Source organism: Lithobates pipiens, unplaced genomic scaffold (assembly GCF_037356315.1).
Source record: "Lithobates pipiens isolate NorthernLeopardFrog02 unplaced genomic scaffold, aLitPip1_a1.2 Scaffold_13, whole genome shotgun sequence".
Taxonomy (NCBI): Eukaryota; Metazoa; Chordata; class Amphibia; order Anura; family Ranidae; genus Lithobates; species Lithobates pipiens.
The window spans coordinates 28732917-28805005 of record NW_027507718.1 but is presented as its reverse complement, the minus strand read 5'-3'; the positions used below and the strand labels follow the sequence as shown (position 1 = coordinate 28805005).

Genomic DNA, 72089 nt, shown 5'->3' with positions numbered 1-72089 from the left:
TGGACTTCAACTGACGAAGTGATTTAGTGGGCTACACGGTTTCAGCCTTGGGTACTGTGCGGCCACCCAGCGTCACAGGCAAATTGCCTTTGTTGACGCAATGGGCCACTTTCGGTGAGTGGCGCTGTTTCACTGCGCCCATCCGTCTGGTCCCCTCCAGCGCCGTAGCAACCGTCTTCCCCCATTGCGTACAGCGCATTTTTAGTTCTATTGCGCAGACGCAGGGTGCAGTGGCGGGCGCATGCGCAGTTGGAGCTTCCGGCCGGTCCAAATGACGTCACATCGGCTATACACCGATTGGGGGTCATCGGGCAGGACACACGTATTTAAGGAGCGCCTTCATGGCGCTCCTCATGCGTGACATCACCTGCTTTGTTCCATGAGCGGCAGATGAACTGGCTAATGGAAAAGCACTATATGATGAAGGTAATCTCTGCTTAGATGTTACTTTTGTTTGCCCTGCTAGGCTTACTATTTTTTTATCATCATAAAACATCGCTTATCTGATTTCAGGGACTGCAATCGTTCTACTGCCTTTAAAAAACGTTTCCTTACCCTGTCTGCCTCATTGATTTACTGGCATTAATACTCTTCTATTAACTACCTATTGGACATGTTTGGAGTATAAGAATTAATCCTCTTATATAGACCCTCTAGTGGTGAGTTTAATATTGGCACCTTGTTATACTATATGTATATTTATTGTAAAGTGTTTTCTTTGTGCACTATAAGTCTGAAAAACTCCTGCTTTAAGTCCACTATTACTGTCCATTCATATAATTTTTCTTTACTTAGGAAATATTATACTTTTAAAGTATCTGTTTCCAACCTGACATAAATATATATACGTAAATCCTTTCAGCTCGGGTGGAATAATTAAAACAAATTTGTGAGTTTTGGCACGTGGATATGTTTCCCTACCTCGGAAAAAGGGTAATTAGATCACTATTATAAAAAAAATTTTATGATATTTCGTATGCCCCCACAGTGCCCTATATAGGTTGTAGTATACCTCTGTGTCATGTCTAATTCAGTCTGTCCAGACTTATATATGAAAAAATTTCTATTGTATTTTACAAATAAATAATCTTTTGTTCTTTTTTTCTTGCTTTTAAGAATTGGTCATAATTGATGTCAGGGCTGGCTTAGCCCTTCCTCCTCTGGGCTGGACGCTCAGCTGTCGGCTAATTGCCAGCTCTCTTCTCTTTCCACAGTTACCAGATGATGCTCATCTGACCTGCCCGTTTAAAGCCTTCCTGCTCACTTTTTCATTTGCCTACACGTTGGTCACATCACAGGGGACCATCTCCTGCTGTTTCAAGACTGGCTTGCTGACATCCCACCTGGCTTATTATCCTGCTTGCGGTTGCTCTCCTTGGATCCCTGACTTCCGGCCTGGCTGATTACCCGATCTGGTTAATGAACTTTGGACTGGCTGACTACCCGATCTGGCTACTGGACTCTGGCTATGCTTGACTACGCTTTTTCTATTTACTTTTTATTTTTATTAATAAACAAGTGTGATTTGATTGTTCTTCTGTCTCAGTCTGTTTCATAGTTTCTGACAGTACGCAAAGGCCATGAATTCAGAAGATACAGTCAATCCACTTGTTGGTAATATTTTTTCCAGATTGGATGAGCAAGATCACCGCATGGATCAGTTTGCCTTGGCGTTACAAACGCTCCTGAATCGCACGGCTCACCTGGAATCCCCCGCGGTGGCTGCTCCGGTACAACCTGAGTTGCAGGCCGTCCCTGCTGCTGCGCCAGTATCTGTGCAGGCACCTGCCTCGAGTATTACCTCTATAAGAGGTATGTATGGTTCTGTTCTGCTTCCCCAACGATTTGGGGGCGATCCAGTTCAATGCAGAGGGTTTCTCAATCAGGTTGAGATATACTTCGAAATGCTTCCCCAGGCGTTTTCCACGGACAGAAGCAAAGCAGGTTTCGTGATATCTTTGCTTTCTGAGAGAGCCTTGGCCTGGGCTAACCCTCTATGGGAGACGCAAAAACCTGTTGTCTTGAGTTACCGTTTGTGGCCTCCTTTAAAAGGGTTTTTGACGTTCCCGCACGCTCCGCTTCTGCTGCCAAGTGCCTCATGTCCCTCAAACAGAGTACGAGAACTGTTGCCGACTATGCCATTGAATTCCGTACTCTGGCAGCAGAGGTTGCTTGGAACAATGAGGCCCTTGTGGCTGCTTTTTCTCATGGTCTCTCGGATTCCATCAAGGATGAGATAGCAGCCCGAGATATACCCACTGAGCTGGAGAGCTTGATCTCGTTTGCCATCCTCATTGACTCCAGACTCAAAGAAAGACTTTCTCTTAAGGAGTGCTTGCGGAAGCCTCCTGTGTGTTTGCCTCCGAGCTTTGTAGTCCCACCCATGCCTCCCTCACCTCCCATGCCTCCTGGTACCGAGTTGGTCAATGAAAATGAACCCATGCACCTGGGCTTCACGCGTCTTTCTGCGGATGGGAGAGCCTTTAGGAGGAGGGAGAGATTGTGCCTTTATTGTGGCCAGGCAGGTCACTTTTTGAAGTCTTGTCCTACCCGTCCAGGGAACGCCCGAACCTTGAGGTCCTGTCATGGACAGACCTTAGGTGGCGTTGTTTCATGCCCAGTTAGCCAGAAGGATAAGCCCCTGATTTTTGTCACCCTTTCTTGGGCTGAGTCGTCCATCGAGATACAGGCTCTGATCGACTCTGGGGCTGCAGGCCTGTTCATTTATGCTGCATTTGTTTCACAGCACTCGATTCCGCTGCAGCTGCGTGACACTCCACTTGCCATTGAGGCTCTTGACGGGAGACCTTTACAGCCTGCCCATGTGACTGATGAGACGGTTCTGTTGTCCATGGCCGTAGGGGCTCTTCACCATGAGATAATTCCAAGTTATTTCCTCACCCAGATTTCCGCTGGTTATTGGTTATCCTTGGTTACAGAGGCACAACCCCTCTTTCGATTGGCTCCGTGCTGAGGTTCTCTCCTGGTCACCACAATGCAGTGAGACATGCTTCCTGAAGGTATCCAAGGTCCTGTGCACCGCTTCACTCCCCTCCTTGCCGGAGGAGTACCGTGATTTTGGCGATGTCTTTGATAAAGGTCAAGTTGGTAGTTTGCCTCCACACCGGCCTTATGATTGCGCAATTGACCTTCAACCTGGTGCCATACCTCCTCGTGGACGGGTTTACCCTTTGTCAGTCTTGGAGGATAAGGCCATAGAGGAGTAAGTTGCTGACGCACTTTCTCGAGGTTTCATCCGCAAGTCCTCGTCTCCTGCTGGTGCTGGTTTCTTCTTTGTGAAAAAGAAGAGCGGTGAACTGAGACCTTGTATAGATTATAGGGGTCTCAATCGTGTCACGATTAAGAATGCCTACCCGATTCCATTGATTACTGAGTTATTTGACCGCCTCAAGGGAGCAACATTTTTCACAAAGCTTGACCTGAGAGGGGCATACAATCTCGTGCGCATTAAGGAGGGCGACGAGTGGAAAACTGTGTTTAATACCAGAACAGGACATTATGAATACCTGGTAATGCCTTTTGGCCTTTGTAACGCCCTGGCAGTTTTCCAGCAATTTATTAACAATGTCCTCTGAGATTTGTTGCAATTGTGTGTGGTGGTTTATCTCAATGATATCCTCATATTTTACAAGTCCCTGGAGAGCCACCACACAGATGTCTGTCGTGTACTTCAGAAACTAAGAGAGAACAATCTCTATTGTAAACTGGAGAAGTGCGAGTTCCATCGTGAACAGGTTACATTCCTGGGTTATGTAATTTCCCCTGCTGGTTTTTCGATGGACCCAGAGAAACTGTTGGCAGTCCTACAGTGGCCTCGACCCGTGGGTTTACGTCCTCTGCAGCGCTTCCTGCGCTTTTCCAACTACTATCGGAAGTTTATTCGTAACTTCTCGTCTCTGGTCAAGCCTCTGACTGATATGACCAGAAAGGATGGTAACCCACAGAGTTGGTCTCCGGAGTCCATTAAGGCCTTTGAGACTCTCAAGGCTGCCTTTGTTTCTGCTCCTGTGTTGGCACATTCTGATCCTACGTTGCCTTTTATCCTAGAAGTTGATGCTTCTGAGATGGGAATTGGCGCCCTTCTGTCTCAACGTCCTAACTCTGAGAGCGCTATGCATCCGTGTGGCTACTTTTCCAAGAAATTGTCACCTGCTGAGTACAATTATGAGATTGGTGACAGAGAGCTGTTGGCGATCATTTTAGCCCTGAAAGAATGGAGACATCTCCTTGAAGGTACCACTGTGCCCATTCTTATTCTTACTGACCATAAGAATCTTACATTCTTGTCTGAGCCTAAGCGACTCTCTCCCAGAAGGGCGCGATGGGCTCTTTTCTTGTCAAGCTTTAATTACATTGTCTCATTCTTACCCGGTACAAAGAATGTAAGGGCTGATGCCTTGTCACGATAATTTTCCTCCACTTCCAAGTCGGAGTCGGTTCCAGTTCCTACGATTCCTCCTGATCGTATCTTGGCTACGGTTCGCACCAGTCTTACTTCTCCTTTGGGTGACAAAATTCTTGCTGCTCAGGTCCATGCTCCTCCTGATAAACCTTGTGACCGCTGCTTTGTCCCAGAGAGTCTCCATACTGCAGTGCTCCAGACTTACCATTCTCCCAAGGCAGCTGGCCATCCTGGGAAGAATCAACTAATTTGGGCCATCTCCCAACAATTCTGGTGTCCTAGTCTACGGGCTGATGTTACTGCCTTCATAGCTGCCTGTCCCGTGTGTGCTCAGATTAAGACTCCACGACACCGTCCAGTGGGCCTCCTACAACCCATACCCAATGGAGAGAGGCCCTGGACTTACCTGTCTATGGATTTCATTGTGGAATTGCCCAACTCCCAAGGCAACACTGTTATCCTTATGGTGGTTGACCGGTTCTCAAAGATGTGTCATTGTATTCCACTTAAGAAGTTGCCCACCTCTAAGGAACTGGCTTCCATTTTTGCTCGGGAGATCTTTCGCCTACATGGGCTACCCAAGGTGATTGTCTCGGATAGGGGCAGTTAGTTTGTCTCCCGGTTCTGGCGAGCCTTTTGTGCGCAGTTGGGAATCCAGCTTGCGTTCTCTTCTGCGTATCACCCGCAGTTTAATGGGGCCGCAGAACGAGCTCCAAGGACTCCAAGGACAATCAGTCCTTGGAGCAATTCCTACGTTGCTATATTTCCGACCATCATAACAACTGGTCTGACCTATTACCTTGCGAAGAGTTTGCTCACAAGAGTGCCTTGAATTCTGCCTCCTGGTTGTCTCCATTTATGGCGAATTATGGTTTCCAACCTTCTATGTTGCCTGACTTGTTTGTTCCGCAGAGTATTCCTGCGTTCGAGGCGCATCTCCGTGGTCTTCGTTCCACTTGGGTACAAGTCCAGGAGGCTCTGCATCATGCTAACGATAGGTACAGACTCCATGCTGACCGTAGACGCCTGCCTGTGCCTTCCTAGTAGGTTGGGGATAGGGTCTGGCTGTCATCTCGCAACCTCTGGCTTCGTGTTCCCTCACTGAGGTTTGCACCTTGGTTTATTGGGCCTTTCCGTATCCTTTGCAGGATTAACCCAGTAGCTTACGTGTTGGACCTTCCTCTTAGTATGCGCATCTCTAATGTGTTTCATGTCTCCTTATTGAAACCGTTGGTCTGTAACCGATTTACCATCTCGGTGCCACGTCCTCACCCTATTCTGGTTGAGAACCATGAGGAGTATGAGGTACAATCCATTGTTGACTTCAGTAGGCGCATACAGTACCTGGTGCATTGGAAGGGGTACGGTCCAGAGGAACGCTCCTGGGTTTCATCCTCTGACGTACATGCCCCTGTTCTCCTCCACGAGTTCCATAGACAGTTTCCCCTCAATCCCAGTGGCCCTCCGAGGGAGAGGGATATTGTCAGGGCTGGCTTAGCCCTTCCTCCTCTGGGCTGGCCGCTCAGCTGTCGGCTAATTGCCAGCTCTCTTCTCTTTCCACAGTTACCAGATGTTCCCGATGATGATGCTCATCTGACCTGCCTATTTAAAGCCTTCCTGCTCACTTTATTTGCCTTCACGTTGGTCACATCACAGGGAACCATCGCCTGCTGTTAGCTTCAAGACTGGCTTGCCGACATCCCACCTGGCTTCTTATCCTGCTTGCGGTTGCTCTCCTTGGATCCCTGACTTCCGGCCTGGCTGATTACCCAATCTGGTTAATGAACTTTGGACTGGCCGACTACCTGATATGGCTACTGGACTCTGGCTATGCTTAACTACGCTTTTTTTTTCTATTTACTTTTTATTTATAAACAAGTGTGATTTGATTGTACTTCTGTCTCAGTCCGTTTCATAGTTTCTGACAATTGAGCCCCAGTGGAAGCTTTTGTGAAGTCAGTATCAGCATCTTACCAGCTTGTCATCTACAATATAAAACTGAGGTTATCTATTAACTGAAGATATTATGACTGAAGCGTGACAGAATAATAACGAATGACCATAGAAATGATGGTAACATCTTCTGCTGATAAATGTTGAAATATATATGACTTGTTCCGTTCCTTTTGAGGCTGGCACCTTTTAAAAAAAAAAAGTTGCCCTGGTTCCCTCCCCCATGCTTGCCGCGCGTCCGGAAGTGTTTCGCCGGAAGTCCCCGCCCTCCTCCTGCATTCCACAGACCGGAACTCACTGCCTGTGCCCGTCCCAAAACCAAACGGCTGGCGGAGAACACCAGCCCTCACCAGGCTATCAAGGAGGACACCGGTTCACAGCTGCTCTCAAACTGACCGGGGGGCCCCAGATGTCCGCCATCCTGACCCCAGGTACGCAGCCCTCCTTCCCCTACTGACATGGGCTCTCCCAGTTTCAGGGGAAGGAGAGCTTCAATCCAGCCTCCTCCTCCGGTGGAGGGAACACAAACTGAGGGAGAAGGCACTGGTGCCACCCTTTAAAAAAAAAAAAAAAAAAAAAAAAAGTCTGATTATGCATTTCCTGCCTTCGGAGGTGGAGCCTTATCTCTCTAGTGCTGTCCTGGACAGACGACTAGAGAAACATAGCCTAAGGCTAGAGTGTGACTTTGATCCAGAGAGGTTAAAGTTTGATCAAAGCTGCACTCAGTTGCATCAGTCACATTGAAAAGGTACCTGCACTACTTTAAAGTCATAGATGGGAAGGGATGCCATTGAAATCAATGGGCTGTGACTTGTCATGGGACTCGACAGCCCCATGACAAGTCATGTTTCCACTATTGCGACCCCAAAATTGCATGATTTAGAGTGCACCTTTAAGTGCAGTTTTGATTCAACTTTACACTCTGGATCAAAGTAGTGCAGGCACCTTTTCAAAGTCGCATAGATGGGAACAGGTGCCATTGAAATCAATGGGCTGTGACTTGTTATGTAACTGTGTGCAAAGTCACATGACAAGTCATTAGTGGAAACAGAGCCTTACTGTGGTTACATGTACTATGGTCATTGTAGACTGAGCCGATATACCAGAGCAGGTCGAGCTCCCTTCACCTCTGCTTATCTTTAAAGCCCAGGACAGCTATACTGTATATGTGCAGTGCACCTTCCAGTCCCCCTTGTGTCCTGTGTGGAGGGGGATTTTTATTTCTTCATGCATTAGGATGTAGAATGCATCCCAACTGATGAGAGAACACTGGGTGGGAACCTATAATCAGAACCTCCCAACCTGTATATGCCCACTGGCTACACAGGAACAGTGTCCCTCCGTGGAAGTAAGGGCACTAGCTTTCAGTAACCACACCCACTGGCTGCTTTTACACTCAAAAAGGAAGTAGAACTGAAGTCATGTGACAGCACTGGATACTGCAAAATAAAAAAGTTAGAAAAACTGGGATTTTGTAACTTAAGGCTGAACTTGGCTCAGATTAATGATTGCAGGGGAGAAGTGTTAGGGTGGACTTCCACTGTAAGTTTATTTGCAGTCACTCACTTTTGGTTCTTTTTTGATTTTGTTATATGAAGGATTTTTTAGTCAGACAAAAATTAATTTGTTTACCTTTGTAACTTTGCATGTTTTCATTTGCCCAAGAGCCATACAATTAGCTTTAGGCCTCATGCACACGAGACGCAGATGAAACCTCTGTTAAAAAAAAGCTGAAACGCGCGTTTTGCCGCGTTTGCATGTCGCGTTTAGACGCGTTTATAAAGATAACATCATGTAGACCCTCCCCAAGCTCTCAAAGCATTTTTTTTAACTATTTCTGCTATTTTGATCAGAGTGAGCAGCAGCAGCATAGAGAGCAGTTGTACACTTGCATTTGCCGTGTCACTTGCCACGGCACCTGCCACAAGTTGTGGATTGTCCACTTGCCACGTCACTTGCCACAAGTTGGGGATTGTCCACTTGCCACGTCACCTGCCACAAATTGTGAATTGTCCACTTGCCACGTCACTTGCCACATCACCTGCCACGAGATGTGGATTGTCCACTTTCCACGTCATCTGCCATGCCACCTGCCACAAGCTGTGGATTGTCCACTTGCCACGTCACCAGCCACATCACCTGCCACAAGTTGTGGCTTGTCTACTTGCCGCATCACTTGCCACATCACCTGCCACGTCACTTGCCACGTCACCTGCCACAAGTTGTGGATTGTTCACTTGCCACGTCACCTGCCACAAGTTGTGGATTGTCCACTTGCCACATCACTTGCCACGTCACCTGCCACATCACCTGCCACAAGTTTTGGATTGTCCACTTGCCACGTCACTTGCCACGTCAGCTGCCACGTCACTTGCCACGAGATGTGGATTGTCCACTTTCCACGTCATCTGCCATGCCACCTGCCACAAGCTGTGGATTGTCCACTTGACACGTCACCAGCCACATCACCTGCCACAAGTTGTGGCTTGTCCACTTACCACGTGACTTGCCACATCACCTGCCACAAGTTGTGGATTGTCTACTTGCCGCGTCACTTGCCACTTCACCTGCCACGTCACCTGCCATAAGTTGTGGATTGTCCACTTGCCACGTCACTTGCCACAAGCTGTGGATTGTCCACTTGCCACAAGCTGTGGATTGTCCACTTGCCACATCACTTGCCACGTCACCTGCCACGTCACCTGCCACAAGTTTTGGATTGTCCACTTGCCATGTCAGCTGCCACAAGTTGTGGATTGTCCACTTGCCACGTCACTTGCCACATCACCTGCCACATCACCTGCCACATCACTTGCCACGAGATGTGGATTGTCCACTTGCCATGTCACTTGCCACGTCACCTGCCACAAGATGTGGCTTGTCCACTTGTCACATCACCTGCCACATCACTTGCCACAAGTTGTGGATTGTCCACTTGCCACGTCACTTGCCACATCACCTGCCACGTCACTTGCCACAAGATGTGGATTGTCCACTTTCCACGTCACCAGCCACATCACCTGCCACAAGTTGTGGATTGTCCACTTGCCACGTCACCAGCCACGTCCCCTGCCACGTCACCTGCCACAAGTGGATTGTCCACTTGCCACATCACCTGCCACAAGTTGTGGATTGTCCACTTGCCACGTCACCTGACACAAGTTGTGGCTTGTCCACTTGCCACGTGACTTGCCACATCACCTGCCACAAGTTGTGGATTGTCTACTTGCCGCGTCACTTGCCACTTCACCTGCCACGTCACCTGCCATAAGTTGTGGATTGTCCACTTGCCACGTCACTTGCCACAAGCTGTGGATTGTCCACTTGCCACATCACTTGCCACGTCACCTGCCACGTCACCTGCCACGTCACCTGCCACAAGTTTTGGATTGTCCACTTGCCACGTCAGCTGCCACATCACTTGCCACAAGTTGTGGATTGTCCACTTGCCACGTCACTTGCCACAAGATGTGGATTGTCCACTTTCCACGTCACCTGCCATGCCATCTGCCACAAGTTGTGGATTGTCCACTTACCACGTCACCAGCCACATCACCTGCCACAAGTTGTGGATTGTCCACTTGCCACACCACTTTCCACGTCACCTGCCACAAGATGTGGATTGTCCACTTGCCACGTCACCAGCCACAAGTTGTGGATTGTCCACTTGCCACGTCACCAGCCACGTCCCCTGCCACGTCACCTGCCACAAGTGGATTGTCCACTTGCCACAAGTTGTGGATTGTCCACTTGCCACGTCACCTGACACATCCCCTGCCACAAGTGGATTGTCCACTTGCCACATCACTTGCCCCATCACCTGCCACAAGTTGTGGATTGTCCACTTGCCACGTCACCAGCCACGTCCCCTGCCACGTCCCCTGCCACGTCACCTGCCACAAGTGGATTGTCCACTTGCCACATCACTTGCCCCATCACCTGCCACAAGTTGTGGATTGTCCACTTGCCACGTCCCCTGCCACGTCACCTGCCACAAGTGGATTGTCCACTTGCCACATCACTTGCCACATCACCTGCCACAAGTTGTGGATTGTCCACTTGCCACGTCACCTGACACAAGTTGTGGATTGTCCACTCGCCACGTCACTTGCCACATCACCTTCCACAAGTGGATTGTCCACTTGCCACATCCCCTGCCACAAGTGGATTGTCCACTTGCCACGTCACCTGCCACAAGTTATGGATTGTCCACTTGCCACGTCACATGCCAGTCACCTGCCACAAGTTGTTGATTTTCCACTTGCCACGTCACCTGCCAAGTCACCTGCCAGGTCACTTGCCACGTCACCTGCCACAAGTTGTCTATTGTCCACTTGCCACGTCACATGCCAGTCACCTGCCACAAGTTGTTGATTTTCCACTTGCCACGTCACCTGCCAAGTCACTTGCCGCGTCACCTGCCAGGTCACTTGCCACGTCACCTGCCACAAGTTGTCTATTGTCCACTTTCCACGTCACTTGCCACTTCACCTGCCACGTCACTTGCCACAAGTTGTGGATTGTCCACTTGCCACATCACTTGCCACCTGCCATGTCACTTGCCACAAGTTGTGGATTGTCCACTTGCCACGTCACTTGCCACAAGTTGTGGATTGTCCACTTGCAATTGCAATTGTTTAAAATATTTTTCTAATGGTTTTTCATCATTTGCAATCATTTTTGAGATTTTTAATGTAAAAAAAAAGGTCACCTTTAAAAACGCATATAAACGCAAACGCGGCTAAACGCGGTAGCGGCGTTTTGCCGCGTTTTAACGCGTTTTGCGTCTGAAACGCAGAAATTTTTGTTTCTGAACGCATTTTTTTGCTTCTGGAAAAACGAGATTAAACGCAACTGCATATAAACGGAAAAAAACGAGACTGTGTGCATGGACACATAGGATAACATTGAATGAGTTCAGGTGCAGTTGAAAAAACTGTCCAACTGCATCTGAACGCGCGTTTAACTGCGTCTCGTGTGCATGAGGCTTTAGGCTTGGATGTGTGCTCCAGAATAGCATTCCAACTTCCAAGACTACAGTGCTTGTAAACCTTAGGCATGAAACAAAAACATCCCTCTATAGTGTGCATGTGTGTCAATCCAAAGCACCAATTTGTTCACCACCTCCTTTAGCTATAAGCACGAGTCACTTCTGACGAGTTTTCCGACACCGAGAAATGGGAATGAGCTCCAGCTGATTGACAGCCTCAGCTCTGTTCCTCTATGAAGAGGGTTGTGTCCCTTCCCTCCAATTAGCTCTTCTCACCGACCTAACTTCAGCTCCCTGTTTTTCCAGAGCTGAGAGATCCTGTATAAATAAATAAATAATGCACTTTGAAGGGATGTAGGGGAAAGGTGGCTGTAGACAAACAGGCAGATTTTATCAAGGATTGGTTTCATCTCTATCACCTGAGGCCGGTCACTTCACTGGGTTTATGTAAAAGGTTTACAACATTTAAGTCTAAAGCCCCATACACACCAAGATTTTCTGCTGATTTTTTCCTTCAGATTTACCAAAACCATGTAGTGCAAGGGCCTGCCTGATTGCATACAAATTGAAACTCGTAAGGTTTGACCTCATATTATATGGTTTTGGTAAATCTGAAGGAACAAAATCATCAGAAAATCTGATAGTGTGTATGGGGCTTTACAGGTCTTTAGGTGCGTCTCATGACACAGCAATCTCATGCAGCCAATACTACTAAACACATTTACATGGCAAAGGCTTACAACAAAGCTCCTGGTGCTTTATCAGAATTTACTGTTGTGCATACAGATGTCCTCAACACTCGTTTGCATATGGGTCAGTGACAATACAAAAACTTTGCTTAAAAAGATGAATTCCTTTTACATAGACTGGTTCAAATCTGGCTGATACTCATGGAAGCTGGAAAGCAGTGTCTACTTCTGTGATCTCCCTTGATTCCTAACCACATGCTGAGCAGCAGGGCCTGATGGATTGTGAATACAGGAGAAAACCATTTGCATTTTCTGAATACATGTAAACTGTTCCGACTGGATGAGGCGAGAGTGGTGCTGTCAAGCACTCCCACCTTGCCCAGAACACACTTTACACCAATTTAGAAAATGGAAAGCATCCTCTGAATGGCACCTGTGTAGAGTTGCCAATTTCTCATGTTAACAATATCAGGTTGCCGCTCGACACAGGACCCAGAAGCAAGTGGAGCTCACTGGAGTAGCTATTCCCAGCTTCCAGAGGCATCTAGGTATGAATAATATACATACAAGCTAAAAAAAAATAAAAAATAAAAACCATACCTGGAATTTTAACATTTAACTTGCAAAACAATTCAGATACCAAACCACAATTCCCTCTGTACATTATCTTTATTATTTACATAATACAATATAGCATAAATGCTGAATAGCAAGATTATGTGCAATACATAAATATGAACTATCTGTACACATTTGCATATCTAGTAACTCAGAAGTAAAGGTTTAAAGAGAAAAAAAATAAAAAAGAAAAGGGAATATATATATATATATATATATATATATATATATATATATATATATATATATATATATATATACATACATACTCCAAGGGACAGAACACACAAAGTAAAATCTTAAAGTGAAGCTGAGTGAACACATAACTATTTACAAATGAGACCAAGCAATTCCACAACACTATTCTAAAAACTGTACTTTTAGCCAAAAATAAAAAACCCCTGCACACACACGCCATACAAACCTTCCATTATAACACAGAAGTGATATTACCATATAACCCAAGCATTCATGAACGTTACTGCCTTTTCTAGAGTTTCTGTACAAAGCTGAAGAAAACGCAGCCCATGCAATATAACCAAGGAAGTTTCAGTCCTGCACCCAGGTACAGCTGAAATGCAGGAGACGAGCAGCCCTCATTGGGGTTCCTGGTAGCACTCAAAATGGAGAGAAAATAAAATAAAAATCCTAACAGACAGCACAGATGCAAGCACACAATCAAAAAAAAAAAAAAAAAATAAAAAAAAAAAGGGGGTGGGGGAGGAACAAGAAAAAGAAAAAACCTACAGCAGCCAAGTAAGGTATGGTTTCCATGCAAAACTGTGCAGTTGAATCACATAGTTAAACCTCCATTTATGGATAAAAGCCATTTTATAGACTACCTTACTGAATTTAAAAAAAAACCACAAACAAAAAATATGTATGGCCCAAACGCTGCAGATGAAGCCCTTGTCCCTTGATGGATTTGGTTCCATCACTGAAGTGTTAGTATAATTGCTTCTAAAGCTGACAGGTAAACCTCTATGCTCTCAGTTTTCAGATGGCCTCCATTACTGAACTATAAATATAAAATGCAGACACAAAAAGGCACAAGAGAGGTTTCAAAGTTAACAAGGCTTGAAAATCTGCAGTGATGTCCTATAAGGAAGAAAACAAAAAAAAAAAAAAAAACACACACAAGGCAAACATTAACATATAGGGGAAGACCCCTCTCTGTTCAGAGTATTGTAAAATGTATGCATTTCAATCAAACTTCCAAAGGGGTGATCCCAGAAGAGAACCAAGCAGTGGATCTAATAAAATACACTTTCACAGAAATAATAAACTGAATCACTGCTTAAAACTGGGACCACTAAACACAAAAAACACACCTGCAGCTATAACAGTCCAAAACAGATACCAGGGTTGTGCTCATATTTGATAATTGCAGAGAAAGGAAACGGAAACAAGAAATTTTTTTAAATGAGCCTTGAATTAACATAAGACTAAACACATCCCTAAAAAGTAGACCTAAAGTGCTGCCTACTCATGAGTTTACCTGTCCGGAAAAGGTCTGTGCACCCAGAGGAGCCTCTGTACACAATCCACATGCTAAGCTTTGAGTGAGCTTGGGCATGCCACCCAGGAACCCAGAAAGAAATGCAGGCAAACTCAGCTGCCAATGTGAAAGAGGGAGCATGTCAAATCTCAAAAGCCCTTTCACACAGGACGGATTGTGACCCGCTTGCTCAGCAGGGAATCTCTCCACTGATCTTCACTTGGCAGCCGGATGACAGGTACGCATCCGCTCATGCAGAGCGGACAAAGACTGCTCCCTATGGATGGCCGGATGTAAACAGACCACCTGTTCATTTATACCCGATGCACTAGACAGAAGGAGAATTGAACCCCAGCAGTCTTTTTAATGGATCGAATTGGATGTAGGTGGGTGTAAATGGACACATGTCCGCTTACACCCACTACTCCATAGGGAACAATGGAGGTTCTGATCAGGTCCAATTGTCAGTTTCAGGCAGACCCAATCGGAACATCTGTGTGAAAGGAGCCTTAGTCAAAGGCTGAGGATTGTGCTCCAATGTGGCAAAACTCCCTGGGCCCACAGAGGTTTGGTGTTCTTAAGACAAAATTATGTTAGGTTTGTATGTTATGTTAATACCAGAATTTCCTGGATAAGTTCGATAGTCAGCCAAGACTTTAGAATATACATTATCTCACACAGTATGTGGACATATTTCAACCCATGCAGTTTAATCATGGTATACTCCAATACAAAATTGTCCACCAAGAACACTGGCATTGACATTACACTTTGATTATTGGGGGGGGGGGGCACACTAGTTATCTGTGTTGCAATGTTTGTACTACAAGCACAATATTAGTTGCAGGCATGCAGATTTTGAAGCCTACATTTTGGCACATTCACTAGTTTACATTTCCCCAATCAGTTATGCATTCAATGAAATGTGTAGGCTAATGCTGACCAGTCCACATTCTGTGAGCTTGGAGAAGAAAAAAGGGGGAAAAATAAAAAAAATAGGAGGGGTGTATCATCTAGTCATTCAATTTTGCCTGTAACACACACAAACATAAAAATCATAGTGGGGAAAAAAAAAAAACCATCACAAAAAAGGTATTACATCAGAAAGAAATAAACATGCTTCTGCTCTTTAATGTTTCCCTAGGATATAGTAAAATCAGAAGAAAAAATAAAAATAAAAAGTCAGTCTTCACAAGTTGTAAGCCATTTATATTCTCTGAATTTTTTCTGCAACGACAACAGGATTCTCTTTTCTTATTTTTGCTGCAGCTTCCGCTTTATAATCATAAGGGCAATTGTGCTTGTCAGAGTAACGATGAAGTCCACAAAATAAATTCCCACAACGGCAATCAAAACCTGCAAAAAATAAATAAATAAATAATAAAGATTGGACAAATGCTGCATTTAGAATAACCAATGAGCACCAAGATAGCATTGGGACTTGCATTCATTAAAAAAATAAAAAAATAAATAAAACACACCACACTGAATGTGCACCAATAGTAGCAAGCTCCAAAGTGGTCTACATACACAAACAATGGCATTAAAACAAGAATTGTATTTGTTATTTAGCCATTTTTCACCTCTTCAAAAGGCCAGTACAATGCTAAAAATCTGACTAAACGAACAGCAAAGGACCATTTAAAAGTAGTGGACACAGCTTGGACACTTGCACCTACAGGCAAGCTTGGAGATATCCACCGTTTTTTGGCAGCTGGTGACATCATGACACATGAGCTCTGAAGGGACGCCATCACAGCTTGGCCAAACACCCCCAGAGCCCACAAGTCTTTCATAAATGTGCTAGTATGCAATGTGTACGATATTACTTTGCAGGAGGAAAATTACATTTTCTTTTCTCCTTTTGTTGAACCTTTAGTACAGTTTTAAGACTTGCCATATTTTTCACACCACAAGCCACACTTTTGCCTGTGCATCTTAAGGGGCGAATATAGACCAGCCACGCCATCCCTGTCAGGAGATAAGCAGGCACTGAGTGCTACAGGGAGCATGTTTCCCCCCCTCTTTCTCTGGGCAGCAGCACAAGCAGAGCAGCAGGACTGAGCAGCTTGCAGAAGGGGGGACACCGAGTTACAGGCAATTAGGGTGCAGTAACCTCTAGCAAAATGAATGGCGAGTGGCAATGTATAGTAACCTCTAGAAACAGTAAACCTCTAGCAACTGAATGGTAACGTGTACCAACATCAGAATTCTTCTCGTCTGCCTCTAAAACCTAGGTATATCTTGTGGGCAGGTGCATATTCTTATGGAGCAAATACAGTACTAGCCGAAGAGGAGGAAGGGGGGAGAAAAAAAAAAAAAAAAAGGCTGCGCGCGAAATAGAAATTTTTTTTAAATTGAGCAAGTGCACAATTCTAAATTATCTGCAGCTGCTGAACAGCACTTATATTGATAAGTGTAAATAGTGCAGCGCCATTTTAAAATCTACCCTCCTGCATCTCTCGCGTCGCCCCCCCCATTCTCTACGTTTACACTATTTACACAATACACACTAACTGCAACAAGCAAGTCCTATCACCATTTCTAGAAGTGAAAAAAAGTTTTTTGTACAATTACCTGTGAGACCAATCTTCTTTCTACACATGAAACATCTGTTTTTCTTTGGTTTTGGAAGCTCTGGTGCCTTATCGTCATTTTGTGATGTGCTGGGCGGAGACACTGACGGACTTGGTTGCGTCACCACTAGGAAGGAAGCAAAAATTCACAATATTAAACTCTACAAAAAAATAAAAAATCCCTTTATTACTTTACATAGCACATGGATAGAACATTATGTAACCAGCCAACAGTGCCCAAATAGAGTTCTATGTCAACCCTACCACAAAACTAGTGGCTGATTAGCCTGCCAGCAAGGTCTTACATCCAGGGTATATAATGTTTCTTGAAAGTATAAACCTAAATAAATTGAAAATATAGATCTCTCTTACAATGATCAGGCAACGTAACCAGACAAGTCTTGTTTGAAGCCTTATGCACATGGGCATATGACTAGGCTCCAAATAGGCAGTTTTTGCTGCCAGAAAAAATGCCCGTCGTGTACGTCTGCACATATGGCATTAAGTGTAAACGCATCCTATTGGGCAGAACTGTTAATTTACCTTGGCTACTGAAAAACATTTATGCTTCTTTGCACATGTATAAGTTATGCTTGTAAACTGAGCTCAGCTTTAGTGCTGCTCTTAAAACACAGATTTAAACACCTGATGTACATGGCCACATAAAACTGTTTTAAAAGGCAGATAAATAAAACAGCTGTTTTTGGCCAAGAGGCCCAATAACAAATCATGACCCTTTTATAGCCAAAGCAGACCAGGCATTTTTTTTTTTTTTTTTTTACATTCTTTCAGTTCAGAATGAACTATTCCCACAACTACTCCACATAGTTTGCCTACTGGAGCAATGTCCAATATGGTAGACTTGCAGGTATGGAGAAGACTGTCATTCAGTTGTACAGAAAGCGGTGCCAGATGAGTGGGAGATGAAGTGGTAATTAGGCAGAGTTCTGCAGGTAGGACTGACAATGTCGGTTGGGATTAGGGATGAGCTTAGAGTTCGAGTCGACCAATGCCTGTTCACTGAACAATTTGGGGCGTTCGCAGCAAATTCAAAAAGCCGCGGAACACCCTGTACAAGTCTATGGGAGAAATCTAAAGTGCTAATTTTAAAGGCTAATATGCAAGTTGTCATAAAAAGTATTTGGGGACCTGTATCAATGCAAAAAAAAAAAAAAAAAAAAAAAAAAAAAAAAAAAAAAGGGTAGAGTTCCCCCCCCCCTCTTTCTCTAGGGGTGTCTGGGGAACGAGAGAGCGACCACCCCCCACCCCCTCCTGAACTTTACTAGGCCACATGCATAACGGAAATGCAGGTTTGTTACATCAGAGGGGGGCGGGGTCAGGCGACGGTGGCCCCGCCCTCCTCATAAGCATCAGGCTGCCGAGATCCCTGCAGTGTCTTTTCTGGTGGAGACAGGGCATGGATGCGCTGCTTCGGAGGGAGAGGTCAGATATTGCTGGACCCCAGAGAGATGATCATCCATCACGAGATAGCAAAAGTGGATCATCACTGCTGGAATCTTATTTTTAATAAAGGACTTTTGCAACGGTGTGTGCGTCTTTTTAACTTTTTATTTATTTTTTATGTTTTTTTAGACTTTGTGAAATGGTAGGAGTACTTTTGTACCCCCAAAGCATCCTCCCAATGTTAAAGGCATGTGGCCTGGTACAGTTCAGGGAGGAACTCCTTGCCATTTTTTTTTTTTAAATTTGGCGTGAAGTTCCCCTTAAAATACATACCAGACCTGAAAGGTCTGGTACAGATATTTGGGAGAACCCCACATCTTTAATTTAACGCAGAGTTCCCCTTAATATCCATACCAGACCTGAAGGGCCTGGTAACTGAATCTGGGGGAGCCCCACGCTTTTTTTTTTTTTTTTAATCAATAACCGTTCTCTGTATTACGGGGAGCAGACAATTTATTATAGCCGCAAGTTATTTTAAGTTACTTTTTTCCTGCTGAAATGGCACTTTGTGCAAGGACAGTTTTAAGCACGGGAAACATGCGCCCCTTTAAAAAGGCATACTCTACACCCCCCCTGTACAAAAATTAAGAGGAATATTACACTTGTTTCACTTTAAGCATCATTAAAATCACTGCTCTCGAAAAAAATGTCAGTTTTTACAACTTTTAGCATTGATACATGTCCCCTGGGGCAGGACCCAGGTCCCCAAACACTTTTTATAACAATAACTTACATATTAGCCCTTTTGATTTTGAGTTAGAGTCCCACAGACTTTAATAGGGTTCTAAAGTTCACACAAAGTTTAGGTCTGTTCGCAGGTTCTGGTGCGAACCGAACCGGGGGTGTTAGACTCATCCTTGGTTGGGATTACAGATCACAAACTACAATGCCAAAATACTATATTCATGTTTCACAATGTAGAACAAGGGTCAAAGAAAGGTATTGCTTTACATTACAATGGTCTGCTGTCAATATAGATGAAAGACAAACCCAGCAGGAGGCACAACAAAGATGAGCCTTTAAAGTCCGCATATTAACAGACCCGGCATACCTGGTTCTGTAGACTCTGAACTTGGAGGAGATGTCACATTGTCTTCTCTTGATATGCTCATTTCTGTCATTTGCTGAGTTACAGGCAAAGCAGCCAAATTTCTAAGAAACAAAACGGAAAACAAACCATCTACTACACTCTTGAGGCAATGAATCATATATACACACACACACACACACACACACACACACACACGATAACATTAAGTAAATGGAACGCTGAACTTTATTGTGAAGTATCAGAAGAAATAAGCAGCATGGTGAATACATTTTGGGCAGTTTCTGTAAACTGGCAAATGTATAAAAACCTCAAAACTTTGTAACAAGAAAACAAGATTGTTTCTAGAAAAGTTACCATGACTCTCAGTAAGTTTTTAATACTATTACATCAATATGGTAGCAACTGACAGTCTCCCATGACGACTGCCCGCCGGGGCTATACGCCGGTACTTTGACGTAGAATACTGGGGTTATAGCAGCAAATAGCCGTCATAACCCCGGTATATTCTTAAAAAAAACGGCAGACGGTCCTCTGATAAAAGTGGTCTCCGCAGTGGATTTGCTGCGAGATCACTTATCAGGGGAGGGAGAGTTCCGTCGTCTCCAGCGCTTAATGGAGCAGTCTGTAACGGCGGAGCAGATCGGGTCCTCTCCTCTCAGATAGAGGGAAAGATGGTCCCTGCTTGGCTCCACAACAGCAAAATGTCACTTCTACCCAATAGTAAAAAAGAAAAAAAGGGGGGGGGGGCTAAATTTACGGTCTTAATTTTTTAATTAACCACTTTCTGACCAGCTGCCATTATACTGCATCGTAGATATACAAGTCAGCTCCTTTAAGCGGGATAGAAGGCACGCACCCACTGCATTGCAGGGGTGCCAATGCTCGTGGCAGCCTCACGACTGCCAGCCATGAGCGATCACATGCACGAGAGGCAGAACAGTGACGTGTGTTCTGCGAGGAGTCAATTTTGTTTGGGTGCAGCATCACATGACCACGCAAGCGTCAGTTAAAGTGATGCAGTGCCAAAACGCAAAAAATAGCTTGGTCAATCAGCAGTCAAATCTTCCGGGGCTGAAGTGGTTAAAGCGTATTTTTTCTCCCCAAATAATTGAACTTGTAAGACTGCTGCGCTAATGCGGTGTAAGTATTGAAACAGCCGCCATTTTATTCTCTAGGGTAATACACATACATACATTTAAGATTGGGGGTTCCAAGTATTTTCTAGAAAATGTTTAGCTTATAAACACCAAGTTTGAAAAAAATAAAAATAAATAAAATAGGCTAGGTAAGTGTATACACACACACACACACACACACACACAGAAAATCTCCCAAAGTGAGGAAAATCCCCACTTTTTTTTTTTTTTTTTTTAAAGTTTTGACTAGATACACACCTAAGGTATTTGACAAATGAATTTGCCTGCAGTTTTTAATTTACCTTGATTTTTCTGACTGGCTGGCAACATCACTTTCACAGTTTAGTGCAGTTTCTACTCTCTGTATAGATGCTGAGTCAGCAGTAGGACTAGTTGAACCTCCGGCTGCTCCTAGATGAAACAAAAATGAACTTCAGTACAGATTATAGACCCAATTAACAGTTATCCAACATATAGGCTGTACTTGCAGAGACAGACGACACCAATGCATCAAATTGTAGTGCACTTGTGTGCTGCTCTGTTCTATGCATTACTACACATGATTTCTGCTTTTAATGTCTCTTCACTATTCAAATGAATATCACCCAATCCAGAACACTAGTCCCATTTATAGTACACACAAAGCATGTGTCTTTCCACAAACAAAAGACAATGTCATTAGCTTATGTATGCACAATTAACCTCCATATCCAAACAATAGTGTCAACCTGGTGACATCATTAACAATTTAGACAACAGCACACCAGGACTAGGGTTGAAATACATAAAGCATATTAGCATACATGGGCATAGGTTTTAAAGTAAAGCACATAGTTCAGATATACAACAGGGAGAATGGACTATCATTTAAAATGTGCTCCTTCACTGCATTTGAAACTTAAAGTAGTTGTAAACCTCAGACATGAAATCTGAACAATGCACATCCTTCTAGCACAGCTATTCTCAACCAGGGTTCCTCCAGAGGTTGCTAGGGGTTCCTTCAGCATTGGGCAATTTCTGCCTCTTAGATAAGTTCCCACGGACACCATTGATCTTTTTAGCCATCTGTAAGGAGGTAATTCTTCCCAATGACCACAAGTGTAAGGACCATTCTTCCCACTGACCATCACACTAATGTATCACGAGTTGTAGATTTCTAATTTTTAGCACGGGTTCGAGACCGGAGAACTATTTCAAGGGTTCCTGTGTTTATAAGAGGTTGAGAAAGGCTGCTCTAGCGTGTACTTGTCTCAAGAGCACCAAGTGTCACTTTTGTCTGCCACTTTGTTCCTCTGCCATCGCCATGAGTTACTGCTGACAAAAAGTGACAGGGGAGGGTGCTCCATCTGAACAGCCTTGGCTCTGTTCCTGTACAAAAGGGAGGGTGGGGAGGGAAACACCACCCCTTCCAACTAGGGTGTATAAAAATGATTAAAAAATAAAAATAAAGTTTAATCCATTTTAATAAAATACGGTCTAGGTTTTCTATTTACTATAGATTTAGATTAATTTAGTTTATTCAGGACGAAATGGAGCTTAGTCATGTAGTATGAGGCTGTATATTCTGCAACATTACATTTTTTGGTAAACTCAATGAAGCTGAGATAACATGCACTGCATTAATGCATTCACACAATTTCACAGTAACCATGAGATAAAAAAAAAAAAAAAAAGTTTAAAAAGGAATTTATCCCATTGTTTAGCAAATCCATGTACACTATAAACTGTATGATTTAATTGGTTCTGATATCACTGTTTTACCAACCCCCACCCATCAAATCATCTGCAGCCATTACCTTTTGTACCATCCCCCTCCCTTTAGAATGTAAGCTCTACAAGCTGGGCCCTTCTGTACCTTTTGTATTGAACTGTACTGTAATTGTGTTATCCCCCCCCTATACATTGTAAAGCGCTGCGTAAACTGTTGGCGCTCTATAAATATTATTAATAATAACTCGACAGCTTATTCTAAATGGTAAACCTTCCTTTTGTTTGCGAATATTAAAGATACTAACTACCAGCAAGAATAAGTCCTTACATTCAAAGAGCACCTGTCATTTCAGATCCATCATAGCAGCACCCGTTAGCGGGCATCCACTCACTCGCTGCCGCCACATCCCTCACCAGCCGTCCCATTAGGCCTTATGTACACGGGGCGTTAAAAAAAAAAAAAAAGCCCACACAAACATGCTTCATATTTTGCATTGGCGTTAATTCACTGCACTTGCTTTTGGGGGGGGGGGGGGGGGTACCCCCAACGCTAGTTTTTCTTCTTCATTTTGGTGAGGGAGTTCCCCTTCAAGATCCTCAGCACACAAGCCATATCATCAAGACTGACTTCTGTTGTGACTTCTATTCAAACCACCGATTTTGAATAGAGGCATGAGAAACACCTGACTAGGCTTAAAACACTGCTGTAGCCAGTGTTGGGCCACATTTAGCAGCTTTTACCAGCATCAGGCAATTTTACAGCTCTAACGCCACACCTCAGAACACTTTTTTTTTGTTTTTTTTGCAGCTTGAAAAATAGGATTTTTTGTATTCCCTGTAAAATCCTTTTCTCTGTAGTTCACTGACAGACACAGCTCCTTTCTTACACTATTGGGCTGTTATGTCACCTTCGGGAGAGGACTAGGCAGAACATGTTAAAATGTTATAATAAAACTCAAACTTTCTAGTTCCACCCAAGAGGCAATACCTTAGGCAACAACCCCTCAGCCTGCTACTGCAGCCTCAGTACACCAGCAGTATAACGTAGATAAAAATAGGAAGGGAGGGTGCTGTGTCAGTCGGTAAACTACAGCGAAGAAAAAAAAAAATTAAAAAAAAACCCACACACCACACTATTTTCTTACGTTCAACTGACACAGCTGCTTTCTTAGGCCATTGGGATGTCCCCAAGCAGTGCCAAACGAGGGGAAGGAAAACAGCATCTGGGAGTCACTAACTCCAAATTGCCTCAGAACTGCGATAAATGCAACGGCGCATTTACTTGGACCACGAGACCGCCATGCCTTTTTTCGAAACAGCCAACACAAGGATGAGTCGGACTTCCGAAAGGGAGCCGTGGCAGACAAATACACCCTCAGAGCCCGAACCACATCCGGGGGAAGGGAGGGCCACCTCCTTAGGATGTGTCAGTTTAGGACACAGATGGTAACACAATGTCTTCATTGATGTGGAACGCCGAAACCACCTACGGCAGAAAAGAAGGTTGTGGATGCAACACCACCTTATCGATAATCAAGTAGGGCGACTTGCAAGACAAGGCTGCCAGTTCCGAAACCCTCCTGGCTAAAGTAATGGCCACTAGAAAGACCACTTTCTGAGAAAGGGTCAGAGGGATCTCTGATAATTTTCAAATGGCGTTTTTTGAAGCGCCAATAACACCAGGTTCAGATTCCATGGTGTGGGGGGGAGACAGCCAAAAGCTGATATTTGTCCTTTCAATTTCTGGTCTACTCCTCACTGTAGAAACAGCAGGATCCTGATATATGATGGAATAGGAGCGGATGCCATCCTTTCTCCTCACACGGAGATGTAGGCCTTCCAGGTACGATGATATTTCTTCTGAGAAGATTTCCATGCTCTCAGCATAGTTGGGATCACTGAGTCCGAAACACCCCGGTTCCTCAACACCTGGCTCTCAATGGCCATGCCGTTAAAACCAACGATGGTAAAGCAGGATGGAGAATCAGACAGACAGACAGGTCTTCTCATAACGGCAGTCGCCATGGTGCGTCCGCCACCAGGCGCACTAGGCTGGCATACCAGGGACGCTGGGGCCAACCACTATTACTGGAATCCCCTCAACCTCCACTCTGCAGAGCAGACGTGGTAACGGTTTCAGCGGAGGAAACGATCAGCTGGTACTGATCCCATGGAGCCACCAGCGCGTCTGCCCACGGATCTCTTGTCCTGGACACAAATCTCGGCACCTTCCGATTGAGACAGGAGGCCAGAAGATTCACGTCTGTCTGGTGTGCCCCACCTCAGGCACAGTAGCCTGAACACCTCCGGATGCAACTCCCATTCTCCTGGGTCCAGCATCTGGCGACTTAGGTAGTCTGCCTGCCAGTTCTCCACTCCCAGGATGTAAATGGCCAACAGGGCCGGTACATGTAGCTCTGCCCACTGAAGGATCTGAACTACCTCCCGTGTGGCGGCCGAGCTTGTTCCTCCTTGGTGATTGATGTATGCCACCACCATGGCGCTGTCTGACTGGCTACTGACCGGACATCCCTCGAAGTCTTATTGCCAAGTGGAGAGGCATAGCCTGATCGCCCTCAGCTTGAGCAGATTGAGTGGCAACTTGTATTCCTCCACCGACCAAAGGCCCTGGGTCGACTGAACTCCCATTACTCCACCCAAGCCGATTAGACTGGCGCCTGTCGTGATCACTGGCCATTTCAGAGGTAGGGGATATCAGCCACCAGATCAGGCAGTCCCTGACTAACTGAATCTGCTGATCCAGGGACAACTTTGTCCCACTTTGTCAAAATCTCCTTCTGCAAGTCTCTGGTGTGGAACTGGGCATACGATACTGCCTCGAAGGAGGCCACCACGAGTCCCAGGACTCGCATGCAGAAGTGTAGAGACAACCACATGGGGTTCATCAGCAGTTTTACTGCGGCTCTGAGAGTCTGCAGCTTGTCTGAAGTGAGAAACTCACTTCCATGGAGTCCAGCAGTAAGCCTAGGTACTCCAAACACTCATGATGCCAAACCAAAAAGAGAGCCACAAACTGGTAGTGGGCTTCCCCAACGGCAAATCACAGAAATCTCTGATGTCGAAGGCATATGGGTATGTGCAGGTACGCATCCTGGGTGTCCAAAGACGCCAGAGAGTCCCCTTGATGGAGTGCCGCGACTACTGAGCGAACGGATTCCATTCAGAACCTCTGTACTGTTGTTACAAAGTAATTGAGGGCTTTTTAGGTCCAAAATTGGATGTACCCTTTTGGGGACTACAGATTTGAGTAGAACCCCTGGAAACATTCTGACTCCGGAACAGGTCACCCCGTGACTCAGCAGGTCCCTTACTGCCCCCATTAGGGCCTCCCGGCAAGCCGGGACTACGGGTATGCTGGAGGGGAAGAATCTGTTTAGGGCCCTAGAGAGGAACTCCATCTTGTAGCCAGATGAAATCAGATTGCAGACCCATTGGTTGGACAGCCGAGAGGCCAACCGGGCTGCAAACTCCCGAAGGCAACCCCCGCACGCAACACGGATGGGGCAAACCTTCATGCGGTAGCACTTTTGCTCGCAGGCTTGCGGTTCCAGGGATGCTTTTGCCCTTCAGAAGTCGTCCTGTCAGGCTGGCCGAACCCCCGGGTGGCCGAAAAATGAGGGCCCTTGCCTACAGTGTTGCTCCTTGGCCTTCCTGGCCTGGAGGGAGTAGCGTACTCTTACCACCTGTGGCATTTCTAATAATGTCATCTAATGAGGCTCCAAAGAGTCATTCGCCAAGGAAAGCAAGATCCATCAGGGCTTTCTTACATGTCTGGTCAGCTGACCAGCATTTTAGCCAAGTCAGGCACCTCAGCACCACTGCTGACACTGAAGCCCTGGATAACAGAGGAAAGGTATGCAGGGCTGCATCACAAATGTACTTAAGGCCTTGCACTAACTAGTCTGCTAGTTCCAGGCAGGAGAAGCCTGTTGCTCCCCCAATTCACGGTGCAAACGTTTTGCCCACTCAGTAAGTGTCTGAGACACAAGTGCGGATGCCAGTAGCGGTCGCATTGTTGACCCCACAAATGTAAACAAGGAACGAGCCACCGCCTGGGGGGGGGTCCACGACCGTATCTGACTTATTTTGACAAGTTCATTTACAAGGAATGGGGGTCGACTGCAATGGACCTTTTCGGTTCACGTACATGGTGGTGTTACCCCTTTTGAGGAGAGACTCAAAAGGGGTAACGCACCGCCATATACTTGAACCGAAAAGGTCCATTGCAGTCGACCCCATTCCTTGTAAATAAACTTGTCAAAATAAGTCAGATACAGGAACACGTTCAGGTGTAAGGGCTGGCTTATGGGACCCAAAAGGGTCCGCTACATCAGCAGAGGGATCTGCTGGCTCCTGACTTTTCAGAGCATCACGCATAGCTTTGATTAGTGCTCCAACAAGCGCTTTGTTGCACACGGACCCGGGCGGGACTAATCCTCACTGGGTTGGTGACAGTTGTTCATACTTAGTATGAGCAGATCAGTCTCCTGGCGGCACGAGGTCTGTTTACATTGACAGATCTTCTGTGTGGAGCGATTGTGGGTGCTCATGTGCCCCCCAGTGGTCTGAAAGCGAGCCGACGTATAGCTACGTCGGCACGCCCAGAGGAGTCAACCTGCCGCAGTATACTCCCCCCTCCACGAGAACTAGTTAGGTATACTTGCCTCCTATGTGGCAGTGGTTTTACAGAGCAGCCCAGATGCTCTTCTCGGGCTGGAGCTCCTGGCCCCTCCCTCCTGGTAAGTGCCCTCACAGCAAGCAGCTTGCTATGGGGTGTCCAAGCTGCAGCTCTGTGTCCATGCAGACAGGCAGCTGTACCCCCCCCCCCCCCCCAATTGGTTGACTTAGAGGCCATGGCAGCAGTGCTATTGGCTATAGTGTCTCACCCAATCAGGAAGAGGGTTCTGGACAGCCGAGGGACTCACGTACATATTAGGAGGGCTGCTGCACACAGAAGTGTATAAACATGTGTCAAAACCTCATGAGCAGCTATGCAAAACAAGCTGTCAGCACTCCCCACACTTGCTAAATATGAGATAATACAGGAAACAAATGAGTGCAGTGCTAGGAGTACCAATATGTGCAATATGAATAGAGGGATCCAGTAACAATTTGGAACGAACATTCTATGATAAAATTGGCTGCCTTGGTCACACACGAAAGGAAGGAAGAACGATAAAAGTACCCTAGAGGATAGGCTATCACAAGTGCTTTTATTAGGCCTTCCGGTAAGGGTACAGCCGGTGAAGGGCTGCACAAGGATTGATTAGTCATACGCACAGAGGTGGATCAGTGAAGATTCGTGGTTCACAGAATCTGTCCTTATTCATCGCATATAGGACTAGTTTATTGGTCATAACGACCATTGATTGTTTTAGTAACTTTAAAAATAGTCATTTCATTCATCGTGTCAATGTGCTACGATTGGGAATTCATGTGAAGTTTAGAGCACTTGCACTTTGAGGATTGGGAGGCTACATTGAGCACTTCATATATTTATTTACGAAAGAGTCCTATATTGGCACTTTATGTTCACCCAGAGCTGCACTCATTTACTGCACACAGAAGGCTTCATCTTAATGCATAGAAATTAGATCAAGTTGATTTAAATCAAATCCACCGTGCTTTCCACCAATCAGCTCTACTTACCGAGTTCTGTGAAGAGCAACTTTAGCTCTCCGTCCCCCTTTTTTTCCTGAGAGCTCAGACAAGCTTTATAAATAAAAATAAATAAATACAAAAACCTTCTACATGACTATTTGTTTCATCTCCATCTGAGGCCAGGTCACATCCCTGGCTATATATGCAAGGGTTTACAAACCACATTCAAAGCAGAACTTCACCTAAAAAAGGGAAGTTCATGTATCTATCAATCCCTCTCCTACTTTTGGAACTTTTTGTTTTTATTCTTTATAGCATATGACCAGAGGAACAAGTCTTCAAGCGGAACTATGGATTTGTTCCGATTACTTGACCGTTTTTGTCTGTGCTGCCTCCCACATTAGGGAGATTCATCCTCTGTCATGTTTACAATTAACCGCTTAAGGACCGCCTCATGCCGATATTCAATCGGCAGAATGGCACAACCACGTACAGGTACGTTACCTTTTAAGTGCCCAGCCGTGGGTCGCTGGTGCACTCGCAACCCGGTCCTGAGCTCCATGACCGTGGCTACGGGACCCGATCGGCGGCGGTGTCCCGCAATTGGATCACAGAGCTGAAGAACGAGGACAGGCAAGTTTAAACAAACCTCTCCTCGTGAGGCTGTCACTGATAGTCTTTCCCTATAACAGAGAACAGACTATCAGTGACGTTAGACGCCAAGCCAAGCCCCCCTACAGTAAAAATAAAAATGCCATAAAACTATCCCCCATTTTGTAGACGCTATAAAACTTTTGCGCAAACCAATCAATAAACGCTCATTACATATTTTTGGTAAAAAAAATATAAAAAATTCGCAACACAATACGCATCTGCCTAAATCGAAGAAAAAAACGTTTTTTTAAATATATTTTTGGGGGATATAGCAAAAAGTAAATATTGCATTTTTTCTAAATGGTCGCTCCATTTTGTTTATAGCGCAAAAAAAAAAAAAAAAAAAAAAAAAAAAAAAAAAAAAAAAAAAAACGCAAAGGGTGATCAAATACCACCAAAAAGAAAGGTAGGTAGGGTGTGTGTGTGTGTGTGTGTGAATGATGGCAAGCACCGAATAAGTTTTCTTCACTTGGGCTTTGACAGTATCTGTCAGATGGGCGCGCATGGAGTCACAGATCAATAGGGATGGAGATTTGTGGAAAAAGCCACCCGGTCTCTTACCGTAAACCGACGTACCGTAAACCTCTCTCAGGTTGTTCTACTGCGTGACTGATAGCGATGAGTTTGAAATCCGCTTCGTAAGCATGTCTCTTAACAGGAGCCATTTTTGGGGCAGCGGGTATACTGTAGAAAATGAACGAATGAATGCGCACACCTCCTGACTAAGATGGCCGTAATGCCCAATCCAAGCAGTGCAGCTTTGTGGGATTACCAAAGCTAGGAAGCTGCACTGCTTGGATTGGGCATTACGGCCATCTTAGTCTGGAGGTGTGCGCATTCGTTCATTTTCTACGGTATACCCGCTGCCCCAAAAATGGCTCCTGTTAAGAGACATGCTTATGATGCGGATTTCAAACTGAAGGCTATCAGTCATGCAGTAGAGCATGGAAATAGAGTAGCTGCGAGAGAATTCAACATTAATGAATCAATGGTACGGAAGTGGAGGAAGCAAGAAGATGCCCTGCGCCAGGTAAAGAAGACCAAACTGAGTTTCCGAGGAAACAAAGCAAGATGGCCACAGTTGGAGGACAAAATTGAACAGTGGGTTATTGAACAGAGAACCACAGTTAGAAGTGTCTCTACTGTCTCTATTCAACTCAAAGCAACAGCGATCGCACGCGACATGGAGATCAACGGCTTTCGAGGAGGTCCCTCTTGGTGCTTCTGTTTCATGAAAAGGCGGAATCTCTCTATCCGCACAAGAACCACTATGTCACAGCAACTGCCAAAGGATTACGAAGAAAAGCTGGCCATTTTCCATACCTACTGCAAGAACAAGATCAATGAACAGAAGATCCGGCCAGAGCACATCACCAACATGGACGAGGTCCCCCTTACCTTTGATATCCCTGTAAACCGTACTGTCGAGAGAACAGGGACCAGTACGGTATCTATACGCACTACAGGAAACGAGAAGTCATCCTTCACTGTAGTTCGGTTGCCAGGCTAATGGCCAGAAACTACCACCCATGGTCATTTTCAAGAGGAAGACACTGCCAAAAGAAAAGTTCCCGGTTGGCATCATCATCAAGGCTAACCCGAAGGGCTGGATGGACGAGGAGAAGATGAGTGAGTGGCTGAGAGAGGTTTACGTCAAGAGACCGGGTGGCTTTTTCCACAAATCTCCATCCCTATTGGTCTGTGACTCCATGCGCCCCCACCTGACAGATACTGTCAAAGCCCAAGTGAAGAAAACTAATTCGGTGCTTGCCATCATTCCGGGTGGATTAACCAAAGAACTGCAGCCACTAGATATAGGTGTCAACAGGTCATTTAAAAGTTAAATTGCGAGCTGCGTGGGAGCATTGGATGACAGAAGGCGAACACACATTCACCAACACAGGGAGGCAACGCCGGGCGAGTTACGCCACTATCTGCCAGTGGATCGTGGATGCCTGGGCGAAGGTATCAGTCACCAGTGTAATCCGAGCTTTCAAGAAGTCCGGAATTATCACTGAACAGCTAAGTACCGGTACCGATGACAGCAACGAGCCTGACTCGGATACTGATGAGAGGGATACGGGCGTGCTTGATGCCGAAATCGCCCAATTGTTAAACTCGGACACTGAAGATGAAGAATTTGCGGGAGAAGAATAAAGTGAAAAAGTGAGTGTCTGGTTTTGTATTTAACTGAACAGTGTTAAGAGTTATTGTTATAGACCATTTTATGGTTATTGCTAAAGAGTTGAATAAAATTTGACTTACGGTACCGCATCAGAGTTTTGTTTCATTAAATGCGCCTTATAATCCGGTGCGCCTTATATATGGAAATATCCCATTAGCAGCCGATCATTGCTAGTGCGCCTTATAGTCCGGAAAATACGGTATATACACACACACACACACACATACATTAATATATATATATATATATATATATATATATATATATCAAACAATTAGTACACAAACAGCTCAGCGGGAGTGATCGCTGGACTAACCTTGTACAGGTAAGTACAGTGTGGCCAGAGCTGTCAGGTTTTTTTTTTCCCCCCTTACAACACAGCGAACAATGTGTACCCAGCTTAAAGTGGTTATAAACCCTTACAAGACACTTTGACCTACAGGTAAGCCTAGATTAAGGCTTACCTGTAGGTTCAAGAAATATCTCCTAAACCTACACGGTTTAGGAGATTTGCCGAAAGACAGGCACTGCTGTCTACGGCACATGCACCGTAGACAGCGGCACGCAGGCGCACTGAGCACGCCGCCAACGGCGATAGGCGGCTCCCGTGCGCATGCGTGGGAGTGACGTCATCGTGGCTTTGCCAAATGACAGTGGCAGAGCAGCGAGACCCACCAAGAAGATGGATACACCGGACTACAGGGGACAGCGGTGACTTCGCTGGCTCCTGTGTCAGGTAAGTGAAACATAATGGACTACTATGCGATGCACAGTAGTCCATTATGCTTTACCTTTGCAGGGAATGAAAGAGGAAGTAAACTCATCAGGGTTTACTTCCTTTTTAATGGAGTGAGTGACATACAGGGAAGGGGTACAAAGGGCAAGTCCCTGAAAAGGCAAGGCTCTCCTGGACATCACTGGATTGAGGTGGAGGGGGAGGGGGGAGAGAGAGATGTAGGGGCTGCTGCGCACAGAAGTTTTTCGTTACCTTCATACAAAAACACACCCCCACACCTTGTGCCTTTACAACCATTTTAAGTGGAGAACTGCATTATCACATTAACAAAAATGAGCTGAACAGGGACATTGAGAATAAGTTCCTATGCATGGGGTTTTGAAAGTCTTTGTAAGTGTACTCCCTATTGTAATGTTATCTGAAGTTAACAGAGCAAGACGACTAAATAAGTAAAAATTGACACATTTGACGCAGATCGAGGAGAGCAAAAATATTTACACACATTTAGGTGTGCTCGCTGCCTACACAGGCTCAGTTTTCCTACACTGCAATTTTTCCCAGTCATGGTCTTACTGCGCCTTCTCACAGTGCTAGCCTTCTAGTCAGCCATTGCACTAGAAACACTGTACTTGCAAGGAAAAGTTCAGGAAGAAGTATATTGGCTTTCAAAACTACCAACACACAAGCGCAAACACGCACACACATGCGAGTAGTGTAAGATTTCACAGAACCCAGAGTGCTGGAGCAGACATCTGAAGGCTTTAGAGAAGAAATGATTCAATTCCTACCTACATAACCAAGAATGGATTGGATCTAATTGACTCCTTTTATGTTCTATAGTGAAAACACATTTAACAGATCAATAAATTCAGACAACTATGAGAAGCATAAATTGGGAAGGGTCAAAACATGCATACTTTTGGTGACGCGATTAAAATGGATAACATTACCTTGCCATTTATAATGCAAAACACAGTACAAACAACTCACCCATTGGGCTGATTCGGCCACTGTTCTGCCTTTGAAGATGTTCTTTATAACACACTGAGCACATTCCATTTGTCCTAGGGTTCCCATAAAAGCCACATCCTGTGTTGCACAGCATAGGTCCTGGAGTCTGATTGGTCTCCTGAGCCATCTTCTATGCTGTAAATAGAAGCACAAGATAGATATTCAGCATTTGTAGATGGAATGTGTCCAAAAACCTATTTCAGAATCAAATAGTTAGTAGATTGTGATTTATCATTTATGTAGTAATGCTTGTGTTTCTTTCCAACAAATATATTCACTGAATAATTTAAAATATATAAAATAACTCCACTGAACTCGCAATTAACATTTGTAATCCAGTGAAAGTAGGCCTTAAAAAAAATAAAAATAAAAAAAAAGGCAGAGATTTTATCCATTTTAGTACACAGGAACCCACAGTAATGCATGTGACAATATCCATAGGTGGCCACATTCAGTAACATTACTAAGATAACTGCCAAATGCAGGGATTCTCAGCTGTTGGACAATCCGACTGCACAAAAGATAACATACTGTCTTGGTTAGGAAATGGATGGCCATTTCCCATTCTATGTAATATTTCAGATCACAGGAAGTAAATACTTGGCGTTTTATAGACAACATACAAGGCAAGTTGGACAATTGCTAAGGCCCCATTTACACCTGAGCATTTTGTAGCTGCCAGCTCCAAATAACTCGGGGGGGGGGGGGGGGGGTTGGGAATTCTCAAAGTCGTGGTTCACATAAACACTCAAACACCTAAAGGCAAACTCTTGAGGCTCAAAAAAAGAAGTTACGTAGCTCAAGTCAAGCAGATTGGTGCTTTAGGCAGATGAAAATCAAAAAGCACAGCAACAAATGTAACAGATAAATAGTTTGATTGGCCAATAAAAAAGTAGCAAGAGAAATAATTGTCAGTAAAAGCACTCAGTAACCATCCCAGAGGTGTGTTTAAATCAAATTCTCAGTTTAACATTTCTAATCCGTTAGGAAAAAAAATAAAAATAAATAAACCATCAGGGTGTATTGTTTGCCACTATAACAGCCAAAAACAACACTCTTCCAGATGGAACTGAAGTTTCACATTTCATTTAGGCTGGGTTCACACTGCTGCGGGGGGAGATCCGGATGTGATTCGCACAGCAAATCACATCCGATCTCCGTAGCACTGCGAGTTCAGCCATACAGATAGTATGGCTGAACTCGCAGCTGTCCCGCAGCAAACTCGCACAGGACCCTTTTTTGGGTCCGCAACGGAATCGGATCGCATGGGGGTTCACACCATGCGATCCGATTCCTGTGCGAGTCGGCAGATTGCACTGCGATATGCCGACGGATCTGGGGGTGTCATTAACATAACATTGACACCCCCAGCCGTCCGCATAGGGCAGTGTGAACTGCCGGCGGGAGGTATGCGATGCGGGAAAACGCCGCGGATTCGCGGCGTTCCCGCATCGCAGCAATGTGAACCTAGCCTTACTGCCGAATAGTGCAGGATTGCAGCCTCTGCTGTTTAGATTCCCAAACTAGCACGCATCAGTTCCAGCAGAAGAGAAAAAAAAAAAAAGTTTGGGAGCTTACACTGTCCACTTTAAAAAAAATAAAAAATAAAGTATGCTCAACGGCTATCAACATTCCATGTTTGCAGCCCAATTGAAAGAACCCTTCTCTTTATAGGTACTTCAACTGGCCCAAACATGCATCACCCATCGAAAAGGTGTCAAGAGACTGATGCCTCTGCTCCAACCCAAAGAGGGGAAACTGGTTCAACCTGGCATATCCCCCCCCCCCCCCCCAAAGAAAAAAAAACAAAAACACACAACTCGGGATGCTAGTGGCTATGATTCATTCATACCAAATCAGCAGCATACATCAAGTGCTCAGCTGGCCACTTGGGGCTCCACCCTACATCTCTTGGAGGGAAAACAGGAGAAGACTAAGCCCCAGCAAATGTGTGTAAGGGAGGGATCCACTAGGGCAGGGATATGCAATTAGTGGACCTCCAGCTGTTACAAAACTACAAGTCCCATCATGCCTCTGGGTGTCAGTCTTGCTATGCCTCATGGGACTTGTAATTCTGCAACAATTGGAGGTCTGCTAATTGCATATCCTTCCACGAGATCCTCTCCACCCACATGGCCAATTGCTTTTCTACTGGTTGAGAAGGTGATGGGGAAGAGGGTCCCACAACTAGGATGCTAAACAAAAGTATCCTGCAACTCCCCTGTTACTGGAGTCTTATGGTAGCATATACTAGGAGGCCCAGCAACTAGCATGATGGGCTGGGGAAAAATAGCAAACCATTTTGATGTTCCTGCAAGAGAGAAAAAACATTAACACTAGGACACTAGTCGACTTTTCCCTCTCTCCCCCCCCAACCCCCATTGTGGAAGATGCGATTCCTGTTTTAGGTTGCCTTTTAAGTGTTTACTTGCTTAAAAATCCTTCCATGCTCTTGCTGCTGTGGCTGTGGAGTAATGTTGAACTTAAATAAGCCTATCTGTACTGTTTGTAGTTCATCTGTAAACTAGATTTACTGTCCTAACAAATGGTTAAATATTTAGAAACTATCCACCTGCACTCTATGTTCTAGCAGACCTTCAGTCTCACTCTGTACCAGCAACACCCTCCTCCGCCATTATTGTTCATGTGCAGATGCATCTAAGAGCTCTGCCCAGCCTTCAGCTCATGGAAGAGCCCCTCAGCGAACATGAAGGCGATTTTTCGTGCATGCGCAAAGGCAGGGAAGGTTTTGGACTTCCCTGATAGCTGTATTTGCACTTGCTCAGGAAACCAATGTGTGCGTAGCTGTGCCGCAGGACTTGCTCGGGACCAAGAGCCCTACAGAAGGGGGAAAGATAAAAAGTTACAAATTCTCACCTCAAAGGGAAACACAAAAGTGATGCTTTACAGCCAAAAATTACATAAAAAAAAAAAAAAAAAAATGTAAGATGGGGGCTTAGGAGGCAGGGCAACATTTTATGACCTCTAGAGTAAAGGTCCAACTCAGCCTGTGACTAGGACTGGCCAGAAATTCTCAGAATGTATCGTGACACAGCCTCATTAGAAGCCCCTAAAAAAGGGTAAATTGTTTATGGTTTTAAAGTGTGGTTAGGTATGCTGTGTATATGGGAAGAGACAGTGGGGTATAAATAGCATGGATGGAGAAAGTCTTTCCCGCTGGCTATATTATTCTGACAGCCAGCAACAAGCTGGGTGCTGCTGACAGGGCAAGCTGAGAAACCGATGTTGACCGATTCAGCAGGCATCTGTTGACATTTCAATCAGTGTATGGTTAGCTTTAGAAGAAGCATGTGCATATAAAAACCCCAATATATACACATTAGGTCTGGTAAAGAAAAATACCATGTCAAACAGTACATAAGTAAATGAGATACTAAGCAGGCAAGCTGCTACATATAAAAATGTTTCCCAATGTGAAACATGCTGCTAATGGTTTGATTGCGCTTTATATCACCGATTCCACATTTGTTTGCATGCAGTCTAAAATGCTCTCTTCTATGTGAATGAATTAAGGACATACTCCACCCAAAACTAGGCAGTCAGTTGAACCACCTGCCAGTTGCTTGCACTCCTGAGTGCAAAATGGGAGATTTTCCAATAAATTGTATTTAAGCAACTTTAACAAGGGCCAAACTAATGGATAGACAGCTCAAGAGCTGCAGCTTTTATAGAATGTTACTGTCTTGCAATGGACACCTACGAAAAAGGTCAAACGCAAGAAAATCAGTGATAGGGTCATGGGCAGTCAAAGCTCATTGATGCACACGAAGGCTGGTCCATGTAGTCCAATCCAATAGAAAAGTTTGTTTACCTGGCCTCAAAATTCTCCAGATCTCAATCCACAATTGAGCATCTGGGGTATGTGCTGGAAAAACCACGTCCAATCCATGGAGGCCCCACCTCGCAACTTACAGGACTTAAGGGATCTGCTACAAGTGGTTTGGTGCCAGATACCACAGTATACCTTTAGAAGTTTAGTGGAGTCAGTCCCTCGGCAGGTTATGGTAGGTGGTCATGTTATACACTGATCAGTGTGTATCACAGCTGGAATCTATGGCTTGTGTGTTCTACAATGTGGAAAAGCCACAGGGGCAACACAAACCATTTGGCTTTAAGGGAACTTCACCACTGGCGTTCCCACAGGCAGAAGGTATGAGACAAGCATGTGAGCCAGCTTGCCAGCAAAGCTAAAATGAGACTGAAAAAGCCATTGGATTCTCAATGCTTAAACTTGAGGGAGATGGCACTGTAGCCTTGTTGAACAAGGAGCAAGGTTTCACAAGATGACCTGCACAAACCTACAGGTGTAGCCAACACTTAATATACACAGGTCACAGCTCACACAACATATACCGAAACCCTTGTTAATAGAGATCAGTCATTAAAATTTGCATTTCATACAAAACGAAGCACATATCAGCATTGTCTATTTGTACAGTTAAAGAAAAAAAAAAAAAAAAAAAAAAGAGGGTGCAAGGACATGCTCAGCTCCCATCAGAAAGCCCATTGTTTATATGCAGTGACAAAAGATGTCAATGGGGGCAAACCATGCTGGCAATCGGTGGATTGAAAGCTAGGCCAGTTCAGCAGAAATTGGTGCAAATTCTGATCCATTAGCAGTCAATATCTCAATTAACAGGCTGTCTTTTGCTCAGTCAGTGCCCGCCAACTATAGCTGGCAACACTAATCACTGCGGGCAGAGCGCAACAATGCTTGGGGGGGGGTGGGACTCGGCACATTTTTCATTCAACCCGATGATTAAAACAAGAAAGAAGGTGGTGACATCAACTTTGCGTAAGCTTTGATGCAATCTAACAAGCTTACAAAAGGACCACAGAGCAAAGGAAATGCAAGGAAGTACATGGAGGACAAATGGACACTAAATTAAATGGGTAAGGTTCAACGCAAGTAGTTCTTTCATAACACACTTTGTTCTGGTGTGCAGCCTGGCTTTCTAAAGACAAATGACATAACGCCAACTCCCCATAACCTGCCAAGACAGAACACGCATTCCCATGAGGTTTTAATCACAGGACATTGTGCATGAGCATCAGTAGGCCAGGACCTGGAAAAGAGTGCCCGGTCTTGATCCCCTAAACAAGGATGCAGAAACGGGGTGAAGTTACCCTAGAAATAAATTATCAGTACTAGCTGTATAAAAATCTCCAGAGCTTGCAGACAGAAGCGGAGTAACCAAATTGATTCCGTGTGTGCGCTGCTGCTCCTTCATTGTTTAGTCAGCAGTAAAGATGAGCTCAGAAGTATTTGGACAAGTCCAAACCCACCTGAACTATCCCATCCAAAGGCCGTCAAAAGCTGACAGCTAACCATAGGTGGCTAAGCAAGGGAATTCCGCTGCTGCCTATGACTGGCTGACAGCTTCCTGACAGGATAGCTCAGGCAGATTCAGATTCATGTGGAAACACACCTGACCCCACCCCTGGTCAGCAGGCTGAGAGATAGCTGATGACCAATTTGTACTGTTCAAAGTCAACAACCTGACTCAAAAAATAATTTGTAGACACATGTGAATGAAAGTCCTGCTATAAAAGTGAACACTGCATTGACAAATTGTTACAAAGACTATAAAAGCACTAAGCTGTACAAACAGCTGCAATACCTGTTACCAATGGACATCACAACATAATGCCAACTTTTATGCTGCCATGTACACACCCAGGACCTACAAGGACAGCTGAAACACCACAAAACTAAATGGGTTTACAAACACTTGTGAAAAGATAACAGGCAACAAAACAGCTGTTACCTATAAAAAAAAAAAAAAAAAAAAAAAAAAAAAATGTTTATCCTTACAGCCCTCGAACAATAAAGCAAGTCTCAAAAAGGATAAAACTTGTAATTAGTTCCTATTAGAATTTTAAATAAGTAGCAGTGTGGACATACCACAGCACATGCTGCCAACAAGGACTCGCAAATTATATATATATATATATATATATATATATATATATATATATATATATATATATATATATATACACACACCTTTTACTCCTCAACCTCTGTTGAAATTGGGATAAGCACCCCCCATATGTGCAATTCTATTCAATACTGAAAAACCAGCTCAGACTGCATCTTGAAGGTAGTAGGAGCCATTTTCTGAACCTTTAAAAAAGTTTCAAGGGAAAAAAAAAAAAAAAAAAAGCCATATCCAACACAATTTCTAAACCTGCATCTAGAAAAGCATGACATTACTGGTTGTGTGTTGAGAGGGAAAGCACGTCACCCAAAGTTACAGAAAACCCAATACCTAATCTGCTTTTATAGTGAAGTAATAAAGGCTCCTCCTTCAAAGATGGCCCTCTGCATGAACTGCTGACTCAGATAAACATGTTTACGGTCTCAATGTTAGTTAAATGGTAAAACCCATCTATACACAGACTACGTATAGAAAACCAGGCCACTGCTGCTTGCCTGGAAACAATGAAAAAGAAAAAGACAAAATACATCGGAGACAAAGTTCACATAATAAAACTTTCCTATCTATCGTCTGCAGTGATTGTATTCTATACACAAAAAGGTGGAAACCTTTCAATCTACAACCTTATCACAGTTAGCTTTTTCGTGTTAAGAAAAAAAAATATGCCACAGTTCTGTTTATAGGCACAATTACCCAAGAAGGCAACCGTTTAGAACCTACGTTATTTGCCCCTCCCCCACGGTTAAAAGCAGTTTTCAATAACATGCGTCCTCCTTGATTTAATATTTCTCCGAAGCTTAGGTCACGTGGGTTGGTACACTGGCTTCTGTCTGTCACAAGGCTGCAATGTGACAGGCTGATCTGCAGGCTCAGACACAAAACCTAGTCAACAGGGGCCTCTGAAATCAGCTGCTATTTATATCGCATTTGCTGCAAACTCCTACACGGCAAGGAGAAGTAACTACTTACTGTACTATACACTGCTAACAGAGGTCACCTATATTTTCAATAGTGGAATAAGAATAACCGGTATCAAAAATAAATAACCTTACCCTGAAAGCATGCCATGAGAATACATTTCTGGTAGAAAACCAAGACTTGCCACTAACCCAGTATTTAATACAGCACCAACATTCAGTACAAACTATTCTATTTCATTATTCTAAACGTTCATGAAAACCAAGAAGTAGTTTGGCGTGCAGGTACCAATTTATTGTGTAACAGATACTTGAATAAATGACACAGAAAAAGCACCTTTGTTTTGCCGCTGACTGACGTCACCCACTTCTGGGGACAACCTCTGACTTCCCAAGAACCTGCAGAACAAGTTACAAAATAAGGACATGGACGGCATCAAGCCAACCTTGTTTATAACTGGATTAGTCTAGAAAGATAAAAATAAAAACTTTCCAACGGGAGTTTTCTTCATAGGATTACGCTGCACTTCCCTGGATGTGAGCTGGCAAGGTTACTCCAGTCGCCTAAGGACAAGAGATTTCCAAAAGTTGCACCGTTCCCTATATAGCGTGTACTATAAAACACTAGCAGAGCCGGAGTGTATCAAAGTAGTGCAAATGTGTGTGTGGAAAACCGATCAGACTGGCCCTAATCACATCAAACGTGTACTTCTACAAGTTGATTCTCAAATGGCAGCTCCAGGTTACATCATATAGAGCTGTGTGTATGCAGTCTATATGCTAAAGTTCATTCAAGCCTTAACTGGGTGGCATATGGTTTCTCAAAACTCTATAGGAAGAGTTTGCCAGGTCTGGAACAGCTTCTTAGGCTGCCCTTTGGAAAGGAAATCTAGAAGCCTATTGGCTGCTATGCACTCCAGACCTATTGAAGGTTCCCCGCCAAACAATTAAAGGTTTTCTACAAAAAAACAAAAACAAACCCGCCCCCCCCCCCCCCATTATTGCCTCAGTGAACAAATATCAGTTTCTGCCCTCATAAGTAGCCACTGACAAAAAAAAGCCCCCCCCCCCCCCCCCATTTACAAACTATGAGCTGTTGATATAGTACTAATAAGCAGGGGTCACTCATCACCTCTAAGAACTGCATTAAGGGTTCCTAGATAAATTATTAAATTTTGACCCACACAGGTAAAATAATTGGTGTCAGTTTACTTATCTAATTTTTTGGGGGGGGGGGGGGGGGGAGAGAGAGAGAGAATGACCAACCAGTCTTAGGCGCATTCTTCCCACCATGTTTACAAACCATGAGCTGTTGATCTAGTACTTATTGGTAGGGGTTCCCAGAAAGTTCCTGCAAGGGTTCCTAGAGCAACTACATTTCTGACTCAACCACTGACACCAACAATCATTTCATCATATCTGTAAGGGTGGGGGGGGGGATAATGACCACCAGTCCAAGGAGCATTCTACTAGCCCCCCCCCCCCCATTTCCAAACCATGAGCTGTCTACATGGAACTTATTGGCAGGGGTTCCCTGAGGCCAGAGAGTTCCTAAAGCAATTCTCATTTCTGAGCCTAACAATCATTACCACCGTTCAAGGAGCATTCATCCTATTTCCAAACCATGAGCAGTCTGTGTGGTACTTATTCCCTGAGGCCAGAGAGTTCCTCCAAGGGTTCCTAGAGCAATTCTCATTTCTGACTCATGAGAAACCAACAATCATTTCATCAGTAGGTGTAATGGAGGGGGGAAAGACAATGAGCACCAGTCCAAGGAGCATTCTTCCCACCCTATGTACAAACCAGGAGCTGTTGATATATTAATAATGGCTCCCGAGACCAAATAGCAACAGCAAGGGTTCCTTCGCGGGAACGGCTGCTTTACGTAACAGGGTGACTACACCAAACATGCAGAAAAAAAAAAGAAAGTTGTCACCCCATTAGGACCGTCATAGAAGCACTCAGTATTGCAAAGCTGGCCATACATTATACAATTTTCTTTAGCTTTATCGTCAACTAGATAGGCAAGATTGCATACAAGTTAAAAGTTTGACATTATGTGGTTTTGGCAAGTCTAAAAGGAAACAAACTGTATAATGTATAGCCAGCCTTGAGAGAGCTATGAAAAGCACAAAACAGAGAATTGGCTAAAACAACAACAGATTATCTGTTGCTGGGTTCCCAGTGACGATGGAGAATCCAGGCAGAGGGGGTGGTGAATGGGCAATCATGGGAAACGAAGGAGATTAGAGGGCCTAGGACACGTCCTGAAGGAGCAGGATCTGGACACAAAGAGGAGGAGGAGCCTGGGAGCTGGAGACAAAGGAGGCAGAGCCACCATGGAGACAGGAAACCCGGGCCACACAAATAACACGGGGGGCTAGGAGAAGCGACAAGCCCTACTCCTCCCCCTCAGCAGCCATGAGGCTCTGAGGAAAAGTCCTGAGTCATTGAAAGACAGGAAGCCAGCCCCGTGCTCCCCCATGACACGAGCTCTTTGTTCTGTCCCTGGCCTCTCTTCCCTTATTTCCCTCGCACACAGCCGCCATTCTCCCACCCCTCCTCCCCCTCAGTCCCAGCTGTGTCACCATATAAGGAACTCCCCGGGCAGCCCTGTAACCCTTCCGCTGCCAGCCAACTCTCCTCACACAACAAAGTCCGACCCTTACGTTTTTAGTGTTGGAAGCCACAGGAGGCCGACGGAAAGCTGTCCTCGCTCTAATCCCACCGTTGTTTGGAAGTGACGATAAAAGAAAGGGATGTCCACCACCGCTGAAGACGTCTATCCCGGACCTGTAGGCCTAAGCCAGGACAACCAAAAAAAAAAAGTCAGCCCGCTCGTCGATAGATGTGTTCCCTTCGGCCTCCTGAGTGTGTCTTCTGTGCGTGAGAAAGAGCGTTGTGTCTATACACCAGCAGGGGGCGGAGCCGAGCCCTAACGGAGGAGGAACTCCCTCCCACCCCCAGCTTGTCCAGCGTCACATGGCGCATCTAGGCCAATGAGAGGCACGCTGAGTGTACGCTGACTGTTGTACCCCTGGGCGCAGCGGCCTCGCATAGCACGTTTTGTGTGTCACAACATGGCAGCGTCACGGCTTAGTCATGGTGGCCGGGAAGATGTCTGTGTTCACTGATACTCTTTCCTCTGTCTGGTTTCAGTGTGAACAGAACTTCCTGCTACTCCCTCCCTGATAACTGTGCCCTTTATCACACATAGAATAATGGAGTCTTATCTCATACAAAGTCATCTTAGGGACTAGAAAAGTTGCTTGGCAGAGCTGGATTGTGTATCCGAACTGTGCTCAGCATTTCTGCCCTAAAGTAGTATTAAACCCGCAGTTTTTTTACTTCAACACAATGAAACCAATAAAATAAAACGCTTCCTAGTAAACTAATTTTTTACTATTCTTATTCTAGCACAGCACTCTCGTTTTTATTCTGATCGATGGGTCTTGATATCAAAAAAAAAAAAAAAATGCCATAACTTCCCTTCCGAGCAAATTTGACTCAAATTAAAGTGGATTACGTCAAACTGTGGGAACTTTTCACTTAGTGACCCCCTACGCACATATATTGCGACAGGGCAGCCGCTCTAGTACGAGAGCTGACACTTCCGAGTCTGGGGCACGGGCATAGGCCGCTGGCGACCCGCTCCCACTGTGATTGGACACAGCGGGAGCCAATCAGAGGGCGCAATGTCCCCCAATCGTACGGGGGAAACGTAAACAAGGTAGACTGCCGTTCTGTGAGAGGAGAATGTACTGATCCTGTGTAGCAGGGACACAAATCTTTACATTTCACCCAGTCAAAGCACTCCCTAGGAACACATTTAACCCTTTCATAGTCCCTGTTAACTCCTTCCCTACTAGTGTCACTAGTACAGTGACAGTGCTTTTCTTTAGCACTGATCACTGTAGTGGTGTCTCCGGTCCACAAAAAGTGTCATTTACATGTCTGATTTGTGTGCCACTATAAGTCACTCATATTACTAGAGAAATTATATATATATATATATATATATATATATATAATTTTAGGGCGGTTACTGATTAAAATGTTCATGTTCGATTAATCTTTTTTTTGTTTTTGTTTTTTAATCGACTAATTTAGATTATAACGCACATACAGATCCAACTACTGTTAGCCGATCTCCTTGCAATGCAACTCTGCATTAGTCAGTGGTAAATGTGGTATACACTATATACAATCACCCGACACTAGTTCGTTTCCACAATCCATGACTTAACTTCAAAGTTCACAGAAATAAGTTTTAAATTGAAACTGTAGCACTGAGTACGTAAGTCATTTTTTTTTTTTTTCCCACAGTAGCGTGACAATCCCTCCACCTCCGATCTAACTAATCACTCTCACCTTATGGCATGGACCCCTGTGCAAACAGGTGGTCATGCAAGCAGGTATCAAAAGGGTTAACACGGACCATAAACTTCTCTTATGTCTCCTTAGATCTCAGCAAGGACGCCAGGTCATGGGTAGAAAGAAAAGATCGAAGTGCTCACTGCTTAAGTATAAGATTTAATTTTTGTGCTCAAACACAAACTACTCACATAAAGATGATAAAAACACAGCATGTAAAGCTGACAATCGCGTTAGTTCCATAGGGCAGCAGTTACGTTCAATCAGAACTTTGACGTCACCGAACTCCCCCCCACCCCCCCCGTCCAATGACATTGATGTCCGTGATGTTACCAGATCTCAGATGAAACTCTTGATCGATCAAAAAAATTAGTCGAGGAATTAATCTTTCATTTCCACAGCCTATACACACACATACACATACACACATATATATATACACACACACACACACACACTTTTTTTTAATATATATATATATATATAATTAAAAATAAATGCCATACTTGCCTCCACTTTGCACAGAGTGGCCCTGATCCTTGTCTTCTGGGGTCCCTCGGCGGCTGTTTTGGTTCCTCCCCACATCAGCTAACCCCCCGTTCTGGGAAGCGCTCTCCCAAGGTGGTTAGTTTGCGGGCACGCTCCCGTGATACAGTCGTGGCTATAGCCGCCAACTGTATTAATCAGCCCGCCTCATCATTGATTTGATTGACAGCAGCGGGAGCCAATGGCTGCGCTGCTATCAATCATCCAATGAATGAGCCGAGAAGCCAGCGCATTCACGACGCAGGACTTTCGAGGACTCAGGTAAGTAAACAGGGAGGCTGCTAATCGTCGGATGTTTTTTCACCTTAATGCATACAATCCATTAAGGTGAAAACACATTTCTGTTAAAGGGGTTGTAAAGTTAAAAGAGACACAATTCCAATAACATATGGCTATTAGCCACAATAACAGTAAAACCTTCACCAATATTAAAAAATCATCACAACGTTGTCACAATAAAAGTGAAAAACATAGCAGCCCTGGCTCACTTGCGCGCACACACAGACACTTAGCACACTTGCGGGGGAGGGGTGGGTATTAGACTCGGTGTTGAAAGTCTGAAATCGGTCTCCAGTGACAACAGCTATGGATATACTCCAAAAGCAGGAATCTCCTGAGTAGAGAGGAAGTAGTGGTGTCACAGTAGGAAAAAGGGAAATGTCAATCCTGAAAATCAGTGAGATAATACAGTCAGCTGTGAAGAGGATAATCCAGCATATAGTTCATAGTTACTGACATATGTATGGATGAGCTTCAAAATAAGATAGGCATCTAGATTTGGCTATACAAGAGCATATAATATATATCTTTGGTCCCTGGTGCAGGAAGCCCCCCCACAGCCAGATGGCATAGGATTTAGCATATACAATGCATGGACACATGTTTAAATGATGGGACTGTTGTGTCCCTGACACAATCTCACCCGCCATGCTACCTGCATCCTTAGTCCAGGACTGATTGACTCCTCAGATATCCAGAGAAAAAAAAAAAAAAAAGCCAGTCCCCAGTATGGTTCAGGAGGTGTTGCCACCTCATCCCTTTAAAACTGAACACATATTAATTATGCAGGTTCTCTTTAGGTGAATTAAGGTGGTAATTCAACTCACTTGGTGCCTTATCTGCATTAAAATAGCCACAGAACCTGTGTAATTCATATGTGTTTGGGTTTAAAGGGATGAGGTGGCAACCCTACGTAGTGGAAGCAGTCATCCTTTGTCTGGCTGTAGATGCAGACTGATTCTCAGTAGTGGCCCTGCTTTGTGTGGTGATTAGTGGAGTAAATATACACTACATGTGTGGCTCCAAGACTGGGCTGCTAAACACCATGGCGTTTATGCATTTTACTCAGCTGTGTGAACTTCCTCAGAACGATGCAATGGACTAGTCAGTGGGCTTTTAAAGGGAATGTTCCTCCATTTTCAAAATGACGCCCTTAAAGGGCCACTGCCTTTCTGTTTAGGCGTTTCAATCTTACAAAAAGCTGACAACAATGTGCAAAAATAAAATAAATGAGCAAATGGATACTGTGCAAAAAACATATAAAGTGCAAAAATTCTTCAAATATGCAATAAAAGTGCAAATAAATACTGTGCAAAAAACCAGTAAAGTGCAACAAATCTTCAAATATGTATCACAATAATAAAGTGATATAATAAAGCAGTGATATGCAATTAGCGGACCTCTAGCTGTTGCAGAACTACAACTCCCATCAGGCATAGCAAGACTCTGACAGCCACAAGCATGACTCCCAGAGGCAGAGGCATGATGGGACTTGTAGTTTTGCAACAGCTGGAGGTCCACTAATTGCAGATCCCTGTAATAAAGAAATCCAGTTCTTAATGCAAAGTCCCAAAAAGTGATATAAAATACTTCCAGGAATTCAAATTTATTCATGCAGTGAAAAACTTCAAACTGTGATACTCCACCGATGATCCACACTCCAAAAGTGCTCACAAGTGCACCCCTCGTTTCCCCCAGCCTCTCACCTCTAAGAACGGCCACTAAAGGCCATATGACGCGGTGTATACAATGGCTGTAAAACGCTCCTCCTTCACTCCTCGCAACTCCAGCCCGTCATATAATGCTGTATACCATCGATAATAAAAGCTCATATGGGAAGAAGAAGAGGGGGGCTCCAATGTGTAGCAATATAAAAATAAACTTTAATCAAATAAATCCACACTTGCGTAAAAGCAGAGTATCAGCCGCGAGTAAACAAACAATACTTCCAGTCTTAGCCGCGACCGGAAGTGACAACAATAACACCTGGCTCCTCACTGATACTTTGTGTTACGTTCACGTGACTTTTTCAAAAAGTCACGTGAACATTTATTTCAATGGTGCAGAGATCACTTTTTATGTTGGCAGCTTCCCTTATTTATTGTTATTGATTATTAGTGACTATTTAGGTAGGGTAGTTGGGGTTGTGCGCATAAGTACCCTTTTTTCCCATTTAGGATAAAGTATATATCTCATAGTGGGTATTAAAATGCAGATTGATCAAGTACCAGCACGCCTATGATAATATTGGAGAAATGAAGATAATGTACATCTCCTAAGCAAGAAGAGAATATCATAGTTGTGGTTCAAGAAAAGGTTGTAAGCTAAGTTCAGTATTTAACCCCTTCGGGATCATAGTTGTAAACAAAATATCCATTCCTTTTCTTTTCGCAGAAGGATAGTGTCGTAATCACCTTTGCGATTAGGTAAAGATAGGCCAAAAAAGCCTTTTACTTTTAATCCCATGATAGAGGATATATGAAACCTCTCAAAGTGCTGTGCTATGGGGCCCCATTTTGGATTATCTTTAGCCTTACTTTAATGTTTCTACTGCTACAAAGGTGTTTCCCTTTACGTGTAAGTAGCGGTCACTTTGTTTTGCCCACATAGAGCTTTTGACAGGGGTATTCCAGGATGTATAAAACATTTTCTGTCCCACAGTTAATGAACCGTTCTTTCACCGCCACATCGGTAAATTTATCTGTATGCTCAACATGGCGGCAAATGTGGCAATGACCACATGGAAACATACCCTTAGGCCGAGGTATTTCCGTCAGCCAACTCTTGGATGGAGTGCATGTAAACTCAGAATGTACCAGATTATCTTTGGGGTTCCTGGCTCTCCTGGATACTAGTAGGGGTTTTGGGCCCACGATATTAGAGAGGCCAGGAGACCTTGTCAGAATTGACCAAGCCTCCTCCCATTGAACCCCATAGCGAGTGATTATATGTAAAGGAGAAGGTTGGGATATTTTGATTTGGGAATGAGATTCTTGTCTCTGTTTGGGGACAAGGAGGTCCCTACATTCAGTTGAAGAGGCTCCCCTGCGTGCATATTTAATGTTTTTGTGGGAGTAGCCTCGTTGCCTAAATAATTCATTTGACTCAGATTGATATGTAGTTTCGCTTGAACAGTTCCTTCAAATTTGAAGGAACTGCCCTATTGGGATCCCTTTAATGAGCGATGCTGTTTGGTGACTGGAGGCTTGAAGAAGGGTATTGGCTGCAGTGATCTTTCTATACATTTTATCTCCAATCTACCAGCTACGATGGTAATCAAAAGATTGAATAAAGGCAAAGAGTTGGGATCATAGGTATAGGTGAGCCTGATATTTTATCATTAGTATTGAGTTCAGACAGAAATTCCTGCAGCCCCTGTACCCCACCGTTCCAAATCATCAAAATATCATTGATGTACCACAAGAAGGTGTGGCCAAGGTACATCGACAAATGATAGACAATGGACTGTTCCCACCATCCAAGATGGAGGCACGCGTATGCAGGTGCTCCCATTGAAGTTGCTCTTGTTTGCTGGTAATTTGCCCCCAAAAACTGCAAACAGTTATGTGTGAGGGCAAATTTCAACAGCTCCAGAGTGAATTCATTCTGTGATACCATAAGGGGGTACTTAAATTCAAGAAAATATCCAACGCCGCTAACCCCTGTTGATGGGGGTGGAGGTGTAGAGGGACTCAACATCAGTGCTGACAAGAATTGCTCCCTCCATCACCTCCACTCCATCTAATCTTGCAAGGACATCTCGTGTGTCATAGGAAGGCAACTCCGTCACCATTTCCTTGATCAGGGCATCAAGATATTTCCCAACTTGTTCCAGGGGACCCCTAATGACCAAACTTATGGGACATCCAGGTAGATTAATGATACTTTTAGGCACTTTGGGGATAATATATATAGTGGTAACATTAAAGTCAACCCCACTAATATAGTCAAATTCTTGTTTAGTAAGGAGAGATGCCTCAATTTTTTTTGGACACCTGAGGAGTCAATCAGTACCGAACTAAAGAAGCAAGCAGCCCGGTGGGTGAGATTGTGTCGGGGACACTGCAGTCCCATCACTTAAACTTTTCTCCATGCATTGTATATGCCATCTGGCTGTGGCAGCTTCCTGCACCAGGGACCAAAGATCTATATTACATGCTCCCTTATAGCCAAGTCTAGATGCCTATCATATTTTGAAGCTCATCCATACATACGTATATGTCAGTAACTTTGAACTATATACCGGATTATCCTCTTCACACCTGACTGTATTATCTCACTGATTTTCAGGATTGATATTTCAGTTTTTTCCTACTGTGACACCACTACTTCCTCTCTACGCAGGCCATTCCTGCTTTTGGAGTATATCCATACCTGTTGTCACTGGAGGCTGATTTTAGACTTTCAACACCGAGTCTAATACCCACCCCTCCCCCACAAGTGTGCTTGCAAGTGAGCTGCTATATTTTTCACTTTTATTATGACAACGTTGTCATGATTTTTTTTTAATATGGGTGAAGGTTTTACTGTTATTGTGGCTTATAGCCATACATTATTGGAATTGTCTTTTTTTCTATTAATAAACCTAGTATCTATGCAGCTGCGAGTTCCATATTGAAGCCCCTTTACAAACCTGCTTGGTTTGCTTTGTTTTCTTTGCATCCTGCAAACTTGGCTTGTTAGTGCTCTACAAACTATGGCGTGTGTGTATGTATATATATATATATATATATATATATATATATATATATATATACACATACATACACACACATATATACATATACACTGTATTATACTTGTTTTGCTTTCTTTTCTTTGCATATTCTGTTTGGCTTTGGAAACCCCAACCTACTAAGTTGAGTCGGTAAAATACATACCATCTAAACTTTCAGGGTTGATATTTTCCCTATTTCATCATGTAGGTTTGCAAGATAAAGCAAGATAAAGCTGGCCATACACCATACAATTTTCTTATTCAATTTCCTTTAGATTTACCTTCAACTATGTAGTACAAAGGCCTGCCTGATTGCACACAAACTGCAAGTGTTTAGATTTGACCTCATATTAGATGGTTTTGGTAAATCTAAAGGAAATCTATAGAAGAAAATTGTATAATGTATGGCCAGCCTAAAACACATCACAGGTGATATCAATTTCTGCTCAGTGATTGCAGTATTCTAGTCTGCATCTCCCCAAGGCAAAGTGGATGGGGAAATCTATTTTCACATTTTCCCAGTCCTTTATTAATAATAATAAACATCTGCAGTGAATTTTTTTCTTTAAACTTACCAGAAGTGCCCTCTTGGTAGGTGGTGGCTCCTAATCTGCCACTTCCGGCTCAGTTGAGCTCTGCATCACTTCCTCCCTTGCCTGTGCTCCTGGGAAATGTGAGTTATCATTTCCCAGGAGTCAGGGGGTAGGACTGTGTGAAAATTTTTTGCGTTATTTCCTCCATTGTTGCCCGTTGTTATGGGAAGCTAAACAATCGGCGCTACGGCTGACGGAGTATTGAGCATGTACGATATCGAGAGGTGCTAGCTGGTTACCCAACATGCACCTCTCGATCAGTTATCCAGGAAGAGGTTGCGATTGGGCTTAATATGCCTACACTCATCATGGCAACGGCCAGAAGAGGGATCATCTAAATCGTAAGATTAAAGTAAAAATATGATTTCTATCTGCTAGCAAATATACATATAGTTTATATGTGATATTACTGCAGTGTAAAGGGATGCCTGGGAAAAAAAATAAAAAATTCTGTGGCCAGAACTCCACTTTAAAATCTGGCCTGTTAGTGGGTCCTGAGGACAGGAGTTGAGAACCACTTGTAGATGCTATGACTTTTGCGCAAAAACAATCAATATACATGTATTGGGATTTTTTTTTTACCAAAAATATGTAATAGAATACATATTGGCCTAAATATATGAAGAAATTCTTTTTTTTAATTTTTTTTATTGGGTAGGCTTTATAGCAGAAAGTAAAAAATGTTTTTTTTTTCAGAATTGTTGGTCTTTTTCTTGTATATAGTGCAAAAAATAAAAACTGCAGAGGTAATCAAATACCACCAAAAGAAAGTTCTATTCATAGGGAAAAAATGACATCAATTTTATTTGGGTACAGTGTCGCACACCAATGGTCACTTAAAGTAAAACAGTGCATTATCACAAAAATGGCCTGGTCATAAAGGGGGTAAACCTTCTGCAGCTGAAGTGGTTATTTTTGTAGCCACACACCAATCAAAGCTTGAAGACAACCTGAACGTAAACTTACATCTACGGAATGATAGTAGATTCCTGAAAACATGGTCTCCTTGGCTGGAATATGACTGCAATTTCAACCATGATAGATCTTTACTTTCATTTAATTTGTGAAGTGGTTGCACCCTGCCGAGCCCCCTCTCCCATCCGTCACCCTCTTTTTTCTTACCCCTTACTACATTCTTTACGCTCTCCTAATCTCTTACCTCCTTCTAGTTTCCTCACCCCTTGTCCCTCCCCCTTCTGATATAGACCCTCTTATCTTAGGATCCTTAACACCTAAATCAGGGTTCTCCAAACTAAGGGCCACATCCGGCCCCCTTCCAGATTTTATCTGGCCCATAGGGTCAGTGGTGTTTTCTCAATGTGCACAGACTGAGGATTAAGGTCAGTAGAGGTTGCATATGGTCTTTGGTTCAACCCCACAAACCCACACCCGGACTATGTAAGAGGGGCCTCTGAGGGGAATCCTGATGTAATGCCCACTATGATGGAGACCCTGATGCAAGACGGGGCCTTGAAATAAGGAGGGAATTTGATGGGAACTTGGTTGTAAGGGAGGACTCTGATGTAAGGGCGACCCTGATGTAAGAAGGACTGTGATGTAAAACAGGCTCTGATGGGGTCTCTTTATATAAGGGACACTATGATGGGGAGGTAAGGATGTACTCTGTGGGTTCCTGATGTAAAGGGGGATGCTAATGGGAACTCTGATGTAAGGGGGAGCTACGATGTAATGGGGGCCCTCATAAGGGGGAGCTCTGTCAGGAGCCCCGATGTAAGTGGGAGTCTGATGGTAGCCCTGATGTAAGGGGGAGCTCTAACGGGAGCCCTGATATAAGGGGGGGGGCTCTGATGAGAGCATTGATGTAAGGGAGAGGAGGGGCTCTGATGGGAGCCATGATGTAGGGGGGTACTGATGGGAGCCCTGACATAAGGGGGGGCTCTAACTGGAGCCCTGATATGAGGGGGGGGCTCTGATGGGAGCACTGATGGAGGGGCTCTGATGGGAGTCATGATGTAAGGGAGGGGAGAGGATCTGATGGAAGCCATGATGTAAAGGGGGGGCTCTGATGGGAGCCCTGATGTAAGGGGGGGTTCTGACGGGAGCCCTGATATGGGGGACTTTGATGGGAGCACTGATGTAAGGAAGGGGAGGGGCTCTGATGGGACCCATGATGTAAGGGAGGGGAGGGGCTCTGATGAGAGCCATGATGTAAGGGGGAGGGGCTTTGATGGGAGCTCTGATGTAAGGGGAGGAGGGGCTCTGATGGGAGCACTGATGTAAGGGGGCTCTGATGGGAGACATGATGTAAGGGGGGCACTGATGGGAGCCCTGATGTAAGGGGGGCTCTGATGGGAGCCCTGATGTGGGCGGGGGTTTGATGGGAGCCCTGATGTAAGGGGGAGGCTCTTACAGTAGCCCTGATATGGGGGGGGCTTTGATGGGAGCACTGATGTAAGGGGGGATTCGTACAAGGATTTTTATTCTTTTGCCCAACACATATTTGTAAAATATACAATGTGGAACTCATACTGAAAAGTTTGGCGACCCCTGACCTAAATCAACATAAAGATAAGATCAAGTTTATCCCTCCCCCAACCTCCTACCTATCCCCAGAATCACCATATCAGCAACCAGTGAGCAGGTTACAGTTATGATTACAGATGTATCTCAGTTTATATTCAGTGTTTTTTGTACCAAATTACCCCCATTCTTTAATGAATACAAACTAAATATCCTCCTACTGTAGCTGTATATTTCTTGAACATTTTAATAAAACTTTTCTAATACAGATTGCATCAAACTCAGCCATTCGATCAGCCATTTGTCATCAATCAGCAGCACTGAGATAATTTGTTCATAAATATGATCATATAGCATTCTATCAGACTATGAGATTACATGGTGAAAATAGACATGCAATCAATAACTTACAGTCATAAAATTACGATTGTATCCTAACTATTGCTGAAGATCTACTTCCCCATATGCTGCATATTGATGGAGTGAGTTATCACCGTGGCCATCATTAGCTTGAAGGAAGGTGGTGGGGGAGGAGCTGCAGGGTCCTGCAAGAGAAAGGAGCTTACCTGAAACAGGAGACCTGGAGCAGCAGTCCTTGCACCAGCTTAAACTGGAACATAGGTAAGGATTAAAACAGGGGTAGGCCACTTTTAAGAGGTGGAGATCTACACGAACAACAGCAGTGGATGGTGTCAGTAGTTTTTTTTTTTATTATTTTTTTTTTTTTTTTAGTAGCCCCATTGGGGGGCCTTTGGTGAAATATCAGGGGTCTACTTTAGTGGAACCGATGGCTGTATTTTCCTCCTTGCAACAGCTGAAGGCCAACAGGAGGGAGAGGGCATTTGGCAGGTGGTGAGAAGTTGTTAGATTGCTTTTTCACTGCCTGTTTTAACCTCTAAAAGCCTGCAGCACCATACTGGAACTGTATACGTTGCACACAGTTGCGGGGCATTTGCATGGTGACCATATTCATGTATAAAGGGTCGCAAACACACCAGCGGGGAACATTTTTGCTGCTCTAGGATACAAAGCATTTTACCCTTGGCACGGCTGTCTTTGCAGCTTATGATTGGGAGGAGGTACTGCCCCCCCCCATTTCTAATGTAAAATAAACCTAAAACCTCATACACACGATCGGATTTTCGGCAGGGAATTGTGCAATGACAGACTGTTTGCCTAAAATCCAACAGTTAGTACACTCCTTCAGACAATTGTCCAACTTTCCGCCAACAAATGTTGGATGGCAGGCTAGTAAATTTTTGGCGAACAATGGTCTGTTTTGTATCATGTGTACACAAATCCGTCACACAAAAGTCCAAAGTACAAACGTGCATGCTTGGAATCAATGCTTAACAAACACAACATTAGCAGAAGGTGCCCAAAGGATAGTGCTCAGGAGCTGAAATTCCACATAGTACGTCACTACGTTAGTGTTTGTTGGTCGACAATTGTGTACCGTTTGCATGCAAGACAAGTTCCTGGCTAAGGATGAGCTCAGGCGTGTTCGCATACTCCACGTGCAGAGCCCACCCAGGAAGTCGGCGCAACGCTGCACTAATCACAGGCAGTGAGACCTTGCCCCGATGCACAGCTGCAGAGATCGGGAAATGTCTCACTGCCTGCGATTAGCGCTGCGCCGACTTCCTGGCGGGCTCTGCATGTGGAGTATGCAAACATGCCTGAGCTCATCCTTATTCTTGGCACACGCCCTTCGGACAAAAGTCTGATGCTTTGTTGGCCAACAATCAGATCGTGTGTACGAGGCTTTATACTCTGAAACTGAAGAGAATTTCTCGCTTAACCAGTTGTCTTCAGGACAGTTGAAAGCATTCGCCTCAGCTCTTGTTCTGGTGACAACTCTAACATTTTGTGTTTCCCCTTACCTTTTCAGTGATAATAGTCGATAGGAAAGGGAGAAATCTCTCCAATGGGCACATGGACAGCAATAAAAAATTCACGGAGGTGCTAACACCTCACAACTATATAAATAACTAAGAAAGAATAAAAAAAAGTTTTGCCTAGAGATACACTTTAAAGTTTGGAGCTTAAAGATGAACTCCAGGAGAACAAAAAGCCTTCCCTTGCAGTGGGGCTGCGCCTGCATTGCAGGGGTTAAGTTCTCGTTTAGTGTAGGGGAGAGGAAAAACAATTTTACTTATCTGATCCTCTGCTTGCCCCAACAAATAGTGGATAATAGTCATTGCATTGGTCTTGATTAAGCATGAGCTCAGGTTTACTCGCAAATCACATGTGTAGAACCCACCAGGAAGTCGGCACTGCACAGCGCTAATCACAGGCAGTGAGACGTTTACCCGATCTGTGGCTGCAGAGATCAAGAAATGCCTCATAGCTTGTGATTAGCGCTGTGCAGTGCCGACTTCCTGGCAGGCTCTACATGTATGGTTTGCCAACACACCTGATCTCATCCTTAAGGCCCATACACACGATCAGACTTTTTGACAACAAACATGCAAATTAGCGGTTTTGGAGCAACATCCGACCGTGTGTACGCTCCATCGGATAAACTTTTTTGGCTTTCATCGGACTTTTGTTGGCTGTGCGAACGGACAAACTTTCTGGCAACAAAAGTCCGATGGAGCAAAGTCTGATCGTGTGTACAGAAAACCATAGGGCTTTTGTACAAAGTACAAACAGGCATGCTCAGAACCAATGCAAAAGATCAGACAACAATACAGAAGTTGACCAAAGGTGGCGGTAAAGAGCAGAAAAACCACGTGATTTGGTGAAAGTTGGCTGAAAAAGTCCTGCCGTGTGTATGCAATACAAGTTCAGGGCCGACGCCCTTTGTACAAAAATCCAAGGGAATGTTTGTACAAAGTCCTGTCGTGTGCAAACATTCCCTTGGATTTTTGTACAAAAGGCGTCGGCCCTGAACTTGTATTGCATACACACGGCAGGACTTTTTCAGCCAACTTTCACCAAATCACGTGGTTTTTCTGCTCTTTACCGCCACCTTTGGTCAACTTCTGTATTGTTGTCTGATCTTTTGCATTGGTTCTGAGCATGCCTGTTTGTACTTTGTACAAAAGCCCTATGGTTTTCTGTACACACGATCAGACTTTGCTCCATCGGACTTTTGTTGGCAGAAAGTTTGTCCGTTCTCACAGCCAACAAAAGTCAGATGAAAGCCAAAAAAGTTTGTCCGATGGAGCGTACACACGGTCGGATGTTGCTCCAAAACAGCTAATTTGCATGTTTGTTGTCAAAAAGTCTGATCGTGTGTATGGGCCTTAAGAGTCAATGGCTTGGTATTTTGGACAGCTATTTTATCCAAGAGAAATTCCCAAAACATGGCCTGTTTGGGCCGGTTCACACTGCGACGCGAGGCGACACGGCTCGCCTCGCCTCGCTCCCGCAAGTCGCCCCCATTCAGTGCTATGGAACCGTTCTGAGAGGAGCGACTCGAGTCGCTCAGACTCAGAAAAAAGGTTCCTGTACTACTTCGGGGCGACTTCGGGGGCGACTTGCATTGACTTCTATGCAGAAGTCCTCTGCAAGTCGCCGCTGAGGTCCGTGCAGGTCGCGGCGAGGCAAGTCGGAGACGCCTCGCCGCGCATCGCTGTGTGAACCGGCCCTTTGGGGTACTTGAGGACAGGGTTGAGAACCACTGGTGTAGAGGAGCCTGCAAGTCAGCACAAGGGACATGACTTATTATCAATCCAATGTGTCGCCTCTATTCATATGCAATATAGCTTCCGTCAATTAAAAAATTATTTATGAATGGAGGAAGCTAACTTTTTCAAACATTCATTCGTCCTCCATTCAAAGATTGTTTTCCAGTCAAACTGGATGAAATCACCAAAACCTGAAGAAGATGTCCATGTTGAATAGAAAACATGGGAAGTCACAGCATTGTCCATATTTGCACATTGTAGCAAAACCCCTGAACACCAAGAGTAATATTTAGTTCTGCTTTAAGTCAAACCCTTTATTAGCTCACTTAAATTAAAGTGAAACACACTTCAGTTTTTCAGAAACACACTACAATCCATTTAACATGGTTTCCCATGGATGTAGTTCACATCTGTGCATTTTATGGAAAGGGCCAGCAACTTGTTTTTGGTTCCATAGACTTCAGTTGATCAAAAATGTGTATTGAAAACCGCAAACTGCACCCTGCATAGGTGTAAATCAGGCCTTAGCCCTAAATTTAAAACAAAAGGTGATAAGGGTGGGGCTGTTCTACTCAAGTGCTGAGACAACTTAATGAGTTCCATACCTATTAGGTTTTGAAACAGGATCCTACAAAGCTCTTTAAAAAAATTTTTTTTTAATTTGATAGTGTAAAAACAGCGGAATATTTGCAGGTTGATACTCCAGGTCCCCCCAATTTTCCATCATCTTAGTAAAGCCTATAAATCAGTTGTTCCCATTCAGGGTCTTCTGATTGTAGCTGGAATAGGCTCAAACCTGGAGCATTTAGGTGAGTTGGTAGATATGCACTTACAGCCTTGAGGCTGGGTTCACACTAGTGCGAATTGGATGCGGATTTCCCCACATCCAGTTCGCATGACAGGAGATTGTGTCTGGCTCTCTATGAAGCCGGTTCACACATCTCCAGGGCGGCTGAGGAGCGGATTGCACAGAGATCCTGTGTGTCTTTGGCTCCGTTTCTAAGCATGCGGCTTGGATGTGAACCCAGCCTTGGTGTCAAAAAAGTTCCCAGTTACATCAATGATATGGGCACACTACTGGCACATATTCGACATCTACAGTGAAATCCAGCTTTTATCTGCTTAACAACCGCCCCGTAACTGAATGATGGCTACAGCGCGGTTGTTTAACTCTGAGAGGCTGTCATATGACATCCTCCCAGAATTCCGCTCTCACTCGCCCCCTGGGGCTCACACTCGAGAGCATCGGCGCATCACGGATCACGGTAAACGGCCGCTCATCATGGCCCTTTACCACGTGATAGCTCCGTCAAATGACAGAGTGATCACTTGTAAACAAACCAGCATCATAACATGACCGATCGGTACAGCGGAGGGGGTAGAGATCGGTGTCAGCAGCGCTGTGGGCTGCATCTGCAGTGCCCACAGTGCTGCTCACCGAAAATTAACCCCTCAATGTCCCGCCAATACTCTGCAATGTCCCGCCAATACTCTGCAATGTCCCGCCAATACTCTGCAATGTCCCGCCAATACTCTGCAATGTCCCGCCAATACTCTGCAATGTCCCGCCAATACTCTGCCATAAATTGCCATACCCAGCCATATTCGGAGATACCCTGCAATACCCAGCCATACTCGGAGATACCCAGCCATACGCTGAGATACCCTGTAATATCCAGCCATACTCTGCAATACCCAGCCATACTCGGTGATACCATGCAATACCCAGCCATACTCTGCAATACCCAGCCATACTCGGTGATATCCTGCAATACCTAGCCAGTCGTCATAAGATGTCCTTGACTTTGTGTGGGGATATCTGAATGATGGGTGTAGCTACAGGCATCATTCAGATATCAGCTTTTTCAGCCAGCGATTCCCTACACCATAAGAATGATCATAGTGACTGTTCCACTGCTTGATCGTTCTTACAGGAGGCGATCAAGCAGTGGAACAGCCCCCTCCCGCCACCCTCCGGTGCTTCTACCGACTCGCCAATACGATCAAAGCCAGAATCTTTTTTTTTTTTTTCTATTTCAGGCTTCCCAGCCTAGAGGTGAGATGCGGGGTCTTATTGACCCCATATCTCACTGTAAAGAGGACCTGTCATGCCTATTCCTATTACAAGGGATGTTTACATTCCTTGTAATAGGAATAAAAGTGATCAAAAAATTTTGGGGAAAAAAAAGTCAAACTAAAATAAATCAAGTAAAATGAACAATAAAAAATAAAAATGTTAAAGCGCCCTGTTCCCATGTGCTCGCATGCAGAAGCGAACGCAAACGTAAGTCCCACCCACATATGAAAACTGTTCAAACCACACATGTGAGGTATTGCTGCTAACGTTAGAGCAAGAGCAATAATTCTAGTCATATACCTCTTCTGTAACTCAAAACATGTAACCAGTAAACAAATGTAAAGCGTCACCTATGGGGATTTTTAAGTAGCGACGTTATGCAAAAATTATGCAAAAACATTGGGCTAACTTTACAGTTTTTTTTTTTTTTTTTTTTAAGCACAAAACAGTTTTTTTCCCCAAAAAAACGTGTGTGAAAAATTGCTGCGCAAATACCGTGCGAGATAAAAAGTTGCAACAACCACCATTGTATTCTCTAGGGTCTTTGCTAAAAAAAAAAACATATATAATGTTTTGGAGTTCTATGTAATTTTCTAGCAAATAAATGATGATTTTTACACGTAGGAGAGAAATGTCTGAATTGGCCTGGGTGCTCCAGAACGCCTGATGGTGCTCCCTGCATGTTGGGCCTCTGTATGTGGCCACGCTGTGTAAAAGTCTCACACATGTGGTATCGCCGTACTCGGGAGTAATAGCAGAATGTGTTTTGGGGTGTAATTTGGGCTATGCATATGCAGTGTGTGAGAAATAACCTGATATGACAATTTTGCGAAAAAAGAAAATAAATAAAGAAAAAAAAAAAGAAAAATAAAGGGAAAAAAAATCTTGATATTGCAAAGAATTGTGTGGAAAAAATGACAACTTCAAAAAATTCATCATGCATCTTACTAAATACCTTGGAATGTCTTCTTTCCAAAAAGGGGTCATTTGGGGGGTATTTGTACTTCTCTGGCATGTAAGGCCCCTTTCACACATGCGGACAGTATGTCCGTATTTCATCCATCCGTTTGCGGATGAAATACAGACATACATGCATCCCTATGGGATAGCGGGTGTCTGCGGATGAACATCCGCAGACACCCGCTATTGTCTGCCTCCGCTACTGTCCGATTCTGCAGATGGAGGAAAATCCTATTTTTCTATCCATCTGCAGAGCGGATCGGATGAACACGGACAGACGGGCCGTGCTCATCCGATTCCCATAGAGGAGAATGGAGAGCTGACAGGGCGGTCCCTGCACAGTGTGCGGAGACCGCCCTGTCCGCCGCAGGCTCAGCGGGGACAACGGAGCGATCCCCGCTGAGCGAGCGGATCATCATGGGGTGGATCATTACTGATCCGCCCCATGTGAAAGGGGCCTAAGGCTCAGTTCACACAGTGGGCGGCACGACTTGCAGCGCCGCGACCTGCACAGATCAGCGCCGACTTGCAAAACGACTTCTGTATAGAAGTCAATGCAAGTCGCCCGAAGTCGCCGCAAAAGTAGTACAGGAACCTTTTTTCTAAGTCGGAGCGACTTGAGTCGCTCCTATTAGAACGGTTCCATAGTACAGAACGGAGCGCGACTTGTCAGGCGGCGAAGTCGCCTGGACAAGTTGCCCCTGTGTGAACCGAGCCTTAGTGCCCGTTCACACAGGGGCGACGCGACTTGCAGCGCGACTCACAGACGCGACCTGCACACGACTTCAGCGGCGACTTGCAAAATGACTTCTGTATAGAAGTCAATGCAAGTCGCCTGAAGTCGCCCCAAAAATAGTACAGGAACCTTTTTCTAAGTCGGAGCGACTTGAGTCGCTCCTATTAGAACGGTTCCATAGTACAGAATGGAACGCGACTTGTCAGGCGGCTAAGTCGCCTGACAAATCGCGGTAGTGTGAACGGGCACTTAGAGTCTCAAGAATTGAAATAGGCCGTCAGTACTTCAGGTGTGATCAATTTTCAGATATTGGCACCATAGCTTGTGGACTCTATAACTTTCACAAAGACCAAATAATAGCCACCAATTTGAACTTATTTTACCAAAGATATGCAGTAGTATAAATTTTGGCCAAAATGTATGAAGAAAGATTACTAATCTGCTAAATTTTATAACAGAAACGAAGAAAAATTCATTTTTTTTACAGAATTTTCAGTTTTTCTTTTATAGCACAAAAAAAATCGAAAACCCAGCGGCGATTTAATACCACCAAAAGAAAGCTCCATTTGTTTGAAAAAAAAGGACAAAAATTTCATATGTTTACAGTGTTGCATGACTGAGTAATTGTCATTCAAAATGTGAGAGCACCGAAAGCTGAAAATTGGTCTGGTTATTAAGGGTGTTTAAGTGCCCAGTGGTCAAGTGGTTAAAGTGGATCTTCACTGCATCTACCACAAACCAATATCACTAGTTAATACATTTTTTTATATTTAAAGCAAACTCCCCCATCCATGTCTCCATGCTTTATGTCAGGGATATGCAATTAGCAGACCTCCAGCTGTTGCAAAACTACAAGTCCCATGATGCCTCTGCCTCTGGGTGTCATGCTTGTGGCTATCGGAGTCTCGCTATGCCTCATGGGACTTTCTAGTTCTGCAACAGCTGGAGGTCCGCTAATTGCATATCCCTGCTTTATGTTGATGAGAAATCACTGAAGAACACCCTCCTAGCATTTCTGGCCAAGGCCATCTTGAGTAAGGGCAGATGATTCATCTGGTATTTGCTTCCTGGAATCCATCTGCCCTTAGCTAAAGCATGCATGCCAGAGAGTGTGCTTAGCTGAGAAAACTCTTCTCCTGAAAACTCCTGGGATGTACGACATCATTTGTCTAGGCAAGAATCTAGGATGTAATTGAAGAAATGTAAACAAAAATTAAAAACCAAGTAAATATAATATACTTTACTATCTATTTACTAATGCTATCAGCATGAGGATGAAAAGTAATCAATGTTGATTGGAAGAGTGAAGTTCCACTATAAGACGCTGTATTCTGCCCCAATTAGCACTGATGGCAGTTAATACCTTCCTGCCTGACCACTATAGGTATATATCTATAGTGAAATGACAGCCAGGCGGAAGCACTGTTGTTCTGGGGGGACATCATATGACATCCTCCCAGAACGTGCCTCTCGCATGTCTGCGGGGCTGCTCAGCAATGGGATCTGTTACTAGCTGTGTCCGATGACTGATCACTGCACTGGTCTGCTGCCAGTGTCATATGATCGCTATGACCAATCACAGCAGATCACATGTCAATTCTAAAGCCAGCCATACATGGATTGAAATTCGGCTGGTCCAGCACTTACAATCCATTGATCAACTTGTGCGTAACCAGCCTGTTGGGTTTTTCCCGGACAATTAGTGCTATAAGCTGGCAACACTAATCATTGTGTTCTACTGGTCCCCCCCCCCTGCTGCGGGAGATATTCCCCCATCAACACTGACTGTGTTGGTGGGAGGATCAAGCAATTTTCTGTGGTCGAAAGAATAAAAATGACATAATGTATGGCCTGCTTTAGTTACTAATCATTTGTAGAATCTTCCATATATATATATATATATATATATATATATATATATATATATTGTGCTACCAAATAGAAACAATGTATAAAGCAGCCAGCATCAACAATGATACAATTGCATAGAAAACAAAAAATGCGACGCTAAAAGTGAAAAAATCACCTACTTGTGAAAAAGGTGAAAACATTTTTGCACAGTGGCATAGCATAAGCCAAGCATAATAAAAATAACACAAATGCAATATGTATAGATAAACAATACAGAGATCCACGTGAACAATGTGTAAAGATCCCCACAATATATGTGGATTAATAATAATAAAGAGGTCTATGTGGTACGGTTCACGTGGATCTCTTTATTATTATTAAGCCACATATATTGTGGGGATCTTTACACATTGTTCACGTGGATCTCTGTATTGTTTATACATATTGCATTTGTAGAATCTTGTCAAGTATCTGAACAACAATGATTTGAATGTACAATTTTCATATGAGTGGATATTAGATGCATTTTTTTAGGCTGGGTTCACACTTATGCAATGCGGGAACCAGCTCGATTCCTGTGTGGAATGACTCGCAGGCAGGTCACGCTACTCTCTGAACTGCTGTGGGCAGTCAATGTAAAGTTAATGACATCCCCAAATCGATTTGCAGAATGAACTGTGACATTGGACAGAAATCGGATCGCATGGGTCTGCACACCCTTTTGGTCCAAATGCAATGCAAATTCAGTGATATAAACTGTGTGGCTGAATTGGCATTGCACTGCAATGCGGTGCGAATAAAATTTGATGTCTGACATTGATAAGTGTGAACCCAGTCTTAAACGTAACATTGTAAGGTCATACGGAAACAGATGATATAATGTATTTACTGGAACCTTTGGTAAATCCTGTGCAGGTAATTCTACATTATTGGCTCCAATAAGTCACCCTGCCTATACTAAAAAATCAATACTGCTGGGTGAATTCATTCAAACTAGGACAAACTGATAATTTATTTGATGAAGAGTGTACAAATATAAAAATAAAATAAAAAATGAGAGTGCCTACCTGTTCCTTCTGGTAGAACTTGAGAGCCTTCTCAATTGCAGGAAACATATTGTATACAAATTGAAATGATTTACAGACGGAGGTGTTACTTTTGTAACAACGCATTCAGCAGAATATCAGGGAATGGTAAAATTTATTAAGAAGAATGTACCTTTTTTCTGATAAACAGTTAAACACCGATCAGCCATAACTTTGGCTCAGAGCTGGTATATATATATATATATATATATATATATATATTGTAAGGGATCTTCCCGGGGTAGGGTGTGTTTGGACACAGTTCACAGCAGACTTGGAATTTATAAAGCAGATCTTGGCGTTTATTCGTGGTACAAACAGTCCAGCAAACAAAATATACAGCAACACCGTGCTTTCTAAGTACAACAAAAATAAAAGTCCTAGCCCGGCTGGGCGCTTACTAACAGGTTCTGCTCACCTATCTGACACTTCCAAACACAGCGTCTTTCGCCTGGATATCGCAGGGTGAGTTTTAGCTCCAGCAGTGGCTGTGCTTGCAGCTTCCTTCAACACACAGATTGTTCATTCCCTCGCTGAGAGCAATCACCTGCAGACCCTGCAGAGCCTTTAGCTTCCCAGGCTAATTAGGATCAAAGCTCACCTGATCCCAAACCCAGAACTGGATCGGGGGATGTGGAATGACAGGTCCCTCTACCAAACCTACCTGCCATTCCATATAAACCCAGGCCCGGCAAAATTAAATAACAACTCAGCAGCATATCGCTGCTGAGAAACTGATCCATCCTGGATTTACCATCTCACACTGTGTAGCAACCTAGGTGAGATGTACACCCCCTCGATCACTTCTCCAGTGACATGTCTACATATCCCCCCCCTCTTTTTCAGACCGGAGGGCTGAGCCTTTTGTCCCCACAGACAACTTACCCTTGACAATGCGTCAGCATTTGCCTGTAATTTCCCTGGCCTGTGTTCCACAGTGAAATTAAAGTTGTGTAGGGAGAGAAACCATCTAGTCACTCTTGCATTTCTCTCCTTGTTTAACTTCATCCATGTTAGGGGGGCATGGTCTGTCACCAACTTAAATTTCCTGCCTAGCAAGTAATACTTTAAAGATTCTAGGGCCCACTTTACTGCCAAACATTCTCGCTCCACAATGGCATAATTTTTCTCGGCCGGGGTTAGTTTTCTACTCAAGTACGTCACTGGATGCTCCTCACCATTCACTACTTGTGAGAGTACTGCACCTAAGCCTGTGTTAGAGGCATCTGTCTGGACCAGAAATTCTCGCCTGAAATCGGGGGTAACTAACACAGGTGGTTGGCACAAGGCAGACTTAAGGCTTTGGAAAGCCTTCTCGGCCTCTGGGGTCCACGTGACCATTGCTGTCTTTCCGCCCTTTGTCAAGTCAGTTAGTGGAGCAGCAACTGAGGCAAAGTTCGGCACAAATCTACGGTAATACCCCGTAATACCCAGGAAAGCTCTAACCTGTTTCCTTGTCAGGGGTCTAGGCCAATTCTGTATTGCCTCAATTTTATTTAGCTGTGGCTTAATCAACCCTCTCCCAATAATGTAGCCTAGATATTTGGCCTCTTCTAGGGCTAGAGCACACTTCTCGGCATTTATGGTCAACCCCGCATCACTTATGGCATCCAACACGGCCTGTACCTTACAGAGGTGACTTTCCCAATCAGGGCTAAAAATGACCACATCATCGAGGTAGGCAGCTGAGTAATCACGATGTGGTCGCAGAATCAAGTCCATCAACCTCTGGAAAGTTGCAGGCGCTCCATGTAACCCGAATGGCATCACTACATACTGGAATAGCCCATCAGGGGTGGAGAATGCAGTTTTCTCTTTAGCCTCACCAGAAAGTGGAATCTGCAAGTAGCCCTTTGTGAGATCGAGGGTGGTTATGTACCTGGCGTTACCCAACTTCTCAATCAACTCATCTACCCTGGGCATAGGATACGCATCGAACTTGGAGATCTCATTCAACTTTCTGAAATCGTTACAGAACCTCCAAGTTCCATTGGGCTTTGGGATTAGCACAATTGGGCTGGACCATTCACTCTGTGACACCTCAATTACCCCCAGAGCAAGCATACGTTTTACCTCGGCAGATACGGCTTCCCTACGTGCCTCCGGTATCCTATAGGGCTTAAGGTTTACTCTGCTTCTAGGCTCAGTTTCAATGTGATGATGGATGAGGCGTGTACGCCCTGGGAGGTCAGAGAACTTGTTTTTGTTTTTCTGTAAAAATTCCTGAGCCTCCTGTTTCTGTGACACTGATAGAGTATCACCTACCTTGACTGGAGGGATTGGTTGTGACAAATTATTAACAGTATTTGTCGCCACCAAGGATTCCCTGTCTTTCCAGGGCTTGATCAAGTTTATGTGATAAACTTGGAAAGGCTTCCTTCTACCTGGTTGGTGCACCTTGTAGTTCACCTCACTGACCTTTTCAACAATTTCATAGGGACCTTGCCACTTCGCCAAGAATTTACTCTCAACAGTGGGGACTAGTATAAGGACCCTATCGCCTGGGTTGAATGTCCTGATTCTTGCGGACCAGTTGTAAATTCTACTTTGGGCCTCTTGAGCCCTCTGGAGGTGTTCCCTTACCAGGGGCATTACAGTGGCTATAAGGTCCTGCATTTGTGCTACATGCTCAATAACACTCTTGTATGGGGTGGACTCATTCTCCCATGTCTCTTTTGCAATGTCCAGTAGACCCCTAGGGTGATGACCATAGACCAACTCGAATGGTGAGAACCCTGTGGACGCTTGGGGCACCTCCCTAATAGCAAACATGAGGTAGGGTAATAAATGATCCCAGTCACGACCATCTTTTGCCACCACTTTCTTCAACATATGTTTCAAAGTTTTATTAAATCTCTCCACCAATCCGTCCGTCTGGGGGTGGTATACAGAGGTACGGATGTGTGAGATTTTAAATAGTCTGCATAATTCCTTCATTACTTTTGACATAAATGGCGTACCTTGGTCAGTTAGGATTTCTTTGGGGATCCCAGTCCTAGAGAACATATAAAACAACTCACGTGCAATTGTTTTAGATGCAGTGTTTCTTAAGGGTACAGCCTCAGGATAGCGGGTCGCATAATCCAGGACTACCAAAATATACTGGTGTCCTCTAGCTGACTTTACAATGGGACCCACTAAATCCACGGCAATACGCTCAAAAGGCACCTCTATAATAGGGAGCGAAACCAAAGGACTGCGAAAATGTGACACTGGGGCACTAACCTGACATGTGGGGCACGACTCACAGTATTTTTTAATGTCATCATATATGGCCGGCCAAAAAAACCTCTGGAGAACCCTCTCTCGCGTTTTGTCAGTCCCCAAGTGTCCCCCAAGAACATGGTTATGTGCCATGTCAAGCACCTGACGCCGGTACGGCTTAGGTACCAGAAGCTGTTCCACAATCTCATCCTTAACCTTATTGACTCTATAGAAAAGATCATTAGTCACCGAAAAATGTGGAAATCTTTTTTCAGCGTCTGGTTCCTGAGGTACCCCGTTCATAACAGCAACCTGCTCTCTCGCATTTTTGAGAGTGGGGTCCTGTAATTGTGCAGCCCCAAAATTATCGCTAGACACCTCTAAGTCTAGTATATTTTGCTCAGTGGGAGGAGCCTCCTCCTCCCCAGCCAGGACCTGCAAAGGAAAACAATCATTTTCATCCTGTACACTTTTATCATTCACAGGGGACAAAGCAACCCCCTTAGAGGTATCCTCACTCCTTTTGGGGATTTTTCTTTTTTCCCAGAGAGCCCAGAATAAAGGAAAATCGCGCCCCAATATTACATTATGCATGAGGTTTTTAACCACACCCACTTCATATTGTACTGTGCCTTGTTCAGTCCCGACTTTAGCCAGCACTATAGGGTACACTTTTGTATCACCATGTATACACACAACGCTCATATGCTTTTTAGACTCTAAGTCCCCAGTCACCAGGCTAGCATGCACCAAGGTTACAAGGCTTCCTGAGTCCATTAACGCTTTAACAGGAAAGTCATTGATTGTGATGTTGCAGATTTGCGGTTCAGTCTCTAGTCCAGGAACTGCAGCACAAGATGGTTCCGCAAATAGCGACTGACGCCGGCTAGCGTCACATTCCATGGGTTCAGAGGTAAGAGGGCAATGGGCAGACACGTGTCCCGCCTCATGGCATCTCCAACACTGGATAGGGCCTGGTCCCCTTGGCAAGGAGTCCTTTTTAGAGCCCCTTAGCCACCCGGGACCATCACCAGCCTTTTGTCCCTGAGACACCACTTGAGCCCTTTTCCCTCCATCAGCACCCCTCCACACTCCCCCAATAGATGGAAGTCTCTTACCAGCTGACGGCACAGATCTGGCGCTCCGGGGAGGTGAAGATGCTGCAGGAACATCACGGAGGTAGTCCTCAGTCGCCTGGAACCTCTCCACAAGGTTGACAAGTTCGTTTGCATTCTTAGGATCACCTTGTCCCACCCAGCGTTGCAGGTCAGTAGGAAGCGCTCGGAGGTAGCGATCCATCACGACCTTCTCTAGGATTTGTGCAGGAGTAGAAGTGTCTGGCTCCAACCACTTTCTTGCCAAATGGATTAGGTCATACATCTGGGACCTCGCTGATTTGTCCAGACTGTAGCTCCAGTTGCGTACCCTCCGGGCACGGACTGCAGTAGTAACTCCTAGTCGGGCAAGTATCTCCTCTTTTAGCCGAGTATAGTCCTTAACCTCTTGCTCACTGAGGTCATAGTAGGCCTTTTGGGGTTCACCTGTTAAATAGGGCGCAATTACCTCTGCCCACTCAGCGGCTGGTAACTTCTCTCGCTCAGCCACGCGCTCAAATACTGTTAGAAAGGCCTCAACATCGTCCTCAGCAGTCATCTTTTGCAGCGCTTTCTGCACAGTCCTTCTCCCAAAAAAATCTCTGGAGCGGCTCCCATCACTGTGGGTGGATTAGCAACCACAGGCGCCTCTCGATTTGCTATCAGGTGCTCGATAAGTTGTTGTTGTGCAGCCATGGACTGTTCATGTCGTTGCTGTTGTTGCAAACTCAGTTGCATAAACTGCTTCAGCATCTCCTCCATGTTGCTGGACTGTTCTTGGAGTGTAGTTGCAGCTTTCACCCAGGACATCAGCAGCTGTAGCCAAGTCTGTCCACACCGTTGCCCCTAGCAACCGACTTGCCCGCATTCGAACACCAATTGTAAGGGATCTTCCCGGGGTAGGGTGTGTTTGGACACAGTTCACAGCAGACTTGGAATTTATAAAGCAGATCTTGGCGTTTATTCGTGGTACAAACAGTCCAGCAAACAAAATATACAGCAACACCGTGCTTTCTAAGTACAATAAAAATAAAAGTCCTAGCCCGGCTGGGCGCTTACTAACAGGTTCTGCTCGCCTATCTGACACTTACAAACACAGCGTCTTTCACCTGGATATCGCAGGGTGAGTTTTAGCTCCAGCAGTGGCTGTGCTTGCAGCTTCCTTCAACACACAGATTGTTCATTCCCTCGCTGAGAGCAATCACCTGCAGACCCTGCAGAGCCTTTAGCTTCCCAGGCTAATTAGGATCAAAGCTCACCTGATCCCAAACCCAGAACTGGATCGGGGGATGTGGAATGACAGGTCCCTCTACCAAACCTACCTGCCATTCCATATAAACCCAGGCCCGGCAAAATTAAATAACAACTCAGCAGCATATCGCTGCTGAGAAACTGATCCATCCTGGATTTACCATCTCACACTGCGTAGCAACCTAGGTGAGATGTACACCCCCTCGATCACTTCTCCAGTGACATGTCTACAATATATATAAAACAAATGGCACTTCATGCTGCATGGACTCTTATTTAGGCATTCTACACATTTTTTATATAATGTTGCTTATACTTTATATCAAGGCTGAGATGGAATCCAGTATGAGAAGAAGGCACTGATAAGCTGTACTGCCCAGGGTGAGACAACCTTACATCTTCCTCTCATAGACCTCAACCTCAGCTGTAGTTAAGCAGCAGAATGTCGATGAGGCAGCATATGGTTGGATCCAGAAAGAACCTGCTCCAGAAGATAGATAAGTATATGGGAGTGGGAAGGGGGTCCATTAACTTTTTATGGCAATATCCAAGGGGAAAGTGAGCCTAAAATCAATTTTGGACTATAATGCCACGTGCACACGATCGGAATTTCGGCCCGCAAAAGGCCAATGAGAGTTTTTCCTCTGAAAATGTGACCGTGTGTATGCTCCATCGGTCTTTTACTGGAGGAATTCCAGCCAGCAAAAGATTGAGAGCATGCTCTCAATTTTTCAGTCAGGAAAAGTTCCTATCCAAAAATGCGATCATCTGTGGCAATTTCCGATGTGCAAAATTCCTAAGCATGCTCAGAAACAATTTGACGCATGCTCGGAAGCATTGAACTTAATTTTCTTGGCTCGTCATAGTGTTGTACGTCACCGCGTTCTAGACGGTTGTAATTTCAGCAAACTTTTGTGTGGCCGTGTTTATGCAAGCCAAACTTGAGCGGAATCCCGTGGGAAAAGCCGCCATATCTTTTACAGACGAGAAATCCGATTGTGTGTATGCGGCATAAGGGCTCATTCACACCATACGTGCATGAAAACTGATGGGAAAACCGCGCAAGTTTTCATGCAGGTGTGCATCAGTTATGTGCCCTGTATAAACCAATGTTGATGTCATGTGAGTACAATTGTTTTATTTGTGCCCTTGCAGAACGCGTGCAGAAAATTTCATGTCTCTGTACTAGGGTTGCCACCTCATCCCTTTTAAACCCGAACACATATTAATTGCACAGGTTCTGTGGCTGATTAAAGTAGTAATTAAACTCACTTGGTGTCTTATCTGCATTTAATTAGCCTTAGAACCTGTGTAATTCAGATGTATTCGGGTTTAAGGCTGGGTTCACACCGCTGCGGGTGAGAGATCCGGATGTGATTCGCACCGCACTGCAGTGCAAATCACATCCGATCTGTCTGTGCGATGCGAGTTCAGCCATACAGATAGTATGGCTGAATTCGCATCGCACCCGCCGCAAACTCGCACAGGACCCTTTTTTTGGTCCGCAGCAGAATCGGATCGCATGGGTGTTCACACCATGCGATCCGATTCCTGTCCGAGTTTGCAGATCGCACTGCGATATGCGGACTGGTCTGGGGGTGTCATTAAGATTTCAATGACACTCCCAGCAGTCCGCATAGGGCAGTGTGAACTGCCGGCGGGAGGCATGCGATGCGGGAAAACGCCGCGGATTCGCGGCGTTCCCGCATCGCTATGGTGTGAACCTAGCCTAAAGAGATGAGTTGGCAACTCTAATCTGCACCATGGTGTGAATGAGGCCCAAGCCTGCTTTATGCTGGCTATACAATTGCAGTTCTATTGGGCAGTCTAAGAGATACATTTAGAAAGCAGCGTGGACATTCTGTGATAAAAAAAAAAGCTTTGGACATTTTAAAAAGCACAGTGATGTACTTTATAAATGTGCTTTGTGTTCCACTTGCTTTGGGAACCTAGGAGCACTCATTGTTAATGGCACCTGGACACCACTTCAAAATACACATGCATATTCATTTTTAATAGGTTGTTCAAAGCAGCGCACTCCACCACACACCACACTGCGCATGTATTGTTTATCACTGCGTTCTGATGTGAATCATGGCCTAATAGGTTATTATAACATGCATAGAATTTTCTCAACCTCTTTACCCTGTAGGAACCCTCCTAAAATATTAAAACCTTGGGGAACCCCTAAGCTAATTTTCAGAACTACAGCTCATGGTACTTTAATGTGACCAGTGATTTGTAGATATAATTGTAACGCACACCCCCACAAGAGCCACCAGTTTGGGTATTTCTTTCACTGAACTGAATAGTGTAATACCTCAACCATTCTGACACACCCTTTACACAAAGAAACCACACTAGTTTAAAATGACCTTGAGTGTATTGAAGGTGAGTCAACAAAAGGTTATACAGCTATAATCACAAGCTTGTAATAATTTACTACTATGCAATGCAATCACAAAACAGTGGAGATGTTTATAGCTTGACCTGTAACAGAACCACCAGAGTCCAGAGTATCTAAAAGAATGTAAGCATAGACAATAATCTCACAAAAGTGAGTATACCCCTCACGTTTTTGTAAATTTAAAATTATTTCTTTTAACATGACAACACTGAAGAAATGACACTTTACTACAATGTAAAGTAGTGAGTGTACAGCTTGTATAACAGTGTAAATTCGCTGTCCCCTCAAAATAACTCAACATACAGCCACTAATGTCTAAACCGCTGGCAACAAATGTGAGTACACCCCTGTGTCCAAATTGGACCCAAAGTGTCAATATTTTGTGTGGCCACCATTATTTTACAGCATTGCCTTAACCCTCTTGTGCATGGAGTTCACCAGAGCTTCACAGCTTGCCTCTTGAGTCCTCTTCCACTCCTCCATGACGACATCATTGAGCTGGTGGAAGTTAGAGAGACCTTGCACTCATCCACCTTCCATTTGAGGATGCCCCACAGATGCTCAATAGGGTTTAGGTCTGGAGACATGCTTGGCCAGTCCATCCCCTTTACCCTCAGCTTATTTAGTAAGGTAGTGGTTGTCTTGGAAGTGTGTTTGGGGTCGTTATGTTGGAATACTGCCCTGCGGTCCAGTCCCTGAAGGGAGGGGATCATACTCTTCAGTATGTCACAGTTCATGTTGGCATTCATGATTCCCTCAATGAACTATAGTTCCCGGCAGCATTCATACAGCCCCAGACCATGACACTCCCACCACCATGCTTGACTGTAAGCAAGTCACACTTGTCTTTTTTCTTCTCACCTGGTTGCCACCACACACGCTTGACACCATCTGAACCAAATAAGTTTATCTTGGTCTCATCAGACCACAGGACATGGTTCCAGTAATCCATGTCTTTAGTCTGCTTGTCTTCAGCAGACTGTTTGCAGGCCAATTTGATGCAGTGTGTGGCGTATGATCTGAGCACTGACAGGCTGACCCCCACCCCTTCAACCTCTGCAGCAATGCTGGCAGCACTCGTATGTCTATTTCTCAAAGACGACCTCTGGATATGACGCTGAGCACATGCACCCAACTTCTTTGCTTGACCATGGTGAGGCCTGTTCTGAGTGGAACCTGTCATGTTAAACCACTGTATGGTCTTAGCCACAATGTTACAGCTCAGTTTCAGGGTCTTGGCAATCTTCTTATAGCCTAGGCTATCTTTATGTAGAGCAACAATTTTTTTTTTTCAGATCCCCAGAGTTCTTTGCCATGAGGTGCCATGTTGAACTTCCAGTGACCAGTATGAGAAAGTGAGACCAATAACACCAAATTTAACACAGCTGTTCCCCATTCACAACTGAGACCTTATAACACTAACGAGTCACATGACAATGAGGAGGGAAAATGGCTAATTGTGCCCAATTTGGACATTTTCACTTAGGGGTGTACTCACTTTTGTTACGAGCAGTTTAGACATTAATGGTTATGTGTTGAGTTATTTTGAGGGGACAGCAAATTTGCACTGTTATACAAGCTATACACTCACTACTTTACATTG

General features: G+C 44.5%; 1 protein-coding gene across 4 annotated transcripts; it reads right to left on the bottom strand.

Annotated features, from left to right (window-relative positions):
- Nucleotides 1-15266: 15266 nt before the first annotated feature.
- On the bottom strand, nucleotides 15267-42114 carry ZFAND5 (zinc finger AN1-type containing 5). 4 transcript variants are annotated; one of them, XM_077474941.1, is made up of 7 exons: nucleotides 41866-42114; nucleotides 34889-35154; nucleotides 32296-32451; nucleotides 20701-20809; nucleotides 19263-19363; nucleotides 16749-16874; nucleotides 15267-15527 (listed from the first exon to the last, which is right to left on the bottom strand). In XM_077474941.1, the coding sequence occupies exons 3-7, from the start codon at nucleotides 32441-32443 to the stop codon at nucleotides 15379-15381; spliced, it is 633 nt and encodes a 210-aa protein (XP_077331067.1). In that variant the 5' UTR covers nucleotides 32444-32451; nucleotides 34889-35154; nucleotides 41866-42114; the 3' UTR covers nucleotides 15267-15378. The 4 variants fall into 4 exon arrangements, with proteins under 4 accessions (XP_077331067.1, XP_077331068.1, XP_077331066.1 ...); XM_077474942.1 differs by lacking the exon at nucleotides 41866-42114 and adding an exon at nucleotides 39534-40104; XM_077474940.1 differs by lacking the exon at nucleotides 34889-35154 and having other exon boundaries at nucleotides 41866-42112.
- Between the last annotated feature and the right edge of the window lie 29975 nt (nucleotides 42115-72089).

What these genes read in the sequence shown, in the direction of transcription:
- ZFAND5 (XM_077474941.1), bottom strand. Translation starts at nt 32,443, where the DNA reads ATGGCTCAGGAGACCAATCAGACTCCAGGACCTATGCTGTGCAACACA. An exon ending in TGGCCGAATCAGCCCAATGG is followed by an intron (nt 20,810 to 32,295) that starts GTGAGTTGTTTG and finishes TGTTTCATCTAG; the next exon opens with GAGCAGCCGGAGGTTCAACT. An exon ending in TTCAGAGTCTACAGAACCAG is followed by an intron (nt 16,875 to 19,262) that starts GTATGCCGGGTC and finishes CTTCCTTCCTAG; the next exon opens with TGGTGACGCAACCAAGTCCG.